The following is a 72,089-nucleotide window of genomic DNA, read 5'->3' on the forward strand; positions in this document are numbered from 1 at the left end:
GGAATCTTGGACACTAAAAAACCAACCAAAGCAAACAAACACCTTTTATAAGCTCCATGAGAGCAGTTCAGCAGTTCAGTATCTTTCCAATAAATTCCCGTTCTGCTTAAGTTAGCAACTAAGGAATCCTAATAATAATTATCTTCGTGTAGAGGGGGCATTGCACACATCAAATAAGTTAAGAAAAGGAATGTTTCTTTCATAGATCAAATTCATTTAATACCTTTAAGTGCTACTAGGCCTGAAGTGATAAGGAAAATCTCAGAAAGGACTCTAAGGCATGTTAGCTATTTCTTTATCCCCTTCTCATGTCATTTCTTCCTTTCACAAAAGTAAATGGTGAGAAAAAAAGCAACGACAATTGAGGATGGTGTGAGCTGGCAGCCGGGGTGTTCTGAGGACAAGCAGGATTCTCTGTACAATTGCCTGTGACCTCATAATAACACTTGTGCAGGTGTGGAAAGAGTCCTACAGCTTAAAATAATAAACACGGCAGCAGCTCCGAGGTTCTCTGTCCAACTGTGCCACTCTCTACTAGTGTTCCTCTAAATGGAAAATGGCGCATTTGGGGGAAAGTTAATATAAATTATGACTTTCTCTCTCTCAGGTGAACTAATTTATCTGGATGAAAAATTCTGAGAATACTTTATTTCTAACACTGTAGTATTTAACTTTATGTAAAAACAAGTATTGATAATAAAATTTCATAACCCAACAGTGAGTATAGTCCTATTCCTTAACACATAGATCAAATCAAGACAAATTAATTTCAGGTGTTATTCATTGTACATAAAATGAAATGTCTAAAATATATAATTGAGGTAGTAGGACTCAACATTAAGAAACAAGCAGAATCAATTTACCGGCATCTAATTAACAGGCACTTTGAAAAAGGAGGTATATAGAATATACCAAGCATGGATAAAATACCGTGTGAAAGGGAGGAGAGAACCTAAGAAGTAAATAATAGAGAATGCAATACTTCAAAATATTCACAGTAGTGAATATTCACTAGTACTACAACTTTTATTTGGTATAATACTCTTATGTATATCATAAGGTGAGGCACACTGAATGGTAAGTCGCTTTGCCAACTGAAAATGTATGTGTGAATTTAGTAACAAGTAAATGGTGGTGGAGGAGGAGTGGTTATATTTAACATAAATCCACTTAATAGACAGCATTGGTGAAAAATATCAAAGAGCATGTCCCAATTTGAAAAAAATCAAAGGCAGTCCCAGGTGGTCTCTAGAGTGCCAGAGATGGTTACCTTGAAACAACACTGGATTTGACATCTGCCCAACGGCAGTTTGTTCAATGGCAACTCATCTGTTTAATTCTTAATTGCAGAAACCCATTGATTGAAAAATAACATTTATTCCTATGACTGAAACTTTATCACTCACATCAGAGATTACCTGAACCAATCTGAGACCATTCCCTAAAGCACAACATCTCTGGGCTGGGGAAGATGTGACACTACTGTTAGATAACATCAAGAAAATGCACAATGAAAAGTACTCGAAGTTTATGAAGAACTGCTAGCACAAGAAGAACAAGTTCAAGAAGTCTGTACTTATCAGTACAAGAAGTATGGTAAGCTATAGTGTAGTTAGATATTAAAACTGCTTTTTATCATCTGGTGAAAAATAATCGAAAGTAAACGCTTATGCCAAAACCCAACAGTAAGAACATAGGACCAGACAGATCTCTACTGCAAATTGCAGTTTTTTATTTTGGTTTACCTACTGATAATAGGCACAAACTTGGGTAAGTCTTCCTAAACATTGCTTCGGTTTTCTTTCTGAATCTGAACCTAAGCAAGGGAAAGAAGAGGTCTCCTGAGCACCTAACTGAAAATATTCCTCTTTATTCTTCTTTACTGAACTCGTTTCCCTTACCAGAATTTATGATAATTCATAATTATATATCTTTGTGCTTGCTTATTGTCCAATGACTCAGGGAACTATAAGCTCCTTGAAGGCAGAGTCAACGCTTTAATACTTTATGCACTTTAGCATAGGGCCTTGTACATAGAACATGCTCATTAAATATAGGTAGTGAAGGAAGCAAAAAGGAAAGGAGACCACAGGTTGCCATAAACTATTTGCTTTTGACATTAAATTCTCAATGTTGAGAATTTAATCACTTATTGGACACATGATCTAGACCCCTTTTTACATCATTCAGTTTAGCCTCACAACAATCCTTCCAGGTTTCTTACTTGAGACCAAAGTAAGGCTCACAGAAATTAAATATATTAAATAACTCATTTAAGCCATACACCTTATAAATTTGAACACCAGTTTATGTGAATATCGGGTTCATCTGATATCTAGGCAGTCTGAATTTTCTTCCAGCTTACAAAAATCCTAAAGAAGTAAATCACTTACAAAACGCAAAACGAGCATTGTTACATTAATCAAACAATTTGATCCTCAAAACTATTTTACAAGAGGCATGCTCCCATTGTGTTGGTGAGGACATTGAGTCTAAAGAGCGCTTAATCTTTCACATTCTCCCTACAAACCTGTGGGCTGGGGTTTCCCAAAATGAAATAGTGGCTGCATGAACTTAGTACAAAATTCGAGTACCTCTTGCCATAATCCTCGTTTTCCCACTGCAAATGTGATCCAGAAGGAAGCGTTCAACGACTCAATTTCCCTATTTGCATTTTAGGTTCGATGAGGGTCCCATTCACTTTTGTGCAATGAGTTAAGCACCGACCGCCAAATATATTTACGAGGAGACAACACAGGCAGGTCAAAGAAAGGGCGTGGGAGTATCATTTTAGAAAGGGTTGCCAAAAGTAGCTCTGGGCTGCGGTCCACACTCACCCTCACCAACTAGTCTCATTTCCTCTTCCCCCTCCATTGAACCATTCCTTCCTGGAGTCAGGTTTAGGACAACAGGCAGGTTCCTACCTTGGTCTTAACACTCTTATCAAACTTGTCATTTTTGAAGCTAAATGTATTCTGGTGCCGCTGAGGCCTGGAACGAGCCACGTTCCCTTTCTGGGAGCTCATCGACGAAATCACAATCACCACGCTCTGGGACAAGAAGATGCAGGGAAGACTTAAGACGCCAGGAACTACCTCGCAGAGCTGACGCCCCTATCACTGACCCGGAAGGAACTTTCCCAGACTTTCCGACCCCTCCTCCGTAAGCCCACGTGACTCCGCGCGGAGGTCAAAGAACACCCGTCCCGCCCGCAGCGACCGAAAGGCTCGCCCACGCCACTCAGCCTCAACCCCTACTCCTCCACGCAGCTTCTCTCCTCAACCCCGAGTATAAATCCCTCTTTCTTCGAAGCGAGAATTCCCCCATTGATCCGAATGTAGCAGTCCATCAAAGCAGAGGGGCGGAAAATTTTTACTTCTATTGGCTCTTCTTTTCCGCAATCCCCGCCTCCTGCCGATTCAGCTCAACCTCTCCTGGGGCCCGACTCCGCTAGGCGGCTTCTGATTGGTGGAAGTCAGGCTGAGCTGGGTTGCGTCCCTCCCCCAGCCTGCTCTCAGGCTGGAGCCCGGGTCAGCTTTGGCACCTTCCTCCAGTCAGTGACCAACTCCTGGCTTAGCGAGTCTACTACTGGACTCCTTCGATTTCCTTCCAGCTTCCCTCCTGCCACCAGAGCTAGTCCCGCGGCTAGCAAGTTGAGAAGGAGCAGAGAAAGGATCAAAGAGAAGAAAGACCTAGCTGGGTCTGGGTGGTGTCTGCAGTGCCAGAAAGGGAGGTGGTGGTGGCGGCGGCGGCGGCGGCGGCGGCGGCAGCAGCAGCGGCTGCGACCACGGCCGCGCGGGACCTAAGGCCCGAGAGCAGCCGGCGGCGGCGGCGACGGCGGCGGGGGCAGATCCAGCGCCTCGCGCCGGGGCCGTTAGTCAGCAGAACGCGACCCGGTGAGGAGCAGCAGGGCCGACGCGAGGAAGCGAGACTCTGGGTGTGCGAGCCGGTCCTCTCCGGCGCTGCCGTCCTTCCTCGTCCCGGCGCCGGGGACTGCAGCCCTCGTCTCTCCTGCTCGGCCGGACCCGCCCGCAGGCCGGGAGAGTCCGGCAGCGGCGGCGGCAGCGCGGATCGCGCCTTGTGCAGGACATCGCGTAGGCAGAGGTTCTCTCCCGGCCCTTTCTGCCTGACACCTCTGCTGCGGCCCCTCAGGTGCAGGTGCGTGGCGCCGCGTGGGGCTGGGCCGCTGCGGCTGGAGGAAGGGGGTGCTAGGCCGGGAGCCGCAGCGCGGGAGGGACGAAACGGGGCCGGGCGGGGGGAGGGGAGTGGGAGGCGTCTTTGTTGTTGGCGACCGGGATCCCACTCGACTCTGGGGAAAGGCGGGGAAGCCACTCCCGATCGGGTCTGCCTTTTGGAAAGGATTCTCCAGTGCTTTCGTGAAGGGGGAAAGGTAATGGGATCCTTGTGGTCGGTGAGGCTCCGGGAACCTGGGGGCGGAGAAGGGACGAACAGACGGTCTGGGAAAGGTTTTGGGACCTTGCCGAGAAGGGTCTCATTTCACTTCCTTTGCTTTTCTCCCTGTGGACCGAAAGATGGGGTCAGGTTCATATTCCCCCCCCCCCCATCCGACTCACTGAGATTTGTGGTGCCTGAAATCTTTCTCCTGAATGCCCTCATGTGCCAGCCTCGATTTGAGATCAAATCTGTCCGGTGCTTGGTGATTTGTGTATTCCGGCCGGTCGTAAGGTTCTTTTTTCTCTAGGTGGTTGAACTTTAATCTCACCTGTTTTCGAGTTCCGGGGTAGACTTGTCAGGAATTTTGAATTGGAAAATTACAGTTTATGTTTGGATTTTTTTTTTTTTAAATCTCGAAATGAAAGTTCTGTCAAGTTAGATTGTGTTGTTGTGCAGGGCTTTTGAAAAGAGAGTTGAACCCCCCTTCTTTTAAAAAAAGAATGTTCATGGTAATCCATGGTGAGATTTCTGCCAGTGCCACGACACGATTTTTTTTTAAAAACGATGCTTTGATTTAAGTCAGTGTGAGGTGGATTTGGTAAACAAGAGGATGAATAACGGAATACAGAGAGGGTGACCTTTAAATTTTCACTGTTTATGAAAAGGTAGTTCAGTTTAATACTTTTTGTAATATATAATACTTGATTCGCAAGATGAGTCACTGATTTTCTTTAAAGGTCCCAATTAATAAAAAGAATTTTGGATATCTTGTGTCATCATTTTGAACTACCTGTTTACATTTACAAAGAGACTTAAAACGAACTTTTCTTCATAAAGAGTGTGTCTTTTCATATGTTTATAGCATAAACTTATTTGGGTGACATATCTAATATCTAATCATTCCCGTGTTTTGATAGCTATCCTAATTCCAATGGTCTGATTTAAGACTGCTCAACTCTCCGCTTGGTGGTAAATTTTTATTTTGGGAGTAGGGGTGGTGGGCTACTTAAAGAACAGTGGAGATAGCTATGTTTCCACTAATAAAAAACATAAAATTCCTGTTATGCAATAATTGCAATATTATTTGAGATCCAGGAGGAAATGAATAGCATCCTCACCCATATTTTGACCTCTCTTTTCTCCTACTCTAGTATTAATAAGGTTAATTGAATAAGGTTAATTGGCAAGGATGGGATTAGATTTTTAGCAGGCTAGGCAGTTTTAATTTTGTCTCTCGCTGAACGGTACTGTAGTTGATTAGTGGCTTGTTTCCTTGAGTATCTTTACCCATTTTGAAATGTCTATAAATGATATCTGACAAAGAATTTTCTGTTTTCCTGTGACAGATAAAATTACCATAAAGCATGATGGCAAAATAACGTTTTGAATAGCTAATGGACACAGAACTAGGCAATTAGTATCTGTTCCAAGTTTTGTCACTGATGATCTACAACTCCAGACAAGCTATCCCACACCTGAGTCAGTTTCTCCATCTGTAGTATAGTGCTAATAAAATGTGCCACCTGCTCATCTTATAGAAAGGGCAATGAGAACCAACAGTTACTTCGGTTATATGACATTATTTGTTTTAGTTAAATAAGAGTACTTTGTTTCAGTATTATGAATTTCAATTTCTTGATGAAGAATTAGCATAAAGAAACAGTTATAATAGCGTACCTATCTATATGCCATTTAGGAGTCGATAAAGTTTTCCCATATTAAGATTGGTGTTATATCTTTAGAATCATTGATGACAAGAAAGAAAGTGACATTAATTTGTTTTATTTACTGGTAGGTTTTATTTTGAATACATCTTAATTCTCAAAAATTACTCCTACCTTTCCTATTCTGTTAAAAAATTGTCACATATATTGCCCTATATGCCTCTTAAACTCAGCCTTGTGAGTTGGAGGAGAAAAGTGATGTTTTATGACTTTTTTACAGATGAAATAAAGCCCAGAGAGGTTAAAATATTTGAATTGCCTAAAGCCACACAATTTGTAAGAGGTAGAACTGAGACTTTAAGGACTGGGTTTTCTGACATCTAGTCCTAAATCCTTTGCTTGGCTGGAACAGTGGTTTCCAAATGCCTCTCTAGTCCCAACAGTTTTCTGCCAATTCAGGTGTAATGAGAAATGATATAGCAATGTAACTGTTGGCAACATATAATACAATCGATGTCTATGCATCCATTACCAAATGAAGAAATAAAACTACAAAACAAAATGAAGCTTCTTTGTAGTACTTTATATATACCCCTCTTAAATTCTATGCCCTCTTTTTCCCATTGCACACCTCTAACCCCAAACTGCTGTGCTTCCTATCAATATGTTGATACTTTACTACATACCTTTATGTACATGAACATTATATAGTTTTTCTTTGACTGTTTTAAGACTATTTAAATATGTTTGTATTTGTAAATTGCTTTTTTTACTCAATTCGCCAAGATTTATCTTTGTTTCTTCAGGTAGTTCTAGTTTCTTTATTTTTACAGCACTATGGTATGTGGTCCATTATGTAACTAAATCAGGTCTCTCTTGGTCATTTTAGTTGTTTCCAATTATTTGCTTATTAAGCAGTACTGTAGGGAATATGCTTGTATATGTTTACTTAGGCGCATGTGCAAGACTTCCTTTAGGGCAGTAGTTCTTGATCATATATCTCATTTTTATAGAAATATTTTGCAACTTCCCCAATACTGTTCTAAAATGAAATTTATTCTAATAAGCTTAAATTCATGTTTTAAAGAAAGTAATGTTCCCACTAAAATATAAGAAATAATTTATAACAAAGTAATATATATCACTGTGTAAATGCTAGAGCTCAGCCCCACTACATCTTGATACCAAGTGTGGTAGTAGACCAGTAACATCAGAATTCTTGGAGCATGTTAGAAATCAGAAGCTCAGGACCTACCCTACTAACTCAGATGCTGAATTTGTGTGCGCGTTAAAGTCTAAGAAACACTGCTAAAGAAATAGTAGTCAGATACTTTGCACCAATGTGTAGTATCACCATGAATAGGACAGCTGCTAATGAAGTTTAAAACAGGTGTGTTGAATTGGGCCATTCAAATACCAGTAGTGGCACTGTTGTCATTAAATGAGTTTCTGAAAATAATGAACTATTTTCAGTAAAGTTGAAACAAAAATAAAAGTTGAAACAAAAAAAAAAAATCTCCTTACACAGTGGTTGCATTCTTTAAAATCTTTATCTACATTAAAACAACACAAATATATTTTGTGTTAAATTCTGTTTATAAATATCTGACCTTATTTGTTTCCCCTGTTCCCTAAGTGAGTGTCCAGCAGAATATTCAAAAGACATGAGACATGGGGCAGCATTATCTATCTATAGGCACCAAGAGTGCTTGGCATCCCTGGCATCTGTTCAGTAGTGCCCCATTATAACAACTAAAAGTCAACATTGGAGGAAGTTTGCCCTGGGATATAAATCTAGTAGTAGCTTGCTAGAACACAAGATTGATGCTGCTTCTTCAGCTTTATTAAATAACTACCAGATTTCACTCCAAAGTGTGTGTTTACAAAAGTTGAATGGATGAGAAGGTCTATTTTTCCACCTTCCAAATACTTTAGATGTTCTTAAGTTTTGCCATTCTGAGTAATAGAATGTGGTACTTCACTGAGGTTTTCATGGGCATTTTCCCAGTTAGTCTTGTAATTGAAAACACTTTCACATATTTTTTAGCCATTTATGTTCCTTTTCTATGAATTGCTTATTTAGCTTTTTTATTGTGTTCATCTTAACTGATTTGTAAATGCTTTTTATGTATTTGGGATAACAACACTTGGTAGGCTTTACAAATACCTTTCTAGTCTTTAGCATGCCTTTTCACTTTAAATATGCCTTTTATGACTAAAAGTTTTAAATTTGAATGCTAGATTTATTCTTTTATGATTGTGCTTTTTTTTCTCTTTAAAGGAAATTTTCTTTTTCTTGAGGTTATGGATCCTGTTACAGCTTCTTTTAAATTAAAAGTTTTATTTTTTCACATTTAGGTCTTAAATTCACATAGAACTATTTTTATTTAATAAGGTGTTTGTAAATCTTAAATTTGCTCAATAACAATTACTACCCTTTAAAATGAAATTATCATTTTATGTTAATGTGTTCTGATGAAATTATAGTGATGGTAGATTTATTTAGTTTGTAATATCTCTTTGTGGCAAAATTACAATTTGTCAACTCTGTCATTCCAACTTTAAAAAAAAAATTAACTTTTTTATAAACCCATAAGGTTTGAGAACTACTGTTTTAAAGTACTCTGATTCCTGTTTCATGTGCCTTGCGTTCAGCCTCTAAGACATAGAAAGTGAGCAGGCACTCTTAAATACGGATTTTCTATCATCATTTGCATGCTCCACATTTCAATTTATTTTACATTGTCTTTTCATTACTTTTTATTCTGGATAGAAAATTTTAAATGATACTTATGACCCTAATTTTTTAAACACAGTTTCAGACTGAATTTAAATATTATTTTAATGTTAATTTGGCTCAGAGATAGGTCCTAACTATTTTGTTTTCTTGGGCATTAAAAGCGAGAATGGTTAAACAAGTTCTTGCATATAGGTAAAGGTGAAAAGTGGAAAAAGGAAAAATGGGCAGTCTTCTGTATATCAGTCAATATTCCAAACTTTGGGGTACATCTGTAAACAAAGATCCCTGACTTCCTAGAGCTTAGCAGCTGAGGACCATAAAAATGCATAATAAATAAATAAAATACCTAATATGATAGAAAATGATAAATACTTTTAAAGAAAGAGTAGAGGAGAAGGAGAAATTGAAAGGCAGTTGGACCTGTTAAATAGTGTGGTTAGGGTTGGCCTCTTTGAGGAGAGAATGAGCAGAGTTCTACACTGAGGGGATTACCATGCATACATTAGCAAAATCTTGGAAGAGTGGACAGAATATAGAATATAGTCTTTAAGTTAAACCTGTGTTCCTGGCTCTCCCACTTAAGTTGTGTGAACTTGGACAAGTTAATTGACTTTAACAACCTGAAGCCTTGATTTCCTCATGTGTAAAAAGGTGATAACCTGAGAAAAGTATTATTAAGATTAAAGGAGATAATAAGTGAAAGCGTCTACCTCCTGTCCCCCACCTAGTTCTCATGTAGCACTCTGTACTTTATTTTCATAGCATTTATCACAGTATATAATAATGTCATTAGTTGACAAATTTTATCCCACCCTTTCTGAAGTATTAATAAGAAGAACCAGTCAGTGTAATTATATATCTCATTAACATATAGTCATTTATAAACTACCTTTAAACCTGAAAATTATTTTGTGCAGATTTGTTGAGAAAGTTGTTTTGTATTTATAGTGTCTATATGCTAGAGCTTGACATTGTATTGTAGGCATTAGATCATTAAGCACCACACATCTTTGTGATGGAGGCAGTAGATATATGTATCTTGCACTTAGAATCAAAGGTGTTAAATGGCATAAAGTCAAAGAATTTGGATCAAATATGATTACATTTGGTTCTATTTTCACTATGTTCCCCTTTTTTTTCTTTCTGCAGTATTGTGAAAATTGACTCTAAATTATAAAAAGCAAAACTAAATGGCTTATGTTATATTGTTAGATCATGTTCTTTGCAAAATCATTAAGACACAATATTTTAGTTATGACTTTGTTTTCAATTTTCCCTCATGCAGTTTCTCACAGCATCTAAGGAACTAATATTAGAATTGGTAGTAGATTTAGAGATCTTTACACTTAAAAATACATGCTACTAAAGAAATTCTTTTCATTCTGGCCATCTTGGAGTATTTAACTAAGATTTATTTTTTAGGATGTCACATTAAAAGAATAATAGTGAAAAAATAAGCATATGCTTAATGTAGGTCCAGATGAAAAAGAAAGGGGGTTGAAATAACCTCATTAACCTGATGTGGTCAATTCTCCTTTCCAGTCCTAACAAACCTGAAGTAAAGGATGTGCCTCTGGGAAAAAATAGAAGATATCAGTTTATTAATCACAATAAACTTGTTTGGTGACTAAATTTAGGTTGACCTTAAATATGTCTTGAAAATTAAAATCAATTGAAATAATTCCTTTAATAAACTTTTTCCAGAAATACCATCCATAGATTGTGACCTAGATATTTTGTTTCTGATTAGTACCCTGCTTGGTGTACTGAATTTTTCACTCTCTTGCTCTGTCATCCCTGCCCCCAAAAGTAAAAATTACTCTCTGTACATCAGTGCAACAAGAAAATAATGCCATTCATTAACTTGGTCTGGCATGCTTACATCTTACACACTGCTGGTTATATTTTGTTCATTTTTTTTAACTGACCTTAATATCACTTTTATTAATATTTAGGGTAGTAAAGTTAATAGGAATGAGGAGGACTTTTTAAAATAATACATTAAGGAAATTCTGATGCAGTCCGCTAGGATAATGGCTTTCAGTTTTTGTTGGAATCCATAAGAAAAACATTTTGTTTCATGACCTAAAACATGCATATGTGCACACACACAAAATTTCACTGAAGAAATTATCTAAATTGGTTTTTTGGGTTGTTTGTTTGTTTTCCCCTAGAGGAAGAAGTAAAACTTAAACAGAGACTTTAAAAAAAAAAAAGAAACATTAAAAGTTGTTTCATTTATTTGTAGGAAGGAAGATTTTACCAACAGAGAAGGGAACAGTGCACAAAAGCATGGAAACAAGAAAGAATCCCTTATTGAGAAACAGTATGTTCAGTAGATGAATGAATAGGGAAGCACTTAGAAATAGGCCAGAGACCAGGAAGCAGAGAGGGTAGAGGAATCATGTATGACATGCTAAAGAATTTTAGATTTATTCAAGAGGGCTTAGAGGCCCATTGGAAGCCACCTATCAGCAGTGTAGAGTGTGGATTAGAGGGCTATGAGATAGCTATTAATGAGTGATTTTATACCATTGAATGGAAAGTAGCTGAGACTAAGATGTGGCTAAGGACCTGGAGAGAGGTATTAGGAGATAGGCCTTGATTAAATGAGAAGAATGGTGGGGTGAGGGGGGAATACAAATGGAGATTTTCAGGGTTTACAGCTTAAGGAAGATGTCTGTGCTAGAGATTTTAAGTTTTTAGATTGAAGCATCATTAGTGTATATGTAGTGGTTAAAGCCATGTTCGGTATGGTTGAGATAAAAAGGCAGGCATGCAGAAGAAGATCAAAGTGGTAGTTAAAACCATGGATTTGAGTTCATAGATAAGAGGAAGACAACAGGTGGTCAATCTGTTATTTTAGATTAATTAAACAACTAAATAAAACCTTTGAAGAGGTCACCAGAAAATCCAAGGTTAAAAGTTAGTTTCAAGAAGGAAGGAAAGGACAATGATATTTAACGCCACAAAGTCATCTTGTAAATTGAAGACTGAGAAATATCAGTGCACTTTAAATTATACAAGGTCATCAGTCATCTTAAATGGATGAACAATTTGATGACAGATGTTAGATCACAATTCATTTAAAGCTCAATGGGGAATAGTGGGAAGTTTGATTCTGAAGGATACTCACAGATAATAGTTAGAATGTGGGTATACTTTTGTTTTGTTTTGTTTTGTTTTGTTAGCCTTGAATATGTTTATAAATAGAAGAGATGAACCAGTAGAGCTGGAGAAGCTAAAGATACAAGAAACATATATAGAGAAGATAACCGATTAGGCAGGGTCTCTCTGAAGATGCTAGAGGCATAGGAACCCTCCATAATATGTGTGGAGGAAGTGAGACTTCTCAAGAGTGAAAAGGCAGTTGGGATTTGATTACTTGACTTTTAGGGTTCATTTACATGCTTGCCTATTCCAAGTTAAAGAATATCCTTTTTTTTTGGCATCTGATATGCCAGGAATGTAGGTGATGTTTCATTTAATGTCCCCAACAACTCTGCAGTTTACAGATAAGAAAGAAATTGAGGCTCAGAGAAGCAGTGTCTAAAGCCACATACTGGAGTGTAACTAAGTTATAATTTGATTGCACTTATGTCTAGTTCCAAAGCCTAGTAATTCTAAAACTTTTGATGTGGCAGGACTGATCAAATTTTCCCAAAAAAGGGAAGACTAGTAAGAGGCTACCAATTTAAGTTTTGCCCAGTAAAATCAGAAAAATTAAAACTTAGTCTCTATTACCATTTTTAAATTTTTTGTTTCATTTTTCTTGAAAAGATATATTTTAATGTTAGAAAAAGTATAAAAGACATAATCTACGAATAAAAGGCAAACTTTTAAATTTATTAAACCCAAAACTTTGGCCTTAGCCTTCTCAATTTGCCAAATAGTAAGAACTTTATTGTAGACTAGCATCAATTCTCAAGCCACCTTTGTGAAAAAAGACTCATGAAGTAACTTTATATATGAAACATAGTACATAACTACTGTTTCGTAATAAGCTTAAGTCGTTATTAGTTGAACATTTTATTTTTTAAAAAATTAATGATGTATTTTCCCCATATTAGAAAGTTCTTTCATATTTTGTTTGCTGCAAATTGATTTCTAGGGGTTCTTATACCCAAACTTTTAAGAAATTGATAAAGTGACTGATAAACTGAAACAACTCTGAAAAATAGATAGCATTAATTCACAAGCTATTTCTTTTTGTTAATTTATTTGATACTTTGGATTTTATTTATTAATGGCTTATTTTTAAATTTGCTGAAAGCCATTGTAAATCTAAATGTTTTCAGAAATAGAAATTAAATTGCTCTAATAGTATTTTGTAACTTTGCTTACTGCCCTACCTTGTCCTAGTTGGGGAATATTATCCTGTATGCACAAACTCATTTGCTTACAGAAATGTAAATATTGGCCAACCCACTATAACATTACATCTTTAATCAACACGTGGGTAACTCATTTGGGGGGATTTCTACCAAAGTGAAGAACTGAGCTAGGGTCCATGTCATTCTCTTTAAAGTCTGAAGTTCTGTTTCTGTATGTGATGGCACTGGAAAGTAATGAGAGTAATATAGAAAAAAATATATCAATGTTCAGGGTCCTACAGTCACCATTATTGCCAACATTCTCTTCCCCTGAGTCCCGAAGGCTGTGGAGATGGTTAGCATGGCATTCACTAATATTCCCTGATGTTAATGCTAACAATGGAGAAGAAGGAGAGAACTTGGTTTCTTGGTATTTACGTATCCCAGTCACTGGGTAGTCTACTTTTAGGTTTGAGGATAGGCTTCACCAGCTGAGGTCTTCAGCAACTGCAGTTGATGGCAAGGCAGGGCACTTCTAAAAATAAAATTGCTTTTGTGGTGTTATTAGGTCATTTTCACTTAACAGTTAGGGACAGTATGGTTGGGGGCTACAGGAGCAAATCACTCATTTATTTTAAATGCCCAAATCATTTAAAAACAAATACTTCGAGAATACACATTTCATCCCAAAAGAAACTCTCAGACTCTCAAACATAAGAGAATGTTCAGTTTTGCCAATACAAAAATTAATCTCTTCAAAATAATTCATGAATGCTAGGCTCTGAAAAATAGCCTCCCAAATCAATCGATTGGGAAGCTTTTCAGCTTTCTTTTTGTTACCATCGAAATAACTCTTTTAAAAAAGGATTTTTCAGCCTTATCAAAGGGTGCTCATAATATAACTTAATATATTAAAATACAGTATTATAACTTTATAATCCAGAAAATGACTGGATTATAAAGTTATAATAAAGTTATGCCGCAGTTAATTGGCATAAACCAGATAAAACATATCTCCAATTAGTAAATTGTACTTATGATAATTATTCTCAATTTAATGGTCTGTTTATTGCCTCTCTTGGGGATTATATCAGAAGGTGTTTTTTATGCATAGATTACAGTAAACACATTTTGTTAATTAGCTTGGTTTCCAGAAAGATCAAACTATAAATTACATACATTAGTGTTGTTAATTTGGTTCAGAACAACAAAACAAAACCTATTTTGATTATATCTAGCATTATCTTCATTTATATTTTGTCAGATCTTTAAGTATAACTGCAGGTTTTTATTTTCTTTATTCTTTTTCATTTGGTTAGTAGATTATTATTGATCAGGCACTACCTATCTACTGCTGAAGAAAACACGTGGTCACTAACCTCATAGTAAAGACAGTAGGCATTAATCAAATAAGCTCATAGGTGAATAATTAACACATAGCAGGGATCACAATTTGCAACTATACTAAAGGAACTGAATACTGTGAGAAAGAATAACCTAATTTAGATTTGGAGTCCACAAGATTGTGCTGACAAAGTGGCATTTGAGACTGAAATAGCTAGAAGTTAGGTAGAAAGAGAACCCTTGATGTGGAAACAGCTTTCATATTTTCAAGAAGCGGAGAGATAGTGAAGGAGACCACAACTATAGTGATGAAACAGGAGAATAACACGATAAGTTTGGAAGAGTAAGCAAAGGCCAGATTATTCAAGGACTTTAAGGACTTGTGGAGAAGTTAGGTTTTATTACAGGTACAGAAGAAAGCTATCAAGGAGTTCTTAAACAGGAGATCACCTTGTAGGCTACATAGAAAAGAAATTGTAGGTTAGGAGAATGTATGAATGAAAGAAATTCACACTTCTTCAAATAATTGTTTACTCACACAAAATGTTCCTTCTGTTGTCTTATTCTGCAATTTTGTATTTCGACTCTAAGATTTTGAGGTCAATGAAAACTACCTGCTATTTGATACTGTTTTGATTTGTTTTTAGTAACACTCCCACAGGTTTAACTTTTGTTTTTCTTTAGAAATGTGTTTTTAGAGTCTTTTTATATTCTTGGTAATTTTAATAAAATGTATGTAAGATTTCTCTTTCTGTAGAGAAAAAAAGAAGAGAACCATGTCTAGTTATACAATGAAATTATGAATATAGAGTAAGATGCTCCCAAACTCCAAGCAGATTATAGAAGAGAGAGAGAAATGAGTATAATAAAATATTCTTGCTGGGAAAGCTCTAGATCTTATAGTTCAGTGTTCTCACATTAAAACCGAGGCTGTTACGGGCTTAAGAATTCATTTTAAATAGAATCATAAGTAGAACCTTTGTTTCCTGGGCTGGTGCTCTTTCTACTGTTCCTTTATTTTATTTAAATAAAATATGTATACTGTGAAACAGACTTCTTCAAAAGTTTAAAATTATATGCAATGCCAAAAAACATTAGATGAATTTAATATTGCTTGCTAAAGTGGCATGTAGGATAATATTTAGTAATCCAATTGATGACATTTGGAAGGATGTTCTTAGATGCTTGCTTTCTTCCTCACCTCAGATTATTTATACCAGAGATAACACTAGACATGTAGACTACCAAAACTAGCTATCAGATTTTTCTCAAATCAAGTATCAAGAATTTGCCTCTATTCCCTTTCCCTCCATTCTTCTCTTCTCCAGTTGCATTATTTGGCATACAGCGTCAGTACATTGTTGTCTTTGTCAGTTTCACCTAAAAACACTTTTCAGACCTATTGTAGAAATTGTCTCTAAAAGAAAACAAGAGTCCACAGTGTTCACTTGTTTGCTACTCTGTCTTTAAAAGAAGACTTATAAGTCAAAATATTTGTTAACTGAAACAGCCAGTAAATAAAGATTATCTTTCTTTTACATAGTAGAAAGTTACATATGTTACTAATTTGGAGAAAATTAGTAATCTACTACATACTTTTAAATGTAGTCAAGATTTGCTGTTAACTGAAGGATGTGGTTTGTATGTTTTGCAATATTAATGCTCTCGTCATTCTTTGTTAATTTTCTACTTTCTTAACTGTGTTTGACATACCTCCATGTAGCAAGGTGAAATGTGTGCCTCTTTGAGGTTTGTTTTTGAAAATCTTAACATTTAAGCACATAGAATTCTTCAGCAGCACATGAGTTACCAAGTTATTGTGCTCTACTTAAGTCATCATTGCCATTGATTTTAATGTCAATCCAAGTCAGCATAGGCTTGTATGCAGCTATCCAAATAACTGCATCATTCTATCTATTCCATGTGTAAAGAACTACAATTAGGTTTTCTATGTATTATTGAACAGAAATTTGACCCTGAGAAAGAATATGCCTACTAAGAAGGGCTCCTGGTGGCCAACCAGGCTCAAAGAGGTATGGGGGAACGGTGGGTCAGACAGGAACCAAGCCTAGCAGACATTTCTATACAAGGGCCTTTCTCATAAATGCACTTTAGGGAGAAGCCTGCATTAAGCTGCCTGCCTCCTGCACGAACTGCCTTCCTACACTGTGTTTCTGCCATGTGAGCCAGCCCTTATAGTGGAGTTCCTAGAGTCCTATTTCAAGCAATAGGATTGAGACTTTCCCTGCCCAATCTGAGCTGCACAGCTATATCTCCCAATGGCTCTCACTGACCAATCAGAGCAGTCTCATTCTGACCAATCAGGACAGTGCCTTTAGGACCAATCATTCTGCAAGGATTTGAAATCCTCATTTGCATGAGGACAGACCAATCAGGGGTCCGGGCCAGAGGCTTCTGTCTATGTAGGCTTCTGTCTATGTAGGTCAGCTCCCTTTTTGCTCCGAAGGCTGAAGACTGTGTCTCCTCCCCAGCTGGAGGTGAAACACCTAGAGTGGGGCTATCTAATCGGAGAGGGACCTTCCCCAAGACCGCCTCATAGTCGAACTGTAACACTATTCAGCTGTTCCATAGCCATGCTGCCTTGCTGTATGACTGTTGAGCTGTTTGCACTGAATGAAGTTTCCTTCTTCACTGCATCCCAAATTGAGGATTCCTATTGGCATCGAGTTGGCTCCAATGACCATCAGTTGACAGTTTTTAAATTTCTCATTTGTCTAATCCTCTCTCCCCAATTCATTTCCTCCTTTTCACTATGCACCCTTTGCTTTGGTTCTTTCTCACTATCATACTTTTATATGCATCATTCTCCTAAACCGAAGGATTTTTCCCCTGCTTTTGGAAATCATATCTAACTCTAAAGTTCTGACTCCTTTACAAAGTCTTTCCTAATTATTGATACCTACATTTGCCTGATTTCTGAAGCTTAAAATCTACCCCACATTATATAACACTTAATTTAAGATTAAAAAAAGACCCCTGTTAGAACATTAATTTATTAATGATAAATTATATATTCATTAATTGTATTACATTTAAAATGCTGAATACCAATTTATAAAAAAGCTCATGAATTTAGAATTTAAAGAAACTTTAACAAACCTTAGGCCAGTTACCTTATGTTTTCAAATAAGAAACAGACTCAGCAGTCAAGTGATTTGGCCAAAGTCTAAAAGAATTAAAACTGACTTCTAATCTGTTAATATGTTAAAATGTTTTTATTTCTTAGGCATTTACATCTTTCTTTGAAATAATTATTCAATTTCTTGTTATGCACGCCTACAAAAGGTAAAATTTTCATGTTTTAAGAAGCCTTGACAAAAATGTTGGTTTGTTGAGGCCAAGAAATGTATTAAGCACAACTGACAAGTGTTAGTTGCACATTTTCTAGGAGTAGAGTGGTATTTCTTCAAACGTTTACTGACAGATGAGTATAGCTAAAGGGAGGCAGCTGGTAACCAGAGGAAAAGGAAGTGGTGGAGATGGCAGTTTATGTAGATAACCAAACTGTTGATAGACAAGCTGGTCATTTTAATAAAGGATGGCTGGCTTGTTACATGATCTATGTAAAGAGAGATAATGAGCCTTGTTAAGGAATATTATACTGACATCTCATAAATGCCATAATTCCTTCAGTATCCCTACTAAAAAAGTACTATATATATGAAGAAAGGATTGATAAATACAAGGAGTACACTTGTATGCTGCTTATCATGCAATTCTGTGGTTTTATTGGTTGATAAAATACCTCTTTCAAAATAATATCTATAGAAACAGTTGAAATTGTAGTATGATCCTTTCAAGTCATATGCTTTTGTGATTTTTTTTCTCATACTGCTTTATTAAATAAACTGTAGGATAAAATTGGCTCAATTTAAGTAACTTAAATTTTACTCCTTAACCAAATAAACATTTTTAAGGGGTTACATCTCAAAACTGGTCTAATGGAAGAGCCTATTATTTTGAGAATGTTTAATATCTATATGCAAATTTGGGTCACTTTCAGTCTGTTCTGTAAGCTGGCAGAATGTCATAACAAGGAAGGAATTTGAAATTTATTGTCTTTCAAAAAAGTTTATGAACAAAAGGCCAAAATAGAAGGTAACGACATATAAAGGAACCAAGGAAAAAGGTAACTGGCAGAGAAAAGAAAGGTTAGAGCCTGGATAGATTTAATAAGAAGAAGGCCCAAGAATCCAAAGAACATTTTGGAAGGAATAAATTAGTACTTTGTTTCCATTCTAGTTGACTCTCTTTTAGTCCTTCTTAGCTACTTTATACTTATATTTAAAATTAAGACACCTGTATGCTAGATGGAATTCAAGTGCTGTTGAACCCAAAACTTTGTATTAGAGATAAGGAAGCTGAGGTTCAGGAAGGAAAAATGACTTCCCTAATGTCTCAGAGTGAGATAGTGTCAGAGTGGGAACTAGAATCCAGTCTTCCTAATTCATGCATTGGTTCTTTATACTATCCCACAGACCAGTTATTGAATTTTTTTTTTAAAAAAAAGTGTGGGGTAAGGTGGGGAGGATAAGACCTAATACATTGTTAAATTTAGACAGTAGTCATTGTTTATATGTTATGTGTTCTGATTTTTAAAATAAATGATAGTCGACATTTTTTCCTCACTTGGAACAGGGGCACTTGATTTTTTTCAGACCTTGATATTGTAATAACCTTGATTTTATAACTTAGGAAATAATTTCTTATTTTCTGGGTGACTTAATATCTCATGTAGAAAATAGTTACAAGAAAATAATGATATGAAGTAGTTGAAGCCCCATAAGCCAATTGTTATTAATTAATTAATTAATTTTATAGCTTATTCTTGGAGCTGTAGTTTATAAGGATTGAGAGTTTGATAGCTTTTCTTGGGTTAATCTTTGGGTTAGAAGGGCCAGTCTAATTAATTGGAGCTTAAAATTCTTTATAGTTATAAATTCATGTGTCTCCTATGAGAGACCTAAAGGTTTTCTTATTGTTCCCTAATAACTCCTGGGAGCCTACCAGTGAACATTCTAGTAAGCTTTATTCTAAGAAATTTTCCAGCCCCAAGACTGCTAAAAGATATATAGATGACATTTCCTAACCTAATTCAGCTTCCTCACTCAAAAAATGGACTCTTTTTCCATCAACATGAAAATGTGTACATGGACTTAATTAATTTTCTCTATTTCATTTTTCTTTTTAATCTTGATATTTGTCTTTTTAAAAGTGGGGAAAGGGCTAGTCTCGTGTCCTGAGGAAGAGGTATATATGTGTGTTTTGGGTGAAGGGAAATATGTATATCTCCCAGTTTCTTCAATTAACATTATTATAATAATCTTGGTACTCTTTTTACAGATCTACTAGGGAAAGCTGGCAGCCTTGGCATCTTGCTATATTCACAGATAAAAATTCTAACCCTCTCCCTTCTCTGGTATCTCTAAGTCTACCTTCAATAAGGATTCAGGGTATTTTTTTAGAAATGTGAGATCTTGACAAAATTCTCTGGAACCTGCACTGGGTAGGTGACAGTACTAAGAATAATCCTTAATGCCAAAGTGAAGGCGGCAGGTCCCCAGGCCAGGAATAAATAAAAAGTCTGCTACCAGAATTGTAATCTGGATTGTATACAATGCCAAAATGGAAAAAAAGAAATTGAAATTAGGAGAACAAAGAAATTTCTGTCTATAGCCTAGAGTGTTAATCATACAGAAGTGAAGTTTGGGACAGAATGAGCATTTACAGAATCAGGTATAGGTATGTTAAGGTCCAGTTGGTTCCTTTTGTGACAGAAATACCTTACTGCAGCATTGGAGATATCCATCGTACCACAAATCGGATGCAAGAGAGAAGCATTCCTTTAGCTTTCCAAATACCTCTGTAGAAGTTAAGGTACTGCAGCTATTCTAAATTGGCTGTGTGGTAAGCTTTGAGAAGCATAAAATTAATATGTAACAGATATCTTAATTCAAGAACCTCTATTTTTTTAGAAGAGAGTTAGTTACCAGTCCACTGTTGTTAATTGTTTTGGGATTCTTTTTCTAAAACTTTACCTGTAGTTTCAGGGGTCATAGAACCACACATATTCTTAATAGTACAGTAACTGTCTAAGATAATTTTCAGATTCGACACCAAACTTATAGTACATAAACTAATTTTACATGGAATTGATTAAATAGTACCTAGCTCAAAATCATTCAGATAAAGGTTTGTTGTCATGTCTGGGAGCGATGTACTTCATTATGCTATCCTGATACCCCATTTTGGGGTAGAGGATGCTAATAAGAAATAATTCATTAAATATTAAAACGTTAAAAGGTGGCATAATAAGACCTGAAGGGCAGGACACATTCTTAAACTTAACCAGACTTTGCAAAAGAAAGTAAGATAGCACTTCTCTATCTGACAGATCTATATTGGCTTGTAACCTTCGCCTACCCCCAAATTTTGTCAAAACTAGTAGAAGAGGACAGAAGGAGCAGCAGTAAGAACAGTTCCTAAATTGTCACTGATTAAGGTTGACAGAGCTGAGATTCTCCACACTAGTATGCTACAAAAGGCAGAGGAATCTTGAGAGTAAAATGCAAAAACAGATAATTAAGCCCTGAGAGACAACATATATACCCATTTGGCCAAAATATAGGCCTTAGACATTAAGTACTGGTCTAGTCAGTTCTTCAAAGGTTATAATTTCTTGGCTTCCAGACCTAAGAACACCTCCCTGATGATAACCACTGAAACTCATAAATATGCTGTTAACATGATGAGAAGATGGAGGAGAGGACCTCCAAGCAATGGAATTGATTATTTCTAGTGAGCTTCAGCACTAAAAGATAGTAAGGAAACAGCGTAAATACATAATGTTCCTTAAAGCACCTCTCAGACCTCTGGGGCAGATTTCCCATGTAAATGTAAAATCCTTACGTACTTATCAGTGATGGTAGCTAGTTGGACAGGGATGAGTTTTAGTCTCACTGTAAACGTCCATTGCATTAGTACAAGGTCTACAAAGCTTCCCAGTGCTCAGAAATTTGCCATGCTCATGTCTCCTGATAATTCCAAAACAAGCTATTCTCAAGGAGGGGAAAAGTGTAAAATGAAACATAATAAATAGGGACGTACTTGGACCCAGCCAATCCTGGGTTATTTCCTGTTTAGAATTAAGGCATTTCAAGTGGCTTGTCCTTGTTTTAAGTGGCCTGTCACCCTGTAATACAAGCAGAATTGTGATTTTGCTTACTGCCAGTAAGCCCAGTAAGCATATATGAGGCTTCAGATCTTTTTAAGTTATAAGCTACCCCAGGGTCCCCAGTGGACCTAGTGGCACTCCGACTGGTGACTGACCTCCCTTCTAACGAGGAAACTAGTCAGCCAATTTGCCTGACCGTTCAATGCCTTCTGTGTATCATTCTCTTTTTTCCCCTTTCTCGCCAAGTAGAAGCTTGAATTTAGTGTAGGGATCAGGTAGGTGATTTATATGTTTCTAAGTATGAAGCTGAGGGTGATTTACAAGTGAAATAAAACATATAACCAAATCCCTCAAAATTCGAGGGAGAATCCAGGCATAAGGCAACTGGACGGAAACCAGAAATTCAGATAGAAGGTAACAACAAAATCTAGAAGTATCAGGCTAGATAGAGTAAGAGAGTTCAAAAAGAAGGGTGAAATTAAAATCCTAAAATACTCTCTGAGATACAGCTGCAGTGGCCATAAGTAGGTTCATATCCCCAGGGGAGAGGGGAAGGAACTATTCAAGGGCTCTAAGCTGGCTCAGATTCCAAGTTGGTTTATGAAGGAGCAGCACCACTCCCATTCCCATGTTCATGATAACAAGTCTCCCAGGGAGCTTGCCAAGCTTTCATAGAAACTAGTCATTCAAGGCCAGATTTAAAGCTTGGAGGTAGAATTTTGTTACCAGTGGCCAATACTCCTTCTTGCAGCAAACATCCTTTCAGCTTGAATTTCAGATTTGTATTAGATCGTGCTTATTTTACTTCATTCTCAGAGCAACCCTGAGAGATGGGTAGTGTTCCCATTGTACCTTATTTCAAGGATAGACCTCTTCATTTGTCCTCTAATTGTTGACACTGAATGTTAAATTTATAAACTCTAAGATACTGTTCATTCAAGACTCGTTATATTAGTTTCTGTGCAGTAGGCAGTTGTGAGATATTATCCATTTCTTTGCCTCATTGGAACAGCTACTACTAGAAAGTGTTTTTAAAAGAGTTAAAATCGAGGGAAAGAATAGCAGAAAACAGCAGAACACAAAAACCTTTAGGGAAAAAATATGATGATAAATATAATTATTGGCTATAAGAAAATGGAGCTAATTTTTCTTTAGCTTAGAGAGAGAACACTCCCTAACTAAATTTTACAAAGTTAGCATAACCTTAATACAAAAACATGGCAAGAGAAGTGTGAAAGAGGACAATTAAAGACAATTAAAGAACATAAAAAATCTTCTGCAAAATATTAGTCTAGCAATATATAAAAAGTATACATTGTCAGCTAATAAGGATTATTCCAGGAATGCCAAGATTGTTTTGTAGATTTTATACCATTAAAACTCTTAGAAAACTAGGAAAAGAGGAAACTTCCTTAATCTCTAAAGGATGACCATAAAAAAATCTGTAGAAAAAGTTATATTTACAAAGAATACTGCCAGTGTTTCACCATTAAAGACCAGCAGCTTATTTGACAGTGTACTGGAATCCCAGCCAGTGTAGTAAAGCAAGAAGCAGGGATAAGAGAATAAAAATTTACAAAATTATTGTGTATTAAGTCAGTACACATAAATGTATTGCGTTTCTATACATCAAAAACAATTAGAAAATGAGACTTTAAAAAAGATATAAATAGAGATATTTTGTTCAGGAATACACTCAAACATTTTGGTTCTTTCCAAACTGATTTCTAGATTTAGTGCCATTTATCAATATCTCAACAGAGTATCACTTATAATCATTAAGGTATCAAAGTTAATCCACATGACAAATCCCCATGAGGTGGTTGTGTAAGTGTTGCTGCAAACTTCTGCCACCTTTGAAAACAGTTTGATACTCCATTTCAGGTACATTTTGTGAAATAGAAATTTGATAATATTGAAGCCTATATGCAAAGACTTCCTAGAATCCGTGCACATTTAAAGACCATTGAAATATATCACTTTCTTCCATGTAACAAGTAAAATTTGCCTTTTTAAAGTGACTTTAGAATCTTCAGGAGAAGAGAACAAAGCTATGAGTTTATTTATAGCTTTGAATTGATAGCCAGTCTAGGTTTTGCTTACTTTTTTGGCCATGAGGTGGAAATGACCATTTCTTCCTCTTTCCCTGGATAAATATTCTCACATTCTGAACAACTGTCTCACTTTGATTTTTTCGTTCGATCTTTGATTTTTAAAAAATTTTGTTATTGTTGTATATGAAATGGGAAGTTCATTTATCCTTATTTTTCTTCTCCACTGGACTCATCTTACTCTCTTCATGTTCACACCATAGCAAAACATTTCATTGCCCCATACTAATTTAACTGGATGAATAAAAGCATGAGAGCTGGACCCAGACTGCTGACTCTGAAGCCTGGCTTCACAATTTATTAGCACTGTGATCTTGGGAAATTTAAACTTCTATTTCCTCATCTGTGAATTGGGCCATGGGGCAGGGGGCTGGGGGTGCGGTGAGGGTAGAGGATAAATGTAATAAATGTATCTAATAAGATTGTTATGAGGACTAAATAAGGTTAATATTTATGAAGATTTTACAGGAAGATCTACCTATAAGTATATTTTGATAAACACTAGCCTGGGTTTCATAACCTAACAATTTCAAACTGCAAATTTAGATTCCTCAGTGTTAGCAGTTAATGATAATGCCGTTTGATTCGTTTTGTTTTACAAACTTTAGCTCAGCGAACATTGGATTTCAAGTGACTTCTGTATGGCAGCCATTGCTAAAAGTAGGTATACTTGAAAGTTAAGTGTATGCAATGAAGGGTGGTGTGCGTGACAGAGAGGGGATTCAAAACAATAAGAACGAACACATTCTTGTGGTTATATTAGTTTCATGTGTACAGCATAGTGATTTGATATATATAGACCTTACAGTGTGATCACCACAATAAGTCTAGTAACCATCCGTTACCATGCAAAATTATTACAATATTATTGACTATCTTTCCTATGCTGTATGTTAATGGGAAAATATTTTTAAGCCTGAGAAGTCTAGCTCCTTTTGAAACAGGACTTCCTGGGCCCTTCATATGTATTTTCATTGTTTTAGAAGGTGCCTTTTAATAATTCGTAGCCTGGAATTTAATTTTTCAATGATAATTCACTGAATACTACAGAAATTTAGAGAATTTGCAGGATATATGTTTAAATTATTTTTTTGAAAAATTGAAATACATGAAGTTTCATTTTAGGAATTAAGTATTTTGAATAGTTGACTGCTCATACAGTTTTCATGTTCAACATATTAAAATTTAAAGTATATTTAATTCAGTTATTAAAATATACTTTGAAATGTTAACTCAGTTCTGATATATTTATACAAGTTGCTAGATATAGCATCTATTTTGTTTCTAGTTGATGGGGAGTAAAATATAATTCAAATAAACTAAATCTACATTAGGGTAAAAATATTTTTTAACATCGCTGTCCCCACCCCACCCCACTCCCCAAAAAAAGAAATGAAAGTAGGGACTGGAACAGGAGTTTGTTCACCCACATTCATAGCAGCATTATTAACAATGGCCAAAAAGCGTCCCTTAATTTATTAATGGGTAAACAAAATATATACATACAGTGGAATATTATTCAGCCTTAAAAGGAAGGAAATTCTGATACATGATACAACATGATAAATTCGGGGGACATTATGCTAAGTGAAAATAAGCCAGTAACAAAAGAACAAATATTGTATGATTCCACTTATATGAGGTGTCTAGAGTAGTCAGATTTATAGAGTCAAAAAGTAGAATGGTAGTTGCTGGGGGAAGGAGGGAATGGGAAATCATTGGTTAATGGATACACATTCCAGTTGGGGAAGATGAAAATGTTCTGATGAATACTGGTGGTGATAATTGCACAACAATGTAAATATACTTAGTGTCTCAGAACTGCACGCTTAAAAAATGCTAACAGTGATAAATTTATGGTATATATCTTTTAGATTATGAAAAAAAAATAAAACAAAACATTGTTTACCCACAGCGGCCAGGAGACAAATCACTCACTGTGGAAAGCAGAGCTGTGAGAAATGGGAATCTCTCTCAACCCCTCATGAACACCTGCACTCTCCTCCCCAAACTCATCACCTGCCCACCCCCCAAAAAACAATTACAATTCATTAACTATAGCTTGCTAAATATAAATTAATGTGCTTGTTTAGGTGCTTTGTTTTTAATGGTGGTGGGGGATTTTGGAAATCTCTGAAGTTTTTCAAATTATAAATTAATTTTTTTTACATGCTACAGAAGATTAATGTTTATGAGAAGAAAAAATCTTAATGATAAAGTTTCTGAACTAGAAGAAACCTCTCATTTTATAGAAAAGGAAAATTGGTGGAAAGAAATTGATTTCCCTAAAGTCAACTTTTTAGTAGTAAAACTAGAACTAAAAGCCAGGTCTTTGATTCTTAGCTTTGTATTTTCTGGACTACACTGTACTTGTTGGAATAATTTACTGAACCAAACAGTTAAAGCCGTACCATGTTCTTGAATATTTGTAAACTATCTTCTGTTCCCATTGAAGATGCTAATAAAAACAACACATTTGTTCAATTGGCAGAGTAAGATGGATATGTGTGGGGAGATGGAGAGAGGAAAGGAGAAGGAAAGGAAGGATAGAGAAAGAGAGATTGAGAAACTGAGACTTGAAATTGACTCTCAAAGTACTCTATCCTTGGAAATCCTTTTTTTTTTTTTTTTTTTTTTAGTAGTTATAGGAGTTTGAAGCCTATAGCCAGTCAGTCCTCTTCAGACTAGAAGTCTTCTGAGTCAGTTAAACAAATCCAAAGGAAACTCAGCTTAGTTCTTTGCTCATAAATATGAACAGTCAATGAAGAAGTAATCCAATAACATGAAAATCCAAGGTGGTCAGAAAAACAGATTTGTCTCAATTAGTATTCTGAGAGATTTAAGAGAATGTTGCACCCATAAAACAAAAACAGAGTTTTAATGTTAAAATTGATTTTACACTCTGGAATACTAAAATAGTGATCTGTAAGATAAACTAGAAGAAATTCCCTAGAACATAGTGTTGAAAGAGTTGGAAGAAAGAAGAAAAATGTTTATAGGTATAATGAGTAGTCCCTGTGATTTCCTAAATAGGAATTCCTAGTGGAACAAGGAAGAAGCTAGAGATGAAATAATAAGATAAGTAGTAGAAGAAAAATTCTCTGAGCTAAAGAAAGTCAAGGACCTGTTGAATACAAAACAATGAAAAAATAGCACATTTATATATAATCTCATAAAATTTCAGAGCTAAGAATAAAAGAAAATTTCACATTTTTTTTTTTTTCTGAACGAGAGATGGGAATCACTTTAACAAAGTCAGATTAGTATTAGACATCAACATTGAATGCCTAGAAGATGTGGGACAATGATTTAAATTTTGAGGGAAATTTTAAAACACAACTTATATTCTGAAGGACGCCTACTTTGCCATAGGTATGAAATCAAAATAAGAACATTTTTAAAGTATACATAAAAATATGGTTTACTTCCCCAGACCCTTGGGGAGGAGACATGGCAAAGTGCTTGGAGGTGTATTCCAGCAAAACCAAATAAAAGAGAATCCCACAAAAAGGTTAAAATATGCGAATGAGAAACAACAGAGGTATGTGAAAAAAAATCCTAGGTAAACGGATAGCTGAGCTGTGGGCTAGCAGAGAACATAATTTTTTCAGATTAAAACAACTCACTGGAGTCTAAGAATATCTTCAAAAATAACATGGATTCTTTTACACAAATTCTAAGGAAAAGAAGTTGGAATATTTTAAATATGAAAGTTTATGAGTTTTCTGAAAATTAAGAAGAAAAATTTCAGGAAAATTAAATGGTCTTCAGAAAATTCAAATATGAAGCAAACTGAAATCTACCTATTTTTGAACAATTATCCCGACTTGGAATTTAATAACAGGAAATAATACTCTTTTTCTCAGTTTTATAACACTGCTTGGATGGTAGTGAATAAAATTGGAAAATCTTTTTATTGTTATCCAAGTTTTAAAAATCCGCCTATAGGTAAAACAGGAAAACCTAGTAGTTATAAAACAGACTGCAAATGATATAAAAAATGTGAAAATAATTGTACAGATAACAATGATGACATATGACTTTACATGGGGAACCAGTAGAAACTTCCTGAAGTTGATGGAACAAAAAATGGAGATTTAAAATTATAAAAATAACCAATAAAAAATAAAAATAACAATTAGAATGATCACAGAAGGGAGAAAATAGGGTTAATTCTCTGAATCTTTCAGAATGAGGATACCTTATGATAACAGAGGATAAGTATATGGTATTAAACACTAGAACTAAAAACAAATGACCCCAAATTATAATTTTGGAGACTGAGCCAGTTATGAGTTTGGGTTTAGATTAGGATTAGGGAAGAGACTTTTTGTTTTAAATTTTTATTTTTATCAAATTAGTACAAGCACGTGGTTAATAAACCAAATGATTTCACGAAGTTCATTATGAAAATTTACAAACCTGGGCCCCCTATCTCCTTGATAAATCCCTTTCCAGAGCCCTTTATTTTCTTTTGAAGGATTCTTTTGATGTTTACCTTCATATCTCTAGGTAACAGTATTATATTGCTACTTCTTACATGTTGACATCCCACTTATAGATGAGGTTATAGCTCCCCCCGCTCCCCCCTCCCCGTTCCACACATCCTTCCCATTTTCCCAACTTCCCCGTGTAACTACCCATATCAGTATCTTTGGATCTTTCAGATTAGTCTTGATTCCTCAGAGGTTTTTCCAGTGTAAACCTCTGGTCTTCTGAGGGAGAATATCTAGGGAACTACATTCTTAAATTGACTTTTAACCAGTCTTTATTTTAGCCTGGTGGGGAGACTTATTTTGTATTTTGTATTTTGTAACCTCTTATTTTGTATTTTGTATTTTGTAACCTCCTATGTGGTTGAAATTTTTTAAACCAAGTCTTATAATACTTTCATAATTACAATGATATTTTTAATATTGTATCAAATCTTCGTTATGCAGCTTGTTTAATAATTATTGACTCTGGCTCCAATTTATCTTGCAGCAATTTCACTTGCCTGAGAACAGAAGTGTTGTTGTTTGGTATTTTTTTACTTTATTGGAACAGCTGATTTTATTTACTACTTGGTAAGGAATGGCTCACTGAGTACTTGTTCATTTGCAGTGTTGACTGTAAATGGTTTTATAATCCTTTTTACAACTCTTAGCCCTCTTCAAAAAGAATCGTGTTCATCGTTTATAATCAATAATACTCAAATTTTCTGAAACTTATGACTACTTTAATTAGATTATATTGAGCTCTGTACGGGTATTACATTCCGCCCTTCATGTTCATGGATTCTGTATCCATGGATCAACCAACCAGGCATTGAAAATATTCAAAAAATGTTAATGCTGTTGCTGACATGCACCATGTAGTTAGGTCTACATTGGTTTTATCTGTACTGAACATGTATAGCCTTTTTTTTCCTTGTCATTATTCTCTAAACAATACAGTATAACAACTATTTACATAGCATTTATATTGTATTAGGTATAAGTAAGCTAGAGATGATTTAAAGTATACAGGAGGATTTGTATAAGTTATATGCAAATGCTACACTGTTTTACATAAGGGAATTGAGGATCTGTGGATTTTGGTATCCTCAAGGGAGGGATGACTGTATGTAGCGTGGACTGTGTATTGAATAAACGTTCACCTGAAAAGCTTCACAGAAACAGATTTTACTAATAAATGAGAAGGGAATAATGTGTATTAGTGGAATGTTCCTACCAATGTACTATGACATTGTTTTATCTCTTTGGAGGATAAGTGTGTGGCTAGTCTTCCCATAGAGATATCAAAAACTGATGATCGAGGGGCAGGGCAGGAAACATGTGTTCATGTTTTAGCTTACATTCAGCAACACTTTACAGGTGTGACTTTGAAAGCTGAGCTGATGGTACTTTCCAGTCACCAAAAGCTCGATGAGACTCTGTAGTATTAGCATATGCAACAATCAGCAACCCTGTCCTGCTTAATACAGAAAACTTGATTCACTTGTTAAGACATTGCTTAAGTGTAGATCATCAGGATTGCTGAGTGTTTAGGATATTGTATGGGCCATGTTCAGAAATTAGTTGCTTAATGTTACAAATGTTTTTATAGTTTCTTATGGTTTACTTGCTACTCCAGTTTACAGAGAACCTTTCAAGAATGTTAATCCCTTTGACCATGCATTGACATGTATAGATAGCCTAATTGATTTGAATTGCTCATTTTTAATAAAATGGCTTTTACATTAGAATTGGGTTAGCTGTTGTAATATATTTGTCAAAATAACATTATCTTAAAACAGTATTGTGTAGATAGTCCAATTTAGTTCTATATGGTTTACAGCGTTCAACAGGAAGATTTATGTAAATTGATGGAAAGGCCAGGAAGGTTCCAACATTTCAAGCTAGTATGGACTTAAAGCATGTCAGCTTTGATCCTGGATTGCCTGGATTTGAAATGTTCTAGTTCAGCATTGCCTGATAGGACTTTCTGCAGTGATGAAAATGTTCATTCTGCACTGCAGTTTGGTATCCACTAGTCATATGTGGCTAGATGGCTAAGAAACTGAATATGTAATGTCAATTAATTTAAACTTAAATAGCCATATGTAGTTAGTGGCTCCTATATTAAAAAGTGCATTAAGTATTAAACTGAGGGAAATCATAAGTATAGAATTGACATTAACCTGTTTAGGACTTTCAATCCAAATTGATGTGCTTGGTATAGCTTACAGGTTTCTTCAGCCTTAATTTCCATCTTCTACTTTAGCATTGTTATAGATCTACTTTCTTCACCTTTGAGCCTTACTGCCTAATTTTTTTTTTTAATTAATAACCCTACGGTTGAGACTTCAGATGCTTCCCATTAAGTATCTCTAGACTCTTATTAGTATTTACAAATTATAATTCTACCTTAAAAAGTAACTAAAATAATTCCTTTTCAAAAAGATATCTGTTTCCTTAAGTTTTTAAGTTTCCATTCCTGTGTAGCACAGGTAATGTGGTATGTATCTTCAGAGTTCGATTTTTCTAGCAAAGTCAATGGATTATATTATGTTCTGTGACCTCTGACATGGAGTGCTTCTGTTGCTGATTCCTATAATGGTCTAAAAGGAGAAAGAAATACAGCCTATCCCAAAGAGATAAGTCTTTCACAAGCTATATTTCTATATAATATATACACAAATAAGATAGAAAATGCGTTAAAATATCATGCTAAACACCTAGTTTTTAAGTTGCACTTCACAGAAAGCTTGTTCACTGTAAATGTTTTGGATGCTCCATCTTGACTGAAAAAGCATGTTGCCAAACTTTTTTAAAGGTGAATATTCAGCTTCTCTGCATGCACTACACTGTATAATGTATATGGCTTTCTAAAGACCATAACACTCATGGTTTCTCCTTATCACTGTACTTTGGTAAATATCTCTACATATTTGGTCACATACTAGATCTTAGGATGGCAATGCCAAACTTGCTTGATACCCTCAAAGGATACTGAAGTGAGGTTAATTTTCCTTGCTTTGGTATCGATACACCCCTAGGCTACTGTGACTGCCTATGTATAGTACTGTGATCTCTGTTCAGTAGTCTAGGGATATGTTGGGCTCTTGGACAGCTTGTATAAAACTGACCTGAAATCTGATTTTTCCGCTTTTTCATAATTGAATATCTTCTCTACTCTTTGCTTCTGATTTTAGTTCATTTTGATCTTTGATACCTCTTGCTGTTAATATTCAAACATCCACCTCATTTGTCCATTTTCAGTGTGAGACTCTTCTGTAAATCTAACTTTATATTTTCTGGTTTCTTCTGTCAGTTTACCTAAAAGAAAAAAAAAAAAAATCAGACTTTAATTTCTCTAACCAAAGGTAAGTGTCAAAAATGAGTTTGTGTTTTTTTTTAATGGTAGCAAATGAACTAATCTTTATATTTTGTGCAGTCTTCCCATTTTCAATTATTTTTTATCTTGAAATGATCAGAAATTTGTCTATAACTTTAAAAAAATAATCTCCGGGAAGTGTTCGGTTAATTCTGAATCATTAGGACTTCCAGGAGCCTGATTGCTAGCTAAATGGGCCTATAACTAAGTAGAAGTATTTGCACAGTCTCTAAGTGACAGGATAAATTCTAACATTCTACAGAACAGAATAGGTAATATTACTTCCCCAGGTTTATTCATAAATGAGGCCAAATTCAAAATAATTTATCTTGGACTTTAGAATTTAGTTCTTAACATGAAACCAAATGTATCAAAATATAAGCGGCCTATCACATACTACCTACACAATAAATTAGAGCATAGTTGTCAAAATATCACACAAAAAGAAGAAAAGATATAAATGTTTTAAATTTTTTTCTCTAAAACCTTTAAAAGACTTTGAGTACCAAGTGTTCTGTTCATTACAACAAAATTTTGAACCCTAAAAGAATTAGTTGTCCTTCGTAGATGATAGTAATATGAGTCAATTTGCATTACCAAGAAACGACTACAAAGAAGATGGAAGGGAGATTTTTTCAGTTAATTGTTACCATGTCAGGAATATACAGGAGTCATTTCAGTAATTTGGTCAGAAGAGAGGAAGGAGATACAGTAAGTCATTCTATTCTGACTTTTTTAAACTAAGTCTTCCTGTTTTGTTGAGAAAGAGCTCAGATGTTCAAATTTTTTTCCTTTGTCATTGAGCAGGACAAGTTACCAGGAGAAGCAGGTTCTTAAATTATTATTTCATACAGTTTTAGGAAATTCCTCCTACTATGAGAGAAGTAACTCTCAGTCTTCTGCTAAAAGAAAAACCTTAATTTTCACAATGGGCCACCTGTCTAACATTGAGTTGACCTTTCATTTTGCGAACTGATTTCAAGATAGGCAAATTTTACTTCTCCTTGAAAGACTGTCCTATTCTGTTGTTTCATAACACACTGAATGATTTTAGTAACAAGCAATGCTTTTCCCACATACACCCACCCCCAAAGCTTAGGTTCACGGGTTTCTATTTGACAGTTTCTATTTTGCCCCCATACAAGAAGCCTAAGTAGTGGTCACAAAACATATTTGCTTTCTTTGTTAACATGTGATTTAGTAAACTTTTTTCTTTTGTGGGGGCTTCTTAGATGCAGAGAGTTGAATTAACCTTATTAATTTACTAACTCATTCATCTAAAAAATATTAGAAACCTTATTATGTGTCAGGTACTGTGCTTGGCACTAGGGGTCCAGAAGAAAGCAAAATGTGATTTTGCCTCCCTGCAACTTGTCTAGTTCATGACACATTATCATCATCAATCTCAGAACATAGGTTCTGTTCTTGTTTTACTTAATTTGTATTTTTTCCCTTCAGACTCCTTCTTTCCTCCTCTGTAAACATACACTCGGATATACATGTCCTTAGATATTTGTCCTTGAAGACATATAACATTTATATGCATTTTTAATTTATGTTAATGGTAGCATAGATCTGTTTATTCCTTACTTTTTTCACCGAGTGCTATATTTTTAAGCTCTAGCCATCAAAGTCACTACTTCTGACTATAATATTCTATTGTCTGCATCCAACACATTAACATTTGTTTCCCCATTGATGGAATCTATGTTTTCTGCACCTTAACACAAATAATGCTGCAGTGAGCACCCTTGTATATATTACCTTAAGGCCTATGCAAGTATTTTTTAGAGCACTTAACCCAAGAGTGGGATTCTGGGTCATAGGTAGACAAAATGGTTTATACCAAGCAGTTCACAAAGGTTCCTATTTTCTCCCATTCTCACCACTAACTTGATATGACTCAGTTTTCCAATTTTAATTTTTCTTACAGTGTTAAAGTGATATGTCTTCATTTCTGACAGTCGGTGAGAGTGACCTTTCTTTATACACTTGTTAGCCTTGTTTGTCCTTCTGTAAATTGCCTATACATATCTTATGCCCATGCGTTCTCTTAAAGTTACCTGTTTTTTCTTGTTTTCGTAGAAGTTCCTTGTATTTTAATGCTAATGCTCTGACAGTTTGGATGAAAAAATCATTTTTCCCAAAGCATTTTTCACTAAATAAGAAATCCTTTATTTAGATGAAGCTAAATCTGCCAATGTTTTTATCATTTATGGATTTTTTTTTTTAAGTTATATTAGTTTGCCTCTTAGGTCTATAATCCCTCTGGGGTCAATGTTCTACATACTGAGAGTCAGGGACCCCTAGCTACTTTTGCCTATGTGGTAAATTTTCTCAGGACCATCTTCTTGAGGATCCATCCTTTCCTACTGCTTTGAGAAATCAGCTATGTCGTAGGAGATTCTTGTTTATATATAGTTCTGTTTATAAGCTCTATTTTCTGTTACTAGGACTATTTATTTCTGTGCCAGTACCAATCTCTCTTTATTACTTTGTCTTTGTGTTGTCTGTCTTAATACCTGGAGAGAAAATTCCCAGCTACCTAACAAATACATGTGTACTTTTGCTCTTTCTTTGCAAAGTTACTTTAGCTTTCCAAAGACCTTTTTTTCCCCCCTAGCAGTTTTAGTAAGATATAATTCACGTACTATACAATATGTGGTTTTATTAACAGAGTTGTGTGGCCACCACCCAAATCACTTTTAAAATATTTTTCTTACCCCCAAAAGAAACCCCATACTCTTTAGCCATTGCTCCACAGCCCTAGAGCCATTAATTTATTTTTATCTGTATAGATTTGCCTATTCTGGGCATTGCATATAAATGGAATTCTACAATAAATGATCTTTTGTGATAGGTTTCTTTTACTTTGCATAATTTTTTCAAGATTCATCCACTTCGTAGCATGCATTAATACCGTTCCTTTTAATGGCTGAATAATATTCCATTGTATGGATATTACACATTTTGTTTACTCATCAGTTAATGGGCATTTGATGGTTATTTTGGCTGTTATGAATTATACCACTGTGAACATTCGTGTACAAGTTTTTGTGTGGACATACGTTTTCATTTCTCTTGAGTTTATACCTAGGAGTAGAATTGCTAGATCAAATGGTAACTCTGTGTTTAAGTTTTTAAGAAACTGCCAAACTGTCTTCCAAATTAGTTGCCCCATTTCGCCTCCCACCAACAAGGTATGAAGGTTCCAATTTCTCCAAATCCTTGTCAACCCTGCTATGATCTGTCTTTTTTATTATAACCATGCTAGTGTGTATAAAATGGTATCATTGTGGTTTGATTTGCTTTTGTGTAATGACTAATCATCGTATTGAGCATCTCTTCAGATGCTTTGCTTACTAGCCATTTGCACATCTTTGGAGAAATGTCTATTCAGATTCTTTGTCCATTTTTTAATTTATTTTTTGTTACTTAAGAAATCCATGCATTTCATCAAAATTATTTATTGACTTTTTTTTTTGAAACTGTCTTATTCATTTAGTATTTTGTACTTTGATTTTCTCTTGATCAGTCATGTCTGAGTATTCTTTCCACAAAACAGTGGTTATGAGTTCAGGCTCCAGTCCTTCTATCATTTGTCAGTTCCACCACTTACCAGCTATGTGACCTTTGGCAGGTAACATAACTATGAAACAGGTATAATGATAGTCCCTATGTCAGAGGGTTATTGAAAGGATCGAGTTAATATGTGAAAGGTGTTTAAAACAATACCTGACAGTGTAAGTACTCAGTGAATGCTAATTGCTATTAGTAGTAGTGGAAGCTTTTTCTGAGAATCAGCTTTTGGGTCTGTTAATTTCTCTCTATTGCATTTTGTTCTCTGTTGTTGATATCTGCCCTTAATTTCCTTTTTTCTTTGTGCTTAACTGCTTTTTCTTGAGTTTAACATGCTGATAAATATTCAAAGCTAGATATTTGCAATAAATAACAATACTTAAGGTGTATCCTACAAACTACAGTTTTTGTGGTGGTTATATCTGAGTCATACTTATATTCATGTTTTTTTCCATGTCTTTAGCTTATCAATATTAATATCATTCTGAACAAGTCAAGTGACTGGTGCCCCAGCATATTTTCACTTCTTAAATTTGCCCTAACTCTTCTTTCAATCCTCTTCAGGTTGCTATTCTCCAAAATTTTGATTTTGGATTGTTAGGGATAGATATATTTTGCTGCCTTTTTTTCCCCTCCATTGCTTACTTATAAAAAAATATGTTAACTTTTTCTTTATTTGTCATAGTGCAGATACTCACAATCTCTTAGATTTATTTTCCTCCTTACTGGAGTTTTTCAAAAAAGGTCTTGGTTTGGTAAACCTGAGTTTTTGTATTCCTGCAGATATTTTTATTTTATCCTTATGTAAAATTCTAAGTTCGAAGTCTTTTTCCTTTAATATTATCCCTCCAACAATGTCTTGTTTCTAGTGTTGCTATTCAAAAGTCAGTAGTTTAACTGATTCTTGTTCCTTTGTAGGTAATCTGTTCTTCCTTTTTGGAAATTTTCATATTTTTGTTTCTGGCAATTCTAACTGTGAGAGTTTTCTTAAGTGTCTGTTTAGCACTCTGAGCTGTTTCGATCTGAACTTTCCTTAATTCTGAGACATTCTTAGATTATTTTATCTTTTCTCCTCTCAACTTTTATCTCAGGACTCTTATAGTACTAATAATAATGTTATTTTTATTCTTATCCTCTTTAAATTTTATATTTTCTATCTCTTCATCCTTCTCCCACAAAAAAATGCAATATCCGGGAATTCCTCAACTTCATTTTCCAACTCATAAGTATGTTCCTCAACTGTTACTGATTTTCATACCCAATGAGTTTAATTCTTTATTTCAGATACTGATTTTTTTTTTTAATGTCAGGGATTATGTTGGATTTTTCTTTATGACACTTTACGTTAAGAATTATTTCTTCTTGTTCATTCACCTACTCTTTTTTTTTTTTTTTTTACAGATTTATAACTTAATTTAAATCCTTGTTTGTTAAAAAAAATAAATTTGTCTTTTATGGCTTTTGTGTGCTCTGAGATATCTGTCATTTTCCCCCTACGATTATTCACTGCCTTGTGTCTTCAAGATTTTGTTGCCAAGAAATAACTGGTAAATGACATTTTTATTCTGATGAGTTTTATATAAAACCAATTGAACTTAAAAATATCTAAATTGAACAGCTATTTCAATGATATTTTGTTTTTTTTTTTTTTAATACTTTTACTGCAAAATTTTTCACTTACTGAGGGGAAGAGAATAACTTCTAAGCAAGCCTATGTTGCTGCTTATACCAGGGCTATTATTAGGAAGGTGATAATTTGCAAGTTTTTTTTTTTTTAGGTTGACCTCACAGATTAAGGACCTTGTCATTTTATAATCCCTTATTTTTTAATTTTTTACACCTACAGCATCTGGTCTTCCTAGGTGATCTCCCATCCAAGTACTAACCAGGCCTGACCCTGCTTAGCTTCCAAGATCAAACAGGATTGGGCTTGTTCAGGGTAACATGGCCATAGATAAGTTTTTGTTTTTAAGTGGACACCATTTATCTGGGTTTGAGGCAGTAGTGGTGTGAATAATTTCCCTGCCACCATTAAGAAGACCAAGTTGTCTTCATTAGACTAAACCCTAGCACTGCAGCTTTTCTCCTGTGTGTTCATTCCCAAAGCATCTCTGCAGCATTATATATGTTCAGTCAGCCAGGTTTATTTCAAAATTATTTTAGTATATAAAAAACTTCATGTTCAGGAGATAAATTGTAGGAACATAAGCTAGCTATATCCAATTTACTTATTAATCAGGCTTTTAACAGGCTGTTGTAGGTCAACAATTGATGGCATATATAAGGTATTGGGGGTGAGAACTAACCGTAGGCAGATTAAACAGATAGCATTGCTATATTGTACCTTCTGCCTCATCTTTTTTCCAAGTCACCTCTTTCTTTGGAACTGACCTTTTGAACTCCCTTCCCTACCATCTTTTCACTGAGTTCTTTCTTTATCCTCCTGACCAGAATAATAAATTTGTAGCCACATTTTATAGTAGACATTGCTAATTTATCACAGTCTTTGCCTGCCAAGCCATGAGCATGGCTCCAAATCCTTCTCAGCACAACACTTCAGGGAACCACTTTGAGTTAGCACTAAAGACGACACCTAATTGTCATTTCTGTTCTCTTATTCCAACTAGACTAAGACATTAACATATTCAGACTATATTTGCTTTGAAGGCTGAAAAGGAATAAAGGTAGAATAGCAAATAAAGGTGTTTTCCAATGTCCAAGCAACATTTTTGTGCCCTTCTCATTCTCCTCTTTTCAACCCATTTCTGTCATTCCCTCATTTATCTACCTTGTTTTTGCTTCTTTCTACCTAATTAGTTCACAGTAGGAACTAAACACACTTGTATGGACAAGTTAGAAGGAAATGCCTGTAGGGCAAACAAGTATTTATTTTTGCTCCTGAGTTAATATGAGATGGATACTTTAAAAATACTAATAAAAAAAGACACAGGAGAAAGTAGATCATTCCTAATGAGCCAACCATGTAGCCATTAGTGTATTATATGTTTTAACTATATCATAGTGTTTTTTCTTCACAACCACTTGGTTCAGTGTAAGTACTGGCCTCACGTATGAAGTAAATAATTTTCCCAAGGGAGCACAGCTAGTAAGTAGTAGAGTTGAGATTCCATGCCCCTTTCCTTTTTTTTTTTTTTTTCATAATGGACTTCATATTATAGCCTTTTTAATTTGGGCAGTGATTATACGCATACATACATTTTAATGTTTTATAGGGTATTTGGGCCTCTGGCTCTGTGGTTAAAATGATAAGCTTTTGGCACAAGGAGTGTTCTGAGCCCTTGGCAGTGTAGCCCAGTGATGAAGGACAGTGATTGACCCTGGCGTCAGATCCTGACTCCACCACTGCCTCAACCTTGTGCAAGTTTCCTTTCTCATACCAACATACAGGGTTGTTTTGAGGATTAAACGTAGAGATATGCCTAGAACACTTAGCACAATGCCTGACAAATAGTAAATGCTTCATAAGTGCTACTATCATATAGTTACTATATCATGTTAAATCCTGAACTTCTCCATGAGAATCTGAGAATTTTTATAAACTATATTAAAGATATTTCATACCTTTTATGTTGTAGATAAATAATAAATATTACTTGTACTCTGTGTAATTTTTCATATTTTGGTTGAATATTATAAGATATAATCACTACTATTTGAAACATGTCATATACTATTTGACTCTCCTGGTCAGGAATATTTCCCTCATCCCAGGATTTACAGCATTTCTAGAAAGATCCCAAAAATCTGTTTTGGGGGGAGGATACTTGAAATGGTAGTAGACAGTGACCACTGGTGTCTTTGTTTTAATCTTCTATTGTATAAAAATGCAGAATCCACATTCAGTGATTAAAACATTTTCCTGTCTCCTTTTATTTTTCAGAAGATGAATAATCTTTCGTTTAGTGAGCTTTGTTGCCTCTTCTGCTGTCCACCCTGTCCAGGGAAAATTGCTTCAAAATTAGCATTTTTGCCACCTGATCCAACTTACACGCTAATGTGTGATGAAAGTGGAAGCCGCTGGACTTTACACCTATCAGAACGAGCAGACTGGCAGTACTCTTCTAGAGAAAAAGATGCTATTGAGTGTTTCATGACTAGAACAAGTAAAGGCAACAGAATTGCCTGCATGTTTGTGCGTTGCTCACCCAATGCCAAATATACTTTACTCTTTTCACATGGAAATGCTGTTGATCTTGGGCAGATGAGCAGCTTTTACATAGGACTGGGATCACGGATTAATTGTAATATATTCTCATATGATTATTCTGGATATGGTGCAAGTTCTGGGAAACCAACAGAGAAGAACCTCTATGCAGACATAGAAGCTGCTTGGCTTGCTCTTAGGACAAGGTAAATGAGAATTATTTTCCACACTTAGGATGATTAAAATTGTCTTGTATAAGAAAAGAATAAAAGCTTTCTTTATAACACATGTCTTGAAGTACTAAACGGAGATTATATTTACCAATATATGAAGAGTTAAACTTAGATTATAATTTTAAATTTTGTAGAGTGGCGTAAAAAGTTTTTTAAGACAGATCACATTTGTATGTGTTAGTGCATCTGTGTGATTTTCTTAAACATTTAAGTCAGTAACAAATGTTTGGTTTTATAAACTTTAAATTAGCATGTTATATAAAAATGAGTATTCAAAGTTGCAGTATTTCAAGGCAGGAGAGAAAACAGAGATTTAGCTAGTTAATCATTCACTTGATCTATCATTAACCATTCAAGAGGCTGGTTTGTTTTTGTTAAAATCCTAAGCCAGGGTTTGCATGATTTTATATAATTATCTCCTAGAAGGTATGACTTAAAGATATCTTATTGGAACTATTTTCAAAGTATGTATTTTGTAAAACTGGAATTTTTTTTGCAGTCTGGACTCATAAAATTTGGAGAGATGATCTCAAGTGAAAATTTAAAAAGTAATGTAATGATAAATCATTTAAGTAAATTCTCTTACTGTGTCAATTATTCTTTGATTATTACAGAATACAGTTTTGGGAACTAGAAATTGAATTAATCTTCTCTAGTCACCGGAATACTTATATATTTTCTTGAAAAATAATGCAGTTTTGTAGACGTCATTGTATTTTCTCATCAGTGTACAATAAATAGGAAGGTATCTAAGTACGAGTTAGTCTTCATATTATACATTGATAAAGCTGCCTGACTTCCAGAGTATTTTAGATGAAACTAAAGAACATAAAACTTAGCATTTCTAATTTAATAAATGTTTAAATATTACTGGTTTCAGTAAGTTAAGAACCTCAGTTTTGTTAGTAGACATAACCTTTTTTAGAAAATGTTTTATAACCATTTACCCCTCCAAGTTATATAATAAAACTGAATTCTCAAAGCAAAATTGTGTATAAAGGGAATTTTTGAATCAGTTGAAATGACATGAAAACATATATATGATGAGTAAAAAAAAAATAGAGTAAGTAATATAAGTAGTACATAAGGAGCTTGGGTGGGGAATGTTAAAAATACATAAGCTTTTAAAACCACTTTAAATGATCAAAGTCAAAATCTGCTTCAGATATATTGATGTCCGTCCCCTCAGGCCTACAAACAAAATGAGTGCCCAGTTGACTGTAGTATAACTGTCAAGAAAGTGTGATCATGTATTTCTTATAATAGATTTATTACAATATAATTTATTCTTTTAAAGTATAGCTTTAGTGGATTAGTATAGTTTTTTTAAGGATGCTAAGTTAAAGCAGATAGCCTTCATTATTAGTGCTTCTAAGTAACACAAAAGGATGACTTTATTCACATAAAACATTAGTGTCTAGTTCAGTGTTCTATGTTTACGTAAAAAAAAAACCTTGGAAATGGTCAGCTTATTTTTTTAAATCTTATCAGGTATCAATTTAAAGAGAACATTCTAAAATGATTCCTGGTCTTGATTAAATTAATCTTTTTTCACACACTTGGTGACCAGTTTAAATGAGGAACAAGGAAAGAAGAGATAATTCCTAAATAGTCCTACATATAGTTTAGCACAGAATTTCAGAGTTATATTTTTTTTTCAAATATAGTCTTAGGAAATTTATTCATCTTCTCTGAGCCTGTTTCCTTATCTGTTTAACGAAGAAATTGCATTAAATCATCTCTAAGATCCTTTCTAGTTCTGGAATTCTGCCATCTAATAAAATGTATGTAATCAGAATTCAAGCCTTTTATTTTCTTTGCTTGATTTAAGTCAGGGCTTATGTAACCAGGAAGGGAAAAATAAATAATGAACTTAAGTAATTATTATTTGAATGATCTCCTTTTCAATAATCTATAATAACCCAGTTTCTGAATTTCTGATCGATCAACAGAAAATGAGGGACTAATATTCACTATGCAGCCTTCCCCGATAGCTGTTGAAATCATTGCCTTTGTGCTATAATAGAAAAAGCACAAGACTGGGAGTCAGGACACCTGGGTTCTAATTATGGGTATGATGCTAACTTACTCTAACTTTCAGTTAGCAACTGAACTAACTTAGATGGTCCCTAAAGTCCTTTCTAACTTGTACTATTCTGAAATTCTGTGATTGCTTTGAATCCTCTGATGCTAAACTGGCAGCAATTCTGCTTCTCTGGAGTCTTGCCATTGCTTGCTTTAGTCTAAAGCCCATGGTTGCCACCAACAGTACTGCTGCTATTCAGCTAATAGCAACTGTGCAGCCTCAAGAGTTATGCTGATACTGTAAATGTTCATTTTCCTAATTTTTCATTCCTATTAAGTATACACAGCTAGGTCTATTGTAAAGAAAAAAGCTTTTCTGAGTTTACTTAGATTTAGAATCAGTTGGAAGTAGATGGAACCCAGTCTGTGGGATATCCAGATGTTTGAGTAGGACTGACTAGAAGAAACTACGGGGAGGTACGTTACCATCTGCATAATCCAAAGAGTCCTGTGCCCCCTGGAAAGGGCCATGGGGAGCATATAGGATTTGTCTTGCTTTTTCCTAGTGAAATGGTCCAGATAATTTAGAAAGCTCTATTATCTTTTCAAAAGATTAGACGCTGTTGTGCAAATGGCCCTTAGCAGCCCAAAGTGATTACTGTCACACTTCTAAAGTAGCAAGGCATATTTGATGTCACTCTTAACTCTTAACCCTATGTTCATTAGCTCCTGTAGCATCTCACTTAAGCTTGCAGTAATTTACAGTTGGGACAATTATACTATAGACAAGTAATGGTGCCTGGAACATAGTATGCACCCAATATTACTGAGTCGATGAGTTTACATATTTAAATCTGAAGCATTTTCAAATAGAATAAAGCAATACATACTCTTGAAATTTTAGCATGAAGTCTATTTATAATCAACTGAATTATATGGCATTTGGAATTCTCATTCATCTGTTTATCTTTTTAATCATTAGTCCATTTCTATGGTAAGTAAATGCAAATTTCAGGAAACAGTAATTTGCTTTTGGCTAAAATTATATATATATATATTATTCATTTCATACCATACCTATGTCCCATTTTCATCACTATGACCAACTTCAAAAAATAAAATGAGCTACTTTTGATGTCTAGAGAAACAAGAACCTTTGTTACATTGAATGGAAAATTAACACTAAATATCCATTAAACATCAATCCATTGACATATTAATGATATAATATGTTCCAAAATGAGTCAACAGTATGCTATGTTGAATTACATAAATGGTTTAATGAATCCATTTTTAAGATTGAAATTTGAAAAGACCTAGCAATTATTTTTCCAAAAGATGAAATTGAAACAGATAAGCTAATAAATCTCACTATAGCATTACATATGATAGAGATGACTACGAAACTTAAATTTTAAAATATAAATTTGTTGACAACGTCTTATTCTAAGTCATTCTGTTATCAAATTAAGTCCTTAGGAATTATTTAACATTTCATACTGGTCCAACTCTTTTTTTTTTTAACTTCTGAACTTCGTAGATATGGCATTCGCCCTGAAAATGTGATAATATACGGACAAAGTATAGGGACAGTACCATCTGTGGATCTTGCTGCTCGATACGAGAGTGCTGCTGTTATTCTTCATTCTCCACTGACCTCAGGAATGCGAGTTGCTTTTCCTGATACCAAGAAGACCTACTGTTTTGATGCATTCCCAAAGTAAGTATCAATATTCAAAAAACTTTAATTTGTAGATACATTTTGCAGGAGTTTTATTCCATCACTTAAAGTATTCATGATACAACTCGCTCAGCCATGAGTTTCTATTTCACATATCTTATAGAAATTGTGAAAAATTAACTTGTGAAGAGGGTGGTAGCAGGATACTAATCAAGAGGCTGAAATGTTTGAGCAATAGTGATCCAGATGAAAAATGCTGAGAGCCTTTTACCCCAAACAGCAGCATTAGTATTAGAGACAAGAGAATGAATTTGAGAAATAAAACTGACAGAATTAAATGTCAGACTGGATTTAGGATGCTAAAAAGAAGAACCCGAATATAATTCCCAGGTTTCTGACTTAAGTTACTAATGAATGATGGTGCCATTCAATGAGGCACATAATACTGGAAGAAAGGAACAAGTAGAAAATGAGACACAGGTGCATAAAAATGAGTGAATGATTTCTAATATCTGACAAAAGAAGTGAATTGCAAAAAAAAAAAAAAATTTGAGTCCTAAATGAACTAGAATAAATATTGCTGCCAAAAAGTCTGCAAACATATAGTGTTAGACAAATTTGAAAGAAGGGCTACTTAATTACCATCCTCCTTCTTAAAATAGGATGGTAATTCCCACCAGCTCTTCACAGTTGGAAAAAATTGATAGCCTATTTTTCTCAAAGGGAGAAGGCAAGAAGTGAGAAGCTGACAAATTTCAGTTTTATTTTCTTACCCTAATTGGCAACAATACAAAGAATTTTTTTATAAACGATAGATGGGCCAAAGGCTAAGTCATTACTTGAGTCTTTATTAGAACATCAAACACCATTTCATAATCAAATTTTTTTCATCATTAGCCAGTAAGAGGTCACATGCATAAGGAAACTTCTGGGACCATATGATCTTATCACCAGAGCAGGCTGTGGGAGGGAGATTTTTAGTTTTTACATTTATTTTGGGTTTGTTTTTGTTTTAGATAATGATAGAGTGGAAGACATGTGCATTATACTGCTTCCGTCTAGCTGAGTGGTAGGGATGTGAGGGAGGTATTCGGGTAATGCTATTGCCATAAAACTTCTAGCTCTGTCTAACTACTCTTTCATTATTGCACCAACAGAGAAGATAGCCCTAAGAGTAAACTGTTTGGAAAAGATTATACATTTCTTTTTATTTTTATGATTAAACATTATACATTTTTTTTATTTTTATGATTAAACATTTGACAGCAAATAACATACCCAAACATTTTTCCTTATCAAATGCAACCTTTAATTAATTCATTGATGATTTTCCTCCTTTTCAAGAGTCTGTCCTTATTTTATAGTTATAATGCCTCATTGCTCTCTCTAGGATTTTTTTTAAGAGTTGTTATTCATTTGTAAGATTTCTTCTCTGCAAAGTTTATGTCTCCTTTGAGTTACCTTTTCTCTTCTGATTGTTTTAATCTCTAATATTTAAAGTGTTCTCTTCGGATATATGGGTTTTCTTAGATGTCTGCTTATAGTTCGAGGGAGGGACTAAAGCGGTGATCTGAAATGGGTGATTCAGTCTTGTTAACCATGAGTTTCACTATAGAGTGATCTAGTTAAGCCAGTAAGTTGGAGATCATCCCCCACCCCATGTCAATATTTATTTCATCTTTCCTCTTAAAATGGATAGTCTCCAAAGACTTTCTATTTCTAAAACTCCTCCTTGGTGGATGAAGGCCTGGCTGCCAGCGTTCTGAAAGCCCAGTAGGGAAAAAGGGTGCACAGCAGCCAGTAAGCATGTGTCTGCTCAGTCTCTGATACCTCTGTCCCAAACTGTGTCTAGCAATCCCTAGTCCACAAGCCCTCCAGTTTTGGGTGGAGAGCAATTACCAGCTTCAAAAAGAAGGGGAAAGAATTTGGGGGAGAGGGACCTAAATTATTTCTTAAGCAGATATAGGACAAGAAAATTTGTTTTACATTCTTTTTGTAGTTAATTCATTGACTTTTCCCCCTCTTTCTTGACAGCATTGACAAAATCTCAAAGATAACCTCTCCAGTATTAATAATTCATGGGACTGAAGATGAAGTCATTGACTTTTCACATGGCCTCGCATTGTTTGAGCGTTGCCAAAGACCTGTGGAGCCTCTGTGGGTCGAAGGGGCAGGTCACAATGATGTGGAACTTTATGGACAGTACCTAGAAAGGTTGAAACAGTTTGTGTCACAGGAACTGGTAAATTTGTAAAATACTCTGTAAATTAGCATACTGGGTTTTCTTTTGCTGAACTGCACTCTTTGGTAAATAACATAAAACCTGAAGGTTTTGTTTGCAAATCATGTCAGTTGCCTTCATAAATGTACAGGTAATGATTTGTTAACAGACTTAATGAAGGTTTTAATTACCAGAACTAGAACTGGAAATAACAGTATCATGCAGTCAGGCTGTGTAATTTATATTTTTTCTGTGAATTTTTTTTTAAACATCAAGATGAGTACTGTATGAAATTTTAATTCTATAAAATCAAATGCTGTAAAAGTATTGCCAAATGCTTTTGCATATGAGAAACAAATTTATAAATATTTTTAAAACATCTCAATGTACTAAATCTTATCCTGGTATACAAATGTAATATTCTTTCAATAAAAAGCTGTATATCTAAAACAATTCAAGTACTCGTAATAGAATAAACTATAAGAAAACATGCAAGTTCACTAGAGATAACCTAAACCCTGTTGTACAGGGATAGAAGTTTAAACGGTTATTTTATTGTAAAATACATTGGATTTTCTCTATTCCCTGATTATCATACATTTTCTCCTTTGAAAAAATGATGTAAGTCTTAATTTTATACCATCCATTAATTTACCAACTAGTTACCTTGTAAATGAGAAGTCATAATAGCACTGAATTTTAACTAGTTTTGATTTAAAGTTTGGTACTGTGTGGCAACTACTTAAAATTGTTATTTTAGTTATTTAAAAGGCATTTAGAGCTTTAAGAATGATTTTGTATGCACTGTTTTAAATTTTGACTAATCTCGTAAAATTGCAGTAGTCTTTATTATAAGACACCCTGAAAGTCCATTAGATTTTTTCGTTCAAGACCACAAACAGACTGGCTTTGGTCCCTTTTCACTTTGGCTGTTTTTAAGAATAAGATCTATTCTTTTGGATTACTATCTGAGAATTTCATGGATTCACTCCTGGATGCAGGAGATAAAACATTTAATTCATAACTTTTATATTAACCAATGTAGTAAAAAATAAAGCTCACACACAAAAACTAAGTTGCCTTTCCTTGAATGAATCTTGCCTGAATAAAACAATGAAAGAAAAATAAAAATTAAATTAACGGTATGTAGTCTAATTTGTAAATGAATGAATATTGAAATAATACACACTGTGGATATATTTTAAGGCCTTATGTAGTTTTAATTGTTCTGCTTGTTCCGTGGTTATGTCTAAGATTATAGTATATGATTCTCTTCAAAGTATATCAAGTATTGTGAATGCTTTGGTTCAGATGTGTCAAACTAACAGTAAAACAACAAATATACCACTCAGCTGTGCTTGTTTGCCTTCTTCCATGCTCCCACCACCTACTAGAGTGAAAAAAAGTTACCATTGATCTTAACAGAACATAGTTCTATAGTTTTCTAAATTTTATCATCACTTCTTTCAGAGAGGTTTTTCCTTCTCAAGATTGACTTGGAGCCTATACAATTCCTTTTTTGTACAGCATACACCCCAGAGTTTAGCTGTGTCCTCTTTGATTACCTGGGAAAATCAAAATATTTATTGAATCTCTAAATAGTGCAAACCCTATGCCAGATAAAGATGCACATTGACCATGTCCTCATAGACTTCACAGTATAGCTGAGGAGACAGATGTCTACTGCACAGGTATTAATTACTATTTGGATAAGGACTGGAGGAAATGAGTAGGGTATCATAATAGATAAAAGGTAGTCCTGGGAGGGGATCATGGGGAAAGGGGCAAGGAGTATTTGACCTGAACTTTGAAGGGTGACTAAGAAATTACTAGACCTGGATGCCCTAGGCAAAACTTCTCTGGCTGAGGGGAACAGTGTCCAGAAGACTAGAGGAAGGATGATGCATTTGAAATTAAAAAGACTGGCCAAAGGTGAAGGGGACAGGATGGTATAGAGATGAGGCTAGCAAGCTGGTTAGGGTCACAATCATACGTGGTATATGGACCCTGATCATTGTCCTAGAAACAATAGAGAGTCATTGATAGAAATATCAATGTCAAGAGTTTGCAGACAAGTAAATCTGGAGATCTTAGCTTGTTAGAAATAACATGTAGGCCAACTGTTTAGATAAACTGATATAATTTTAGGGTGCTGAAACATTTTCATGGGAAAATGACATATGCAATAGTCCATTTCAGGATGCAGTGAAAAGATATTCACAAATTAGAACAAATCCCAGTGTATTTAACATGTACAGTTTATTCTTTTTGACACTCAGAGTAGAACAGAGGGAAATGCAAAATGGCAGATAAGAGCTCAATGTAAGAAATAACTTTATGGTTATTTGTCCATGAAGGAGCCTCCTAAGGATTAATGACTATCTTATTACTGGAGCAGAGCAGTATATCTGTCACGATGCTATAGAACAAATTGCAGATTTAAGTGAGAAATTGAACTAGATGGACCATGTATAAATATAAAGTCCCTTTAAGATTACATATTTCATTTTGAATATCTTCTACCTACTCAGAGCATTGCTTATCCTTTGGCACCTAGAAGGCGATATGATGTAGAAGAATTGGCAATAAGATTTGGGCTCTTTTCTCTACCGACACTAATTAGCTCTGTGACCTTGGCAAGTTACTTCTCTGAACCACCAATTTCCCCACTAGAAATGAAGAAATGGAACTGATTAGTGTAATCCCTTACATTTCTAATGTAATGTGAAAATCTCTTGGCCCCACTTACACCATTTTTTAACCCTGGCTAGAAGAGGACCCAGATAGCTTATTTTGATATTTAGCACTTGTGCATACCAAGCATGGTGCAATTTGGATGCTAACACTAGTCCTGGGAAAATGGTCAGCAGTATACCTAACTCCTGCCATATCTTACAAGTACAAAAAGAAGAATAAAAAAGTTAAATAAATTGATTTATCATCACACTTTCTAGACTTCTAACTTACTCAAATATACCAGCTCTATATCCCACCTAAAAATATATGTCACAGTAATTTTTTCTCTTGGCGATTTCTCTGAATATATAGGTATTGCTAACTTTAAGAAAGCTAGATAAAAATGAATTTATAAAATTGTAAACTGACATCTATTGTAAATAGGATGTTTGTAGTGCATTTAGACATTCCATATGACAAAAAATAACTTCAGGAACAGAAACTATGGAAAGCCAGATAAACTCATAAATCTTAAAAAACTTTAGATATGATATAGCCTAATCCCTTTATTTTACAGGTGAGGAAAGAAGTGATTTTGCCAAGGTCTATCTAACTATCAGTGGTTGTACTATCTCACCTTCACCAAATTTATCTAGACTAATATGCCAGTGATCCTTTAGAACTATAATACAGCATAAGCTCTGCTCTTCAATGTTAATTATAATTTTATTTAAATGACTCCTAGATTCCTACTTATTGGCAGGTATTGAAGAGTAAGTTGGTAGGTTGTGCCTTTCATATTTCTCAAACCTACTAATGATTTGCGTATTTAAATAACACTAATTCATTTTACTAGGCTTAGTAACAGCTACTTGGTTGTGTTAAATCCAGTGAAGATGGTAACTATAGTCAAAAATCAAGTGTTTACTTAAGGCACATTTACTGTAAATTATATAACATAACCAAGAATAAGCTATTAGATTGAATAAAGTATCAAAGCAGTTACTACTAATTGGTGATAGATGGGCTTTTAGTTTATTGCTTTGGTTTAAAACAGGCAATATATTTAAATACCATATTAGCATGTTGCGTCCTAATAATAACGTATACCCCAAATGTTCTGTAACCAAAAGGGAACTACTATGATACTCAGAATTGTATTTTGAGTTAAATTTGCAGAATGGAGAAAATACATTTGTCTATTACATCTCTGAATTGTGCCTCTGAGTAGTTGAATGAGTAATGCTAATGCTAAGGGAGGAAGCAAATACCTCTAGCCTGGAAAAGGCCCACTTAACATTAGAGTCAAAAAAAAAAAAAAAAAAAAAAAAACGAAAAGGAAGTAAAGGATAGTCTTTATAAATATCAGTAAGCTAAAAGCTGTTAAACTGTTTCATTAGAAGCCAGATGGATTAAAATGATTTCACTCACTCTATTTCCTCTTGTAGGCCATGTGCTGAACTTGCATAATAACGATAATGTCTTGAAAAAAGTTTTAATAGTATCCTTTAATAAGTGATATCTTTATATTAGAAAAATGGGAGGGGGAAGCTGTTTTTAATCTGATATTTTGTATCTGCTGATAAAATTTAAATTTCAGTTATATTTCTTAATTAACTCAGTTGAATTTTTTTCCAAAATTACTGCTTAAGGCAGTATGTTAAAGAAGTAAGAAAGACAACAGATAGGTTTATGTCTATCGGGACATATGAGTCAAAAATTTTAAACGTACTACTCTTGTTGCAGAAAAATTAGTGAGAACCAAGCACCACTTGGAGAGCCGGAGAACTCAGGGTTATTAGGCTGGTGGTCCCAGAAGAGCTAGCACTCTGAAGATCTGGGCCCTGAGCTCGGGGGTAACCTTATTTTTATAGGGTTTAACAAGCAAAGGTAATACATCTGTTATCTAGACAGAACAAGCAAAGGGAAGGGTGAGTCTTCAGTTGATCTCGAGGTCACTCTGCCCTTCAGCCTATGAGGCAAGCATGTCTACAGAAGCAGAACAAAGCTGATTACAAGGTTAGCCATTTGAGGGGAAAATTCCTCTTCACTCTTTCTAAACTACCTGTGAAATATGGTAGATTCATAGACTATAAATCACAACTAATTAGCATTTTACATTAAATATTACTAAATGATACTTATTTGTATTTAAATACCTAATTTCAAATTATGTAAATACAATTTGAAAACTTTGGTAAAGTCAAAGGCCATGCACATTACTTTACCAAAGTTCAAGATGTTGCGCTTTTTTTTTTTTCTAGTTTTTTTTGTTTTTGTTTTTGAGTCAGGAAGTCTGAGCTCCAAGCCTTCTAGGTCCACCACTAGAAAACAATGAGCAGGTGGGAGAGACACAAGAAAATAACATATCCTTAAATACACATAATGCTATCAAGAATGATAATTAAACTTAAGTATCCAAAGTAATACCAAGTAAATTAGTTGATAGATATAGATGATAGATGATGATGAGAGATGATAGATAGATAGATAGATAGATAGATAGATAGATAGATATAGATAGATATAGATAGATATAGATAGATGATAGTTAGATGTGGTTAAACCTCTAAAAAATAAAATGTCAGTGCCTATGGAATAAAACCAGAAGGGAATAAACAATGAAAAATGTTTAGGAATCTTTTACATTGCTATGTTATTTTTTTATGCTTAAAAGAAAAAAGAAAAACAACCTCGTTTTTATTTTCACTGTCAGAAACTGGTTCCTTTTAAGTCTAGACTTCTGAAATCATAAGATCCCAGTATAGATCAAGGAGAAGTAGCTGAAACACTTTAAGCCTGGCTGTCAGAGCAACAAATAAAAGTAGCTAAAAGAAGAGGATTCCTTATATTTGGGTAATGCTGAAATTTTTTTTTTTTTTTTTGGCAGGGGGCGGGGGAAGAGGTTTTGTTAGGGAGTGTAACAAATTGTATAATATCTGAAACTTATTGAATATCAAGTCTAAGGAAAATATTTTCTAGACAGTGCCTACATATTATATCTATTAATGTTACAAATCCAGCGATGCATTGTTATAATTATTAGTTTACCATCTCTAGTCATTTTCTCAGCCCACTACAGCTTTGCTCACATTCACCTCATTTGTGCTGTTGGCAAATATATTGCACATATGTTACATTTATATGTTATAGGCTCAACAATATATATACACATTCTACGAAAATGCTTTTTAAGTAGGTTAAGAAATTTTTATATATGTTACATAATTACCTTCACGATGGTTCTTATTAATTTCTGTTACTGTCTGGGATCACTTGCTTTCAGCCCAAAGAACTTCTTTTACTATTTCTCATAAGTTGGCTAGCAACAGATTTTTTTTTAACGATAGCTTTGCTGTATATAGGAGTCTCTGTTGACAGTATTTTTATTTGAGCACTTTGAATGTTTTCCCACTGTCCTCTGGTTTCCATTGTTTCCCTTTTAAGTGACCCGTTGTTTTTCTCCACCTTTTTTTCAAGACTTTCTCCTTGTCTTTGATTTTCAGCATTTTTACTATGATGTGTCTATTTGTAAGTCTCTGCATTTATCCTTGGACTTTGTTGAGTTTCCAGGATGTATAGGCTATTGGCTGGTTGGTTGTTTTTCAATAAATATGAGAAGTTTTTTTGCCATTCTTCAAATTTTATCTTATTCTCCTCTCTGGTACTTTCAGTTCAAGGGCTACAAGGATTAGTCATCTGCTCTTATGTTAATGGACCCCAGACTGCTGTGCCTTTTAGGTTCTTTTGTTTGCTTTACAATTTCCTCAGCTGCTCTTTCACAGTTAACTGTCACTACTTGCTACCGTAAGCTTATTTCTTCTGCCTAACTTGTTTCTGTGTTTCTACTCAGGTGATCTAGGAAACAGGTAACTGAATTCATTAAATTGTGTCTAAATTAAAGAGCAAAATGGCTGTGCTTAAAACCCTGAATGGCTTATTCTGTGAGCTTCAGCCAAATTGATAAGACCAAGGCTACCCATTCTGAGGTAATTAGTTCCTGGCTGCCCAGGAGATTGGGTATTTGTTCAGAAAATTTGGATTTCTAGGGTTGGCTGCTAGGAGCTATCTTCTCTGGTAAATGTTACTGGTTGCTTCCTTATATTTCTTATGAATTTTCGAAAAACAGATCAACACACTATCTTTAGCTTTTGCCAATGTTGAAACATTGGCTTCCAAATGACGTCACCAATCTGAGAAACAGAGGGAACATATGAAGCGGTAGTGATGCAGGACAAGGTCAGTTCCCCCTCCTCCCGAGTGTGGGGAAGACCGAGCCCTGTACCAAAAGAAGAGCGTCCTTTGGTAGAGAGTGTAGAGAGAATTCAACACACACGCCAAAGTTAGAGTCAAAAGGAAAGTTTATTAGAAAAGGAATATCACTCCACAACAGAGTGGTCTTCTCTCAGAGGCGGACCGCAAGAGGAACAGTGAGAGACAGAGTAAAGGCACTGAGAGGGACCCTGAGTGTTCAGGGAATTCAGTTTATTTGTCATTCTTTAGCCCATTTCCTTTGATATACAGTGTGGAAGGGGGAGGGTATGTAGCGTGAAAAGGTAAGAATATGTAGAGTGAAAGGCCTGCTGGCAGTTTCCAGCCTTTAATCTGTAGGTTCCCCATGGTTTAAGCCATCAGGAATGACTCTGATCCCTGTTTCCCATTCACAGGTGTGGGGAATGGGCTGTTTGCAATCCCAGGAGAAATCTTCTTTTGTTCTGAAGGTGTCCTCCTGGCCTGGCTGCAGGGCTGATCAGCAAATGGCAGTCTCTGATGTGGCTTGATTAACATTTTAATTCTCTTGCCTCCTCCCTAATTTAATAGTATGCATCAATTGTCTTTGAATTTAGTATTATTTAATAGCCATCATTGACCAAGATGATAGATTTGAAAATGCTCTTTTTAGAATTCTAAAGACAAATCGAGCAGTTGCAAACATCGAGGAATATGGAAAAGAATTTAGATTGATCTTGAAAATAAAGGAACAAGTTCATGCAATATACTTTAGGACTAATAAATTCTTCCAAACAAATATACATAATCAAGAGAAAGGCAGGATAGGTGAAAATACAGCCTGAACACCCTGTCAATTAAGGAATATTTTGCAATTCATGAATACCTGGACCATAGCAACAACAACAAAAAAGACTGGATTAATAGTTAATTTGAATATGAGTAAATAGTGCGGAACTGTTTTCGAAATGCTGGAAACAGTTGTGATGGTGGGAATCTGCCTAGGGATTAGTCTTGCCTCTTAAGCCCTAATTAAGCCCTTATTTTGGTCATATTGGTCTCTGCGTTTTTGTGCTGCAGAACCTAAGAGCAATATGCAAAACTTCATGATAACGAATATAAAAGAGCGCATAAGGAAAGCCTAACAGTAACTTTTGTGGTTGCTCCAGTCTTTTGGATCCTTCCCAATGTTTCTCAGACGTCATCTACTCAAAGCCTCAATCAAAGAAACACAAGAGATATGGGACTATCAACTATCCCTTTTTATCCTACCAGTTCTAGGCAGTTTTCTAAACAGACTGTCATACAGTGTTGTAAAGAAAGAAGATTCCCAGAGACACAGGCCCTCCACATTACAGATCTGCCCACCCCAAAGCTATCTGCTACCTAATTACTGTTAAATTGGAAATATCTGAAGGGCTGAGAATGTGCGTTTCCCTATTTACGCAGCTGATGCTTAACAAGGGGAGGATGTGGAGGGGTGCTGACCCCCTCCTCAGTCAAAAAGTCTGGTATAACTTGACTCCCCAGAATTTAACTACAGTCCGGGCCCTTCACATCCACAGATTGAACCAAACAGGGACTGAAAACAGTATTTTCAATCCATGTTTTGGAATCTGTGATTAGGAATGCGATGATATTGTTTTCATTCTGCAGTTGGTTGACTGTGGGTGTGAAACCCTGGATATGAAGAGCTAGCATTATTATTGGAAAAAAAATAAAAATAAAGTAGACCCACACAGTTCAAACCTGTGTGTTCAACAGTCAACTGGATATCTACCTTTCTTTTGGTAACTGAAAACTTCCTGACAACTGAACTCATACTGTATGGGAAGAAACTGTTCCAAAAAGGTAAGACTTCCTTTTTGTCCTTCATTTCAAAGTTTTAAGTCAATAGGATAGCCTCATATTTAGAAGCTGTGACTTTATATTTTCCTTTTGTATCTTTAAATTATTTTATTAGAGAAAATAGCAAAGTTAATAGCATAAGGTGGGAATGGAGGGCAGGTAGCTTTTAAAATCTTGGACATACTCATTGATCTCTAAGATCCACAGTTAAAGGGGAGTATCGATAATATTCATTTTGTTTATCTTGAATGTTTACTATGAAGATTAAATGATAATCCTAAATGGGAATTCTTTCAGTGCTCTAACCGATATAAAAATAGAAGGGGTCGTTTATGTTCTAAAGTTGGATCTGTGCTAGAATGAAGAGGATCAGGCCATGAATTACCTTTAGATAATTTTTAGGGAGTTTTTATTCTTGATAATGTGCCAAATTTACTGGTGAATTTGCGGAGAACACTTTAAGTCCATGCAACTCTGTGATAAAAGCTGGCCCATTTCTTACTTTAGCCATATTCATAGGACTGGCAGAATATAAAGGAGCTAGAATTTCCTGTCTGTCGAGCCTGCCTGACTATGAGGTCCTGCTGGAAGCGGGCAACAGCTGGAAGAGCTGTAGCAAATGAGAGCAAATGCACCTTTTGTCCTATCCAGTCCTGCCCAAGCCTGGTGACACTCTGGCTCCAAAAGTGTCCTATTGTCCCCAGACATACTGCTTTTGTTTCTGAGTTTTGAGAGTTAAATTAGAAAGGCTTGGGGCAAGACAAATAAATAACACTGGGACAGATGAAATGAAAATCCCATCGTTTCTGAAAGGATTTAATCTGTAGTGACAAATCCTTAATGCTCACTTTTCCTGAAAGTTAAAAAAAAAAATTTAAATACATTGATTTAATCACTGTGCTTCTCCACTGACACAGGGATTAATTATTCAAATTTAATTTGTTAGAGGTTTGATGTTTAACTTTTTTAAACTTAATAAATTACTAGCATGTTAATAAACAATAAGATCTAATTTCATGGAGGATTTAAAAATGTAAACCTCTTAATTTCTTAACATAATATTTTATTTCCCTTTATTAAAGAAACAAAACAAAACAAAAATGACCTACGAGAAACTCTATGCCTTGACCAAGTTCTTATCATAATCTGTATTTTACTCTATATTTTATTATAATGTGTACCACAGGGTTACTCCTTTGCTTTATCCAAGAATTAATGAATGTAGAATTTTTTGAAACAGCAATTGAACGCAGAAGGGACAATTCTATTAAAAAGATTGTCGGGGCGGAGTTACTGTTCATTTAGCTTCCCTGAAACACAAGCTAATAAATCCATTCCCAACTGTCCTGGAGATCTCGCAACACATCTCAGTGGTAACTTCATTGAAATAATCTCACCGCACCAGAACTCGGAGAGAGAGGAGAGGGACACTTTGATTGAAACTACTTAATAAAGAAAATATTCTTTCTACTACATAATGTGACATAAAACGTGCATAAATGAACAAAGTATATTTGATTTAAACTTCATCTGTACATGGCTTGTGTTTTCTGATTCCGGAAATGGTTTGTTTGTTTGTTTGTTTGTTTAATGAGGTTTTAAAATGCTGTTCTAACTTTACAGTTCTGAGAAAGAGGTTTTTAGATTGGGGTCCAAAAATATTCTCCATCACTCACACTTCCTAAATTTTCCTTCTTCCATGCCTGGTCCATCAAAAAAAAGCCCTGCAAATTCCCAAAATAAGAAAAACTGGAGCTTAGAATAATCATTGTATATGTAAATTTACCAGAAATTTTCATGGAGGAGATAAAATTTATTCATCCTAAAGTGGTCGATAAAGTTGACCAAGTTACTTTTTATATCTAGCTTTTCCAGCTACACAATTCTGCTTACGTCAAAGGACGATTTGATAGTCCTATGAGATTATATATGTGAAAGGGCTCTTAAAATTGTAATGCTAATTTCAATTATGATGATGATGGTTATACAAAAATGAATATGATAACTGTGCATAACATATTCCATTGATGCTTCCAATAAGATGCCCTTGGTGCCTCACTTATATTTCCTCACTCTTGCCACCTGAGTACACACAGGCCCAAATCTTAAAATTCTTTAAGAAAAAAATCTTATTGTGTGGCTTTATGCAATCCTATCTAAACCTCAATGTTCTCATCTATAAGATGAGAACACCTGTTCAGCCTATTTTACTGTGTCTTCTCAAAGATATAACATGATAATTAATGTAAAAGAATGAGATAGATAGATCTATAGAAAAGAAATTCATAGAGATTATTGTTGTAATTATTGAGAAAAGCTTCCAGACACTAGTTGAAATTGGAGTGAGTGAAGAAACAAAGCATTCTGGGCCTGAGGCAGGTGGTTGGTTATGGGAGCACTATCAGCTAGATTTAAAACAAATAATTTGTGGAATGGTGAAAAATAATTAAAGGACTTTATAAATTATACAATTTCTTTCCTGCCCAGTCTGAAGAGTAGGGTTCTATGTGATAGACCGAGAAAATCATTATGTGGTATAGAAAAGATATTCAGAGGAGAAAAGAGAAATTAGCAAGATTACACTCGACGCTACCTAGAAGACAGAGGGACCAGAGATGCAGGGAATCCCTGGAAAGCTGTATAATTTCCTGGCTTCACTTAGCACTGTTTCCCATCTCCACTCACCTCTTTGGGTTGGCAGTGGCTAAGCGTGAAGTCCTTGTGGTTGTAGTCAACCTTCATGGAGCCCGGCAGAGCTAGACAAGACTGCTCCAAGCTCGCCGACAGTCTGAGATTTCCAGCGCTGCCCCCAAGGTTTCTGCGACTTCCTGGGAGATTAGGCTCTCTACAGACCACTCTGGCTCTGAACTTCTGTTCCTATTTAACAGATTGTTCTTTCTTTTCCATGCACAAAGTCCCTGTTTTGAATTTTGTTAACTCAGAGATAGAACTCACTTTTTCTCCTGATTTACATCCCCCCCAACACATCTCTCTCTCTCTCTCTCTCTCTCTCTCTCTCTCACACACACACACACACACACACACACACACGCACGCACTCCTGTGAGGTGTTTGTCAAATTTTATTGAAGGTTTAGAATGACAGAAGGGGTTTACATTAGGACTTGAAAATTGTAACTGAATATAAGATATTCCTGTCTGTAAAAAGTTCCTTAGTCACTGCCTGCCATGTTGTTTAGCCTGCTTCTCTTTTATTCTTAAATCATGCTCCCAAAATTCTGATCCTATCAAGGTGAAAATTTTTATACTCTTACTTCCTTTTTCCTGGTGAGCTCATGCCTCAGAGTCTCACTTTCTACCCCAAAGCAGTACCTCAGGGTATGCTTCAAAAAATATAATTTTCTAAAACATGGCAGACATGAAGGTACATCCCTCTGACCTTCCTTCAAAGGAATGTACTGCAGGAGCACAGTTAAGTGACAGCCCCCAGCTGCTAACCTTTGTCTCCACTGTGGCAGCCAATGACTGGACACAGGGAGGCAGTATACTAGAGTGAGCCAATGGTCTTGCCTGACTGGGGCTTCTCTACAGGGATCTCATGAACTTGGCTTAGGGACTCCCCATTGACCTGACCAAGCTGTCTCAGAACTGTGCTACAATCACAGATTCGGTCTAAAGATTTTCCCTCCTCGCCTCCTTTCCACAGACATCACATCTTCATCACAATCTGAAGGCTCTCCTTGCCTACTCTGTTTAACATAGCCACTCCCCTTTATCCTTCACCTCTTTCTTTCTCCCCAGTAAATCTACTGCACATATGATTGCATCTGCTTCTTGGAAGACCCGAACAAAAATACTCCCTAAGAAGTTATGATGCCTGCATTTAAGATCATTTTCCTCCATTCTGCTATACAGATATGATGTAATCTCTTTGTCGATGATATGTGCATGTTATAAATTATATCCATTTGTAGATAATAGGTATACATTTCTCCATGGCAACAAGATACAACTTGATCTAAGGTTCAATCAGCAAATTCAAATAGCCAATCTTCAGAATTCACTTCTCTTTCCTAAGCTAAATAAGGAGGTTCTGGTTCTCACTCTGTGGTGGCTTCAGAAATCATTTCTTAGTCCAAAGGCTAGGCATTATTCTAGAAGCTCTGTTCTATTGGTGCCCCATTATTAGTAACTTTGCTGGAACCTTAGTGCCTGGTCCATATAGGCAAGCCTGCAGTTTTTCCCATAAACAGCCTTCTGAACTTTATAAACCTGCAATTCTTCCCCAGTTTTTAGGAGCATATCTGTCTTCTAAAATGGGGTTATCGTCTCCTATCTTTGATGTCCTGTCCCTTCTCTTTTAATCTCAGTAATAAGTCTTTGAAAACAAAGGTCTACATGTTTGTCCTCAGGGATAAACTCATCAGTGGCACAGAGTTTGCCTTCTGGGGCCAGTCGGTGCTGGTGGGTACTTCCTGTCAGAGGCTGAGAAAAACGAAATAGCTAATTTTACAGTGGATTACTTAGCCCTGTCGAATGTTCAATAAAACAACCTGCTACACACATTTTCCCCATTACATTTCCTTGATCGTGGATATTTGAGCAAAAAATAAAAATCTGGTAGTACGAACCCCTTGTTCTAATAAGTAGAGGTTTGTTCTTAGTGTTTCTGCCATAGCTGGACAGAGGTAAAATTAGTGGAAAACAGAAACAACTATATCCAAGAGAGACCTTGAATATTAAGTGGTTCAGGGCTCCCAACTTTACAGATGAAGAAACAGTGATCCAGAATGGTCAGGCATTATTATTATTAGTCTGAGGCCACACAGTCTGACAGTGACAGGGCAACAACTCTATCTGCATCTCCTGGATCAAAGATATTGCAACATAACCAGAAGAACATGCAGTTGCATAAAATTGTTTTCTTGCTTCTTGTCCTCTGGGAAAATTTGAACATGTTACTTATGTAATATAAGTCTGTTTTCCATCTTTAAACTTTGCATTCTAATAAATACGGAGTTGTTCAGAGGCTAAAATGAAAAATGTGCTTGTAGTAATGTTCTGGTAAACAGTTAACAATCAGCTCTAGAGGCTGATGGAAGAGCCGTGATTTGTAGCACTTGACGATGTTCATATTCCTTCTGCTGTCAATTTCGAGCTTCCAACATTAAAAAAAAAAAAAGTGGCTGGCAAGATTCCTGAAAATCTCACAATTGCCTCTCACAAACCAGATGAGCTGGCACAGGCTGGCTCCAGCACACCACAGAATGGAAATACTTGGCATATAGTAAATACTCAATAAATAGCAGTTGCCCTCTCATCCTCACAAGGCACAGGTTCTTTCTACCATGCCATGTAACTATTGTATGAGGAACATTATCTCTTTGAACTTGCCAAGAGATGAATGTCATTGTCGTAATAATCTATGCAAATAAAATGAACTCTTTCATGTGAAGATGCCTGCATCTGAGGGTGTATTTGAGATGCTTTTTCTACAATACAGGATGTGCGAAGTGCCCAGAAATTCACCTTGCAGAATCCTTGCGACTACCCAAAGAGATCGGTTAACAGTGTCCAGAGAAAATTAAACTGACCTAAATTTAAAGCCCGTGGAGACCATAAAATAGAAGAGATATGGTTATTTTAGATAAGAACTTTGAATGAAAGGCAGATGATTTGAACTATAATTGAGCTCCTTCTCACATGGGCAACTCTATGTAGCATATTCCAGGGTAAGCAAAAGAAGTGGCACGTTTATTTGCTGTTTATTGATTCCCTTGAACAATGCCAGCTATTGTATGTTTGCTTGCCTGCTTTAAACATTCGCTATGGACTCTCACTTCTAGCCAAGAAGGATTAACTGGTACAGAATTGCCCTCCCACTATAAAAAACTAGAAAACTGGACAACATATATGAAACAACTGTTTCAGATATTGGGACCAGAGTATATTTAAGATTGTGATGTCTCAGAGAAGAAAAACAATTGAAGTGAGCCTCACAATTTTCCTAGCTTTCTGCCTGAAAGTAAAGTTGTCAGCTGAAACACAGTAGTCCAGCTAAATTTTAATTTCAGACACATAATGAATATTTTTTATGATTATGTATAAAAATGTAATATTGGATTTTTATTTGTTTGTTAAATCAGGCAACCTTACCTGAAAGTAATTTTTAAGCTGTAACAGAGAGGAAATTCAAATGGTGCATACCAATTTCATTTGGATGAGGAAACAGAAATTCAAATTTTGTGAGACTGAGATGGGAAAGAACTCCAGAAATTTTCACAAGATTCCCCTTGGGTTCCTTGGCTGAATATTACTCTGTATGCATAGGGTGAAATTCATCAAGGCCGGGCAAAGAATGAAGACCGAAGGGGTCACACAGGACTTGGAGACATTTGAGTTCCATCTATCCAGGTCAGAGAGACTTTTCTGAATATTTGGAGCCATCGAAAAAGTTCTGAGAAGAGTCACACATGAACAGTAGGGCTGTGCTGGCCCTAGAATAAAGGCAAACTAGACCCACTGTTACAAAGCTTTAAAACAAGCCTCAAAAGAATTAAGGTGATTTGCAAGAAATTAACTGCCACCAAAACAACATTCAACGCTCTTTAAAGAGGATGACAAAATCTCAACACTCAATAATGCAATATATATAATATTACTGTCCATCTATTCAAAAATGACTAGACATGTAAAAAAAAAAAAAAAAAGTAGCAAATGCTAGTCCATAACCAGGAGAAAAATCATAGACAGACCAAAAATGACTGAAATGATGGAATTAGAAGAGTATAAGACATTTTCATAACTATATTCAAGGATTTAAAGAAAAACAAAATGAGAAGAAAATCAAGACTATAAAGATGTAAATTGGGCAGACAATTTACTTTCCTAATGCCACGTCTCCTGAGGCTGATATTGTGTACCGTGAGTACATACCATCTAACAGAACAGGAAGACAAAATAAACTGATGTGCTATTTGCTACAGGACATTCATGGAAAAAGTAGGGGTAACCCAGAGAAGATTGTACTTCTAAAGAATTCATTCTCGGAGTCCACAAGAAAATAGTTAACTTTAGACTATAAATCATGCAAGAAAATACAAATCTGACCAAATCATTTCTTCCATTTCAGAGTTGGAGATAGGCGGCTGCAGAATCTAGTTTACATCATGATGCTGAGGAGGTAGGAAGGAATGGGGCTTATGCAAAATATGTTACAGATAGGTTCTTAAATGTTTTTCTCTCCATGTTGCATGCAAGTATGACATGGATCTTTTTCGTATTGGATTATTCAGTTATTGTAAATGCATGTTAAGAAAGATTCATTGTACTTTTTAATCAGAATAAAAAGAAATGTGACTAAAGGCACTTAATTTGTGTTGAGGAAGTTTTGGCTTACCTTATATATGATTCTCTACAGCTGTTTTCTTTCCACATTCCACCTTTAAACACATGAAAAAATATGTGTCTCATAACTAACCTCTCAGTTTTAACCCTTATCTTTTTCTTTCTTCCTTTTCTTCTCTCTCTTTACTTTCCTTTGAATCCCATTCAAAATTTTCTCTTAAGTCAGTCATAGATAATTTTATAAAGCTGTTATATCATTCTAACTTGAAAAATAAAATGAAACAGTAACCACCCAATAATCCATGTTTATTATCTCGTGGTGAGAAATGAAATCTCTTATGTCAGGAAATAACTGATGGATTTGTTGATTCATCATGAGTTTAAACAAGGTCCAACCTGCTCTGACACAGCTGTGATGATAGGGTGCGGCTAGCCATGTGTTTATATAAATTAACTGAATGAATTTTGCCTCCTTTCAAAAAAAAAAAAAGAAGTGTTTCTAAGAAGCATATGGTAGGCACAACGTCAAGAGAATACATTTCTTCTATTGCCAAACTTCAGCTTCGTTGGTCAATAAGTAACAGGGCATCCAAGGACGTTCCCTTTTCACTATTGTGCCCAATATTACATTAGCTTACATCATATTTTTAATCCAAACACAATTAGCCACATCCAAGCCTTAGCATTTTAAAACACAGCTTCAAAGAATGAAGAGATTCTGAAGAAGATGCCAACAAACAAAATCAAATTCAAATCAAAATGTTTGCCACAGACTACAGCAGATTCAGATTTTACTGTCTCGGAAAGGACTAACGGCTCTCCCAGACCAACTTCTTGTGAACAAGGTGAGAAGCCAACTAACCAACAGTGCTGACAGTCTTTTGCACACACCCCGAGAATTACAGTCTGTTCTTGAGATTCTCATGATCAAATGGGGCAAGGACAGGGAGAGAACAACATGAGGGAAGTACCAAACAGCACAACTCATTCGGATGGGAGAAGAGTGGGGAGAAAAGAGAGCAAGTGGGGGAAGAGGAAAAGAAAATAGACATGTAATAGAGACGATAATTTTGATTCTTGGGCGAGGGAAGGATAACAGATTGATAGTTCCAAATGGGCCATTATGAGTGGCTGGGAAGGGAGAGGTGAGGATTTCCAACCTATGTACAGAGATTTATTTGAAGTTTTTAACTGTTCACCAAGCTGGTTGAAAGTATTGAGATGTATTCTGGATACTAAACAGAGGATAACATAAGGAGTGATTTCTAATGGTTTGGGAGGGGAAAAAAATTAAAGAACATTGTCCAAAGAATCAAACACTCAAAGCTCTGATTACTGAGAGTATTAGATTAAAACGGATAATAGACTCAATATGCCCAGAAATAGAACAAATGACATATCCATATTCTCCCCAAATTTTCAGTCTCCTCAAGGGCAGGGACCATTTATGTGTCTGGCACATAGAGACACAAATGTTTTTTTAAATGAGAGGAAATAATTAAGAAATGCAATCTCTAAAAGCCATCGAACATTGAATAAAACACAGCTTGGGGATAGAGATACTTATTCTGGAATGTTAAATATTCTCATTTATAGTCTATATTATTTAACGAAAGACTTTAGTTTAATTAAATTAAAACCAGGTGATATTTTCCTCATAAATTAGTAGCTAAGAACTCAAAATAAGATGGAGTTTGTTATTTTATGGAATACCAAAGTATATCTGGTGGAAAGGATATCAGATTTGTGTCATTTATATTACTAATCACTCCAGCTAGGAGGGATCCAGCATGAACTCTAACCTTTCTGAAACTCTTTGTTCTTCTCTACAAAAAAGAGATCTTTCTCTTGGGTGGCTATGAGGACGAAGGGAAATATGTTTGAATTAAGACTTTTATAAACCAACAGGCATTTTTCATGTCATTTTTATGAGAATATTAGCTATACTCTGCAATACACATTGAAAAACAAATATTTAAACAATTTGTCAGAGGGATTTTATCCTTTGGGTCATTTGATTCTAGAAGCTAACAAAGGGGATAATCTTACTTCCAGATGGAATTAATAGTATCTGTGGTTATTGTATTTCATTTTTAAAAATGCAATTCTGAATGGTATTTTTGCTAAAATGTTAAATTTAAACAATTTTAAATACTAAATACTTTAAATGAATAACAATAAACTTCTTTTTTTCCTGTTTCTAAGGATTTACAATGAATTTATTTTTAAATGCTTCATCCTAATTTTGCTCTCCACTTGCTTAAGAGGATAGCAAATTAATAAATGTGAAAGTTGAAAAGAGTTCCATGGATAGCTTGTGAAAATCAATCTCTCCTTCAAAATCATCCCCAAAACCACTTCAGTGATTCACCGAGCAAATGAATTTTATTACTGTGTGTTTACTCAGCAGTCATAAACATCTCTAAAGTAAGCCATCAATCCTCAAGTTTGTTGTTGTTGTTGTTTAACCCCCTATGCCTCATGCTATGACAGAGATGCTGTAGAGCAATGTGCTCAACCTTTCTTCTTTGTTTATCTTTAATGTGACTCACCTGACTGTGTAGCCGACTCCTGTTTTAGGGCCCCTTACATAGACAAGGCTCAGCACTAGATTCTCCTGTTTGAGGTTCACTCGGTTTCTTCAATCTGTAGGTTTGTATCTTTTGCCAAATTTATGTTTTGGAATATCTTTTAATCCCTGCTCTCTTTCTCTCCTTCTGGGACTCTGAAAACACAAATATTCTGTCTTTTGTTACAGTCTCACAAGTTCTGAGGTTCTGTTCATTTTTATTTTTTTCCATTCTGTTTTCTTTCTGTTGTTCAGATTAAGTAATTTTTGTTGTTTTCTCTTCACGTTCATTGATCCTTTCTTCTGGTCTCTCCATTCTGTTAATTCAATTGAATTTTTATCTTGATTATTGCATTTATCAGCCCTAAAATTTCTATTTGGTTCTTTTTTATATTTTCTACTTCTTTGCTTCTTTTTTTTCCATTTGTTTCAAGTGTGTTTGTAATTCTCTGCTGAATTTTTTTTTTTTTAATGACGATTCCTTTAAAATTCTTATCAAAGAATTCCAGCATCTACATAATCTTGGTATTGGTGTCTGTTGATTATCTCTTCTCATTTAAGTTGAGATTTTTTTTATATGAGTGATTTTCAATTGTATCTTAGACATTTTTGCTATTTTGTTAAGAGATTCTGGATCATATTTAAATCTTCTGTTCTAGCAGACCCCTATGGCATCATACTACTGGAGGAAGGGTGGTGGCATCTAGTTATATAATGGTCACGTGGTATGGACACCCAGGTTCTCCACTTGGCCTCCACTGAACTCTGGCAAGCAGGGGGCACCTCATTATTGTTGGGTGGGAGTGGGAATTCAGAATCCCCACTAGGCCCCTGTTGACACTACAGGGGCTGGGAATCCTAGTTATTGCTAGAATGTGGTAAAAGCCTCACACTCAGCCCCCTCTGCTACTACCTTGGCAGAGGGGGGTGCCTCATTATCACTGGGTGGGGGTAGAAGTCCTGGCTCCCTCTATGGTCTTTACTGATAACCCAGGACAGAGAGTGGAGTGGTCCCATCACTCCCAGTTAGGGATAAAAGTTCTGACTCCTCACTACTTGGCCTTCTTAATGCCAGCCGTGGGGGAGGGGAAGAGAACTACTTTGGTAGAGCTGAGCAAGGGCCTAAGTCTAGACGCCCCAATCATATGTTTTTTTTCTGTGGTATTTGGCTGGAGTAGAGCAGTTATTCTCTAAAAGTTATCTGTTTCGCCAAGCTACTCCTTTTCTTGTTCTATAGATAGTTCTGACTTTTCTTCTTGTTTTGTTTTTTAAATCTGTGCCTGTTGACTTTTCCAGCATGCCTGCTTCTTCAGATCCCAGTCTAGGCTCTATGAGGCAATAAGATACCTCATGTCACCACATGGTTCCTTGTATCCTGAGACCGCAAGCAGTCCTGCCTTCTCGCTACCTTTTAGAATCTTCTTCTACTTGTTTTACATACAATGTCCAAGGCCTTTAGCTATACTTAGCCAAGGTCTAGGGAGATGTGTGTCTACTCCATTTTGTCTTGGAACTGGGAACTCAATATTGAATTTCGGTGGTTCTGCTCTCACTGCCATAGCATAATAAGGTAATGGTTCCAGGAAGAAAAATGGACTTTCGAGCTCATGTACTTTTTTATTGCTAATACCCACCACCCCTATGTTCCAGTCCACCTAGGTCGATGTATAGTGTCTTAGCTCTACACCCAACGCAACACAGTTTTCCCTCCCAGTGTCAGCGTGGCAGGTGGCTAATGAGACAATGCTGGTGTCAGGAATCCATATTTCCCAGGTGCTGGGTTGTTTGCTTCTGGACTGGGAAATATGGCACCATCAGCTGTGCTTCTTCAGGAACCACACCTGCCAAGACAAGATCCCTATTCTGTATCGTGAGGTACCAATTGCATAGCATTTCAGAGCTTAACTAATGATCTCTCGAGGATAAATTCTGTATTGAGATAAGAGAAGAAACCATCACTTTTATGTATTTCAAACAACCAACACAAGCACTTCAAGCCTTGAAATCCCTTCTGCTGGTACACATTTCAAATAGCAATTGGGCCTGCCACTTAAGGCAATGTAGTTTGTACATTGTACAAAGGCACCTAGCCAATGTGACAAAAGCGAGCTAAGCTCCAGCCCAGGCTCCGCTTGCCAAATTATGTACCCACAAGGCTGCATCACCCGGAGGGAGTGCCTCTTTCAAATTTGCACAAAGGCTCCCTATAAGCAATCAGCTGAGCTCTGAACCTAACAATAGCGGTATTGCAGCCTTTCAAAAGAAATACTCTCTTGTATTCCATAAACTCATTATACTTGAATATTCAATTGATACTCATACATAATTTATATCATCACTTCAAAATAATTTATTTTCAGATATTCAAGCCTGTTAAAATGAGCTCTAAATCATCTGGGGCAGGACATATTACAAATTTTGGCCTGGGTCAAATTGGCTTTATAAAGGGATTTTCTGTTATCTCCCTGAGACTACACCTAATAACTCTCAGTAGTGAGAGTTATTAATTATCAGGTGCTAGGCAAATAAGATAGGCTTCTCCTGTCCTTTAGCTGTGAATGAAACCCTCCCCTACTTTCCCACTGACCTGTGACACATCCGTATGTCCTCCCAAGGCAACTGAAAATCCCTGCCATCTTTGAATGGCTGCAGCACTGATTAAATCTGGATACTGAAGGTTGAAACAGGTAATCAAAGGGTTGTGAGAAGAGGCTCATTACTTGTCTGCTTAGCCAACTAGTGCCCACTTAGTAGATACATCTCTGACCAGAATAAGAGCTTTAAATTCATTAGATCAAATAAATTTTATAAAATGCACTATTGGTCTTAGTCTTACTGTAAATCAAATGGTGATTTAGGTGTAAACCGTTGGCTCACATCAAGACAAATAACAAGAGAGTTCCAAAGTTTATGTTGGTTTCTAAATCTATAATGCTAACCCTTTATTTCGTGGATTCACTAACATATTAATTAATATATTGAACATATTAATATTTTCAAAAATGAAAGTAATTATGAGCTGATCACAGTGCCAAAAGCACTAAATTGGGCTTTGCCAGTGTCATTTGTTCAGTTCAGCAAATCTCTCAACACTAGGGTCTGAGTTTACTAGATGAGGAGTCTTAGCTAGCTCTAAAACACTCTGATTTTTATATATCCCAAACAAGTACAGCTCGAGTGAGTTGCATCTGAGTTGCATTTTTAAAAGACGCTTACGGTAATTTTCCTAATACATTTAAAACTTTTATCTCCTTCATTTGGAAATTGATTTCCCATCTACTAAACTCTCCTTTTTCAAATGTACTCATTTCTAATAGTGACAAGAATTCTGTAAATAGCCACACCTTCTTTGCAAAACACTATTATGACACAAGGAAAACTCTTTTGAAAATCTACTGTAAGGAAGAATAAAATTTTGGAGACTCGATATAAATTTTCTTTTAGTAGTTAAGAGTGAGCCGAATAAATTCTTTATCTTTCCATATAATATGTTTCACTGTATAAGTGTAATGTGTAATATTATACAAGAAATGGTATTTTGAAAAGTAGATGTCACAGAATTTGGCTAATTTGGCTAATATTTGGCTCTCTAAAATGCTTGTCATAAGTCTATATCTGGCCATATAAATAAACTTTTACTGTTAAAAAGTATTTCATTTTCATGATTTGGAAATATTCATCCAGTTTAGATTGGATTAAAACAAAATAAAACTCATTAAAAGACCAAGAGCCTCGTTTTCAGATTTGGAAATATTCATCCAATTTACATTGGATTAAAACAAAACAAAACTCATTAAAAGACCAAGAGCCTCGTCCTCATTCTGCCATGTGCCGTGAGATCTTAGATAAAACATTTTGCCTGCACATTTGTTTTCACATCTGAAAAGTGAAGAAACCAAGTTAGAATCTTATTAATAGCTTATAGTTCTAAAACTCTATGTCAAATAATTCTTGGACTATTCTTCAGAAGTCTCACATCATTAAAAGAACTAACAATTCCTAATTTACAGGTAAAGAAACTGGGATTCAAATAAGCTAAGTAAATTGCCTGAAGTCACACAGCTAAACCATTGACTGGCTGCTTCCTTATCCAGGCCTATCTGATCCCAAAATGCAAGATTTTAGCTCTATCTCCAGTGCAGTTCTTGCCTTTCAGGATGAAACTCTGCTTCTGTAACTTTAGCATAAAACATATTTCCTACAAAAGAATTCCCTTGAAGAAAGTGCTGGACTGCTTGAGGGTTGGTCTCTATATCTTGTCCTTCAATTAAATGAAACAGTGGTTCTCATACCGTTCCCCCAGGACCAAAAATATAAAAAACACTGAAACACTTGTCAGAAACGCAGATTCTTGGGCATCACCCCATACATACTGAATCAGAAACTCTAGGAATGAGGCCCAGCAATCTGTCATTTAACAAGCACTCCAAGTGATTCTATTACACACTACAGTTTGAGAACCACCACACTAAGGTAAGGTATGTGACCTTGGAAGGGCATGCAAGAACTCTGAGTTCCAGCTGCCAGCTGAAATTCTATGGTCCTTCTATGACCTACCATTTGAATTATTAATCAAAGGATAGATCAGATTCATATCCCTAATTTTGAGAACTGATACCCCATAAAGTGAAGGAGAAGGAGGATGAAGAGGACAAATAGGACAGCATTTTATATAGCCCCCAGTTAGCCAAAGCAGCAATTTTGTTTGTGACACTTTATGACAGTGATACCTGTGACATCCCAAAGTAGAACATCTTTTTTGGAGTCACTCTGAATGCAACCAGCTCTTTGGGAACTTAAAAATTTATTAGGCCACTTGAAGCTCAGCTCGAAGAAAGACAGAATCAATTAAAAATAAGCATTCACTTCCTTAGCCCTGCTTTAAGTCATTTAGGAGACAGTTTCTGGGAACGGAGTCTAATAGGTCTTTTTTGCAAACTGGAACAAAGTAATATTTCACTTCCCAGGAGTTAAAACCTCTCCCCCACCACCCCACCTCCCCACCTTAGGAGATGACATATATTTCGGGATCTATTTCAACCAAAGATGACATAACCAGCCTTTCAGGTAACTTCAGGAACTCATGTTCCCTCAGCTTAGCAATGACTCAGTGAATGACAGGGCGTATGAATGGCCTTAAGTACCATACTGGCGCCAAGGGTCATATTTTCATTATTTATTAAACATTTTACTCGCCCAGAGCCTAAGTTCCGGTAATTCCATCCTTATGCTGTGCATGGCTCGGGTCAGAAATCTCTTCATTAGGCCTACCCCTGAGATTAGAAAAGATGCCATTTTTCTCTTATAAACTTGAAACTTCTGATGATCTATCATCAAACTGTCTGGTGCATAGTGACCATTCAGTGAATGTCAGTTGAATGAAATAATAAGTTGACTAAAGCAATTGCACAGGCTTAAATCTGGTTTGTAAATGGCAGGAATAGTTGTGTGCCTTTTGAACACACACTCTTACTTATTTCTTTTATGATGTGAGAAGAAAATGAACACGTTCTGAATAATTACTATGCCTCAAGTACTTTGCGCATCTTCACCTCATTTAATCCTCATAGCAACCCTGTGAGGCTGAAGCTGTTAGTACCATTTTGTGGGCAAGAGAACTGAGGTTGAGATTCCTGAAACTGTACAGCTGACAAATGGCAGAGCCAGGACTAGAACATGATATTTATTTTTCTATTTTTCCCACTGTCTAATACTGATCGTGGCAGATTAAGGGAAAAATAAATAAACTGCACATTTTGTTTGTTTATCAAATATTTTGTAGATATAAAATTATTTATGGGTATGTCATGTATATGTAATATGTATAAAATAAAGATAAATTTACAGAATATGATAAAATAAATACTTAAATTTCCATCACCCAGAAACGTGTATCATTTCTTCATTGTATTTCTTGATCCAGAAATAAGCACTATTCTAATTTTTCTGTTATCCTTCCTTTGTTTTTCTTTATGATTTTATTACACATCTTTATATATGTATGCACAAAATGTATTATTAATTTTGTTTTTAAACACTATATATAAGGTATTATACTGCAAGTATCTGCAATTTTTCTTGCTTTTTTAATATAACATTATGTTCCTGAGATTTATCCGTTTTGTCCCACAGAGTCATAATTCCTTTACTTTTACTGCTGTATATTCCATTGTATAAACATATCAAGATCTATGGGCACTGTGGTTGTTTCTGATTTTTGACCTTCGCGAACAGTGCTACCGTGAACTATCTTGTGTGTGTCTCCTGATCACATATCTGTTTCTAGAGGTAAATTGCTGAATTGTCAGCCATGCACATGTTCACCTTGATAAAGCAATGACAAATTGTTTTCTAGAGTCTGGACCAGTTTACTGTGCTACCACACAGTAGAAAAAGAGAAGAGACCATGACCTCACCCATTCCTCCATCAGTGGCTAGCCCACTTTGGGCTCTAGCCGGGGGGTGGGGTGGGGGACACACTTTAATTTTAAATCAAGTTTGGTGTTTTCAGTGTTATATGGGACCAAATATTTTGAAATATTGAACTGAGAATGTGCTTAACACTGAAAGTGACTATAATAGTTTCTATTATCCAAAAGAGAAGTCATTAAAACTAGTAGCATTTTCATCTAAATATGAGAGAAGAGAGTCACATGAAAGGTTAAAGGGACAGTGGAAGACAGATATTGAGTTGCTTCCTGATTACATTCCTAAGTACAGATTTTTAACATTGCTACGACTAGAGAGTGACAAGAGAAGCCATTATAAAGAAGGTGGCAAAGGCCAGATCTGAAGGCAGAATGAGTCACATAAGGATTTGGGACTTATCCCTAAAGACCCTTGAAAGCCATTGAACAGTTTCAGGTAGGAGAATTTTGTGATCTAAACTGTGTCTTTAAAAAAATCCCTCTAGAATCAGGCAAATGATAATTTGAAGGGCAGGAGAGACAGGCGTCACTGGTTTCAGTGACTTGTTTCAGATTGGTGGCAGTGAGGATAGAAAAAAAAAAAAGGAAGGATTTGAGATAAGCCAGATGTAATTGGTGAGGTGGAAGGTCAAGGACGGCTCCTACAATTTTGTTTTGATCCACTAAGTAATCAATCAGTAGTGCTATTTCCAGAGACCAGGGCTGGCAAAAGTGTCTCCGTCTCACTCATGTAGTGACTAATATTCAAGAAAATCAAGTAATTTGCTGAGGTAAACATATCTCCTTACTGGCTGAGAGCTGTTGGCATCTTTCATTTTCTACTTCAAATGACAATGCTTGAATTAGTGCTCTTTGATTGCATTTAGAAACAAATGGCCCACCATAGGTGAAGATAAGTGTGTAATATGAAAGAAGAGAAAAAGAAAGAGAGTTCTGATGTAGTCTTCAAGCTTAAAATATTTATACGTTCAACAATTTTAGCAAAATGTAATTATGCTTCTTGGTATCATGAAAACTTTCCATAAAACTCTGAATTGTAATACAGTGGAGAAAACTCTGAATTGACCTAGGTAACCTTTTGTTTCTCTCACAGCCACATGATTCTGCAATTTATTTTTTTCAGAGCAGTACTTCTCAAACCTTAATGTGGACATGAATCACTTGGGGATCTTGTTAAAATGTCGATTCTGCTTCAGTAGGTTTGGGGTACGGTTCAAGATTCTGCACTTTTAACTAGCTCCCAGAGGATGCCCAGGCTGCTTGTCGACTTTTGAAAAAGCCAGATTTTAGAGGAGCCCAGAACTTTTCAAAATAGATGTGGGCACTAAGAGACATCAGAGTTACAAGGACCCAAAAGAATCCCAGGAATGTAATTACTTTGGGGATAAACATAACTAGACCTTGCAAAATGATGAGGCAGACAAACTTTGTCAGGTCTATTTCCCCTATTTCTAAATTCCTTTCCTCACTCAGTGCCTCGCCTAAGCCTGAGTCTTTGTCTCTACAGA

At 35.5% G+C, this 72,089-nt stretch overlaps 1 protein-coding gene and 1 pseudogene across 3 annotated transcripts; one reads left to right on the plus strand and one right to left on the minus strand.

Annotated features, from left to right (window-relative positions):
• The first annotated feature begins 4,029 nt into the window (after positions 1–4,029).
• ABHD17B (abhydrolase domain containing 17B, depalmitoylase) lies at positions 4,030–49,531 on the plus strand. Of its 3 annotated transcripts, none has more exons than XM_016150059.2 (4): positions 4,030–4,158; positions 39,100–39,569; positions 43,162–43,341; positions 45,337–49,531. In XM_016150059.2, exons 2-4 carry the CDS (start codon positions 39,103–39,105, stop codon positions 45,554–45,556), a joined length of 867 nt encoding a protein of 288 aa, XP_016005545.1. In that variant the 5' UTR covers positions 4,030–4,158; positions 39,100–39,102; the 3' UTR covers positions 45,557–49,531. The 3 variants fall into 3 exon arrangements, with proteins under 3 accessions (XP_016005545.1, XP_036094389.1, XP_016005555.1); XM_036238496.1 differs by lacking the exon at positions 4,030–4,158 and adding an exon at positions 4,301–4,390; XM_016150069.2 differs by lacking the exon at positions 4,030–4,158 and adding an exon at positions 36,599–36,745.
• On the minus strand, positions 37,036–37,154 carry LOC118601415 (annotated as a pseudogene).
• Positions 49,532–72,089: the final 22,558 nt, after the last annotated feature.

The sequence above is a fragment of the Rousettus aegyptiacus genome, unplaced genomic scaffold (genome assembly GCF_014176215.1).
Source record: "Rousettus aegyptiacus isolate mRouAeg1 unplaced genomic scaffold, mRouAeg1.p scaffold_m13_p_3, whole genome shotgun sequence".
NCBI lineage: Eukaryota > Metazoa > Chordata > Mammalia > Chiroptera > Pteropodidae > Rousettus > Rousettus aegyptiacus.

Bases quoted from the DNA above. Each gene is read 5' to 3' on its own strand.
- ABHD17B (XM_016150059.2), top strand. From the start codon at position 39,103: ATGAATAATCTTTCGTTTAGTGAGCTTTGTTGCCTCTTCTGCTGTCCA. The intron at 39,570-43,161 runs GTAAATGAGAAT...TGAACTTCGTAG, and splicing joins TGGCTTGCTCTTAGGACAAG to ATATGGCATTCGCCCTGAAA. The intron at 43,342-45,336 runs GTAAGTATCAAT...CTTTCTTGACAG, and splicing joins TGTTTTGATGCATTCCCAAA to CATTGACAAAATCTCAAAGA.